Raw genomic sequence first — 72,089 nt, forward strand, 5'->3', positions numbered from 1 at the left:
CAAAAACTACACATTTTCGCACTTTAAGGGCTCAAGGGCTGTACTACTCCTTTGCCACTCTCTTTGCTCTTCTCCGCTCTAGAAAAAATTAATGAACTGACTCAAATCTAAGTTCTCCACTTTACAGCTGGGAAGCCTCCAGGCCAAGGCGGCCAGTGGTTACACAAACCAGGTAAGAAAATAAAATATGCCGAGTAATTTCATAGGACCGGAGGGCTTAGATTTCGAATGCGTGTGACTCTGTCAACTGTGGACTTAACCCTATGCAGAGATTAGAGTACAGAATAGTTAAACAAGAATAAAATAACATTTACCGAACAATCCGTCCTACCCTGGGGTAGGTTTTATTAACAGTCTCATTTTGAAAAGGAAGACAGCTGCCAGTTGTCCCCGATCGCACAGGCATACCGCGCAGATGGGCCTCTGAGCAGCTCAGGGCCAGCCAGAGGTGCAGTAAGAGGCGCGCAATTAAGCGTACGCGCTTCGGTTTCCTCAGGGTCCCCCGAGGCTCCGCTTCACCCAGACGGGCCTCGGCGGGGCGGGGAAACCGGCTCAGAGTTTAGCCTCACCGTGGGGAGGGGCAAGGGAAGCCGGAAGCCCTTCCGTCCGGGCCCCGCCTCCGCCCTCGCCCTGCCGCGACTTCCCATTCACCGCCAGCCGATGTGCGTTGGCGACGTCATCGCGTTCACCGTCCCGGAAGTGCGCGTGGCGGCGACGGCGACGGCGGCAGCGGGGCCGGTAAGCGGGCTCGCGCCGCTCAGAGGGGCAGAGTTGGTGGCGTGGGTTGCCGCCCCTTCCTTCCTGCTGTGGGCCAGGGGAGCCGTCGCCCTGAGTCCTCGAGGAAGGCGGGAGTGGGAAGTGGCCAGAGGCCTCCTCAGCACTGGGCATAAGAGCTCCGACGCGGAGGTCGTGTCCCCGCCACGTTTCTGGCAACCGCAGGCGCGGATTCCTTGGCTTCCCTCAGCACTTTCCCCTCCGCGCGGACTGCCCCGAGACGCTTTTTCACTGGGCCTTGTCGCCAGCACCCGGCCTGGGGGGCGGGACGCGCCTTTTCAGGGCGGGGGTCCCCAGAGCGTTTTCCTGAGTTGAGGCGGAGGTGCACGGAAACTAAGTGGGTCCCACGTGGCCTGCTGGGAAGCGCAGCTCCTCCAGCCCGCTTCCGTGGAATGGAATGGTTTTTCTCTGCAGGTTTACACCGGGGCCACTGAAGAGCTGCTGCTGCCTCCTTATGGGCAGAACCCCTGTATGGGGGGAACGAGGATGTGATACGTAGAAGGGAAGGCAGGGTGTGCTGGAAATCAGAGGAGATTGCAAGATGACAGGAAAATAATGAGGAAAATGGCAGCAAAACTAATTAATTCATGGGAAAATACAATTCCTAGGCGCTATCCCAGGGTCATGAATTCTCGAGTGCAGGTGGGGAAGTAGGGTGATATTTGTGCCGAGTAATTTCATAGGACCGGAGGGCTTATGTGACACCTGTGACCATGACAAGTTCTGGAGTCCAGAAACTCGGATAGCGTTTCTAGAATCCCGCACCCTTCACATACTGACTGAAGCCCTGCTCTGGGGAGAGTGCCATCACAGTACCATGTGGCATGCGAGTGTAGCGGTAATACTCCCCGACCAAACCGCCAAACCGAGGGTTAGGCTGCTTATTCTCGCCTCCCAATAACCAGATGCAGATAAACTAGGAAAGAAGGGAGTTTATTTATGTAACCGGGTACAGGGAGAAGGCCTGGAAAATATCCCAGACCAACTCAGAATAACGAAGTTTTCCAGAGCTTATATACCTTCTAAGCTATATGTGTATGTGTAAGTGTTGCATTCTTCTAAAGACATAAATGATTAACGAATTATCTATAAGATCTGCGTCCTGAAGACCTTCCTCCAGAGCCTTAGTAAATTTACTTAATCTAAATGGGTCCAGGTGCTGGGGTGATTACCCTTATATTCTCTACTGCTAAATCATGGAGGTTTGGGGAGTTCCCTCAGACCGCTAGTAAACTTGTTTGTGGAGGCCTGGGGAGTTTCCTCGGATCCCCAGTAAAACTTGTTTAATTCTAAACGGGTCCTGTTAAGAATTCCTTTGTGGCTGGGCGCGATGGCTCCCGCCTGTAATCCCAGCACTTTGGGAGGCCGAGGCGGGCACATCACTTGAGGTCAGGAGTTCGAGGGCAGTCTAGCCAACATGGTGAAACCCTGTCTGTACCGGAAGTGTAAAAAATTAGCCGGATGTGGTGGCGTGCGCCTGTAATCCTGGCTACTCGGGAGGCTGAGGCAGGAGAATCGCTTGAACCCAGGAGGCAGAGGTTGCAGTGAGCAGAGATCGTGCCATTGCACTCCAGGCTGGGCGGCAGAGGAGACTCCATCTCAAAAAAAAAAAAAAAAAAAAGAATTCCTTTGTTATTTTATCATGCTTCAAGGTCCGGGAAAGTCTTAGGCAAAACTCTTGCTGGGCTTTTGTTACATTCCACCCTTGTTTAAGGGCACTGGCTAGCTTTTTCACCTTTTAATATGAAACTCAACCACTCAGTACTGAAACAGTTATTACGGAGGCCTGCGTTAGTTAGACCCCGCCTGCCACAGTAAGTGCTTCTGGAGAACAAAACCAGGTAGATACATAGATCTAGTCTTAATCCCTCAAATTGACACCTTTTTCAGTTTTTTCATCTGAACAAGAGATGAGTTTCTGAGTTGATAAACTTGCAATGTGTCCCTTTATTTTCCTTCACTTTCCTTCACTTTTAATTTCATTGGTATGCCTGTGTGTTTGCCTTGTAGACGTGTAGTTGGTGACCACCTCTCCAGATGCTGAGGTGCCTGTATCATTGGCACAGGCCAGTACTGAGCTGTAGGTGGAATAGGCTGTGCCTTCTGAAGCAGTATCTATTTACAATGAAGTTGCAGTCTCCCGAATTCCAGTCACTTTTCACAGAAGGATTGAAGAATCTGACAGGTGAGAGATTAGGATACCTTTTCTTGATCTGGAAACCTGTATAAATGGAGAAGTAGAGGGTTAACTTTTTAAGCCTACATTTGGATATTTTCTTTGTTGTTTTAATTATTTTTTAAGAAAAAAAAAAAATAAGTAGAGGGTCTCTCTGTGTTGCCCAGGCTGGTCTCAAACTCCTGGGCTCAATCCTTGGCTTCCCAAAATGCTAGGATTACAGGTGTGAGCCACGGTGCCCAGTCTGTATGTTTTCATTGTTGGAAGAAAGGCTTGGCTGGGTGTACCCAGCCTGTAATCTCTTGGGGAGGCCAAGGTAGGAGGATTGTTTGAGCCCAGGAGTTTGAGGCTGCAGTGAGCTATGATCATGCCACTCTAGCTTGGGCAACAGAGTGAGACCCTGTCTCAAAAAAAAAAAAACAAAAAACAAAAAAAAGAAATATTAAAAGAAAAAAGAAAAGCTTACATATGGGTGATCCAAAAATATAGCTAAATCACTGGAAAAGGCAAGAAGTTGACTGCAATAAAAAGCATGCTTTTCTGTATGCTGTGCTAAGTACTTTCCATACATTACAGGACTGGTCCTACTGACTTAATGAGTACGTACATTTTGACTTGTTATGTGGAAAACAGATTCTTAGGCATGTGAAGTGCTTTGCCTGTGTTTCTGTAACTGCTAACTAGAGAGCTGGGTTTCAAACTTATGCAGTCTGATTTCAGAGCCCAGCTTGTAACCACCAAGATCTGTTTCCTTCCTAGGTATAAGTGCTTTCATGAGAACTGAAGGAAGAAGGAAATAGGAGTTACCTCCATTGTGCATGTTGCAAAACCTGTCTGGAAGGAGCATAGGAAATGGCTTTAGCTAAGCACCTGACTCCAGTAGTTTCTTGCTGTTGCCACAGTTTTATTAGTATTGGTTCTTAATGTCATCTACTGATGTTGCTATAAAGCAGCCACACAGTAGCATTGCAAAGCCTGTGGGAATTTTAGTAGCACCTTCATAAATATATTTAGTTGTATATGTAGAAATATGACCTAAACAGCACTGGCTATCTATTAGATTCACCTGGGGAGCTTTAAAACACATGCTGGGGTTCTACCTGCAGCCTACTGAATTAGAATCTCTGGGTGGGATGACCATCTATGTTTTTAGTAAAAGCTCCACAAGTTAATTCTGATGCAAGAAGATAGATGAACCATTACTTTAACATGACTCACTTGTATTAGCTTATTCTCAAAGCTACTTTCCTGTTCTTGAAATTAGATGATGGCTTTTTAGGTACGTGCCAGAGATAAATGGCCCAGAATATGTTGATTCTTTTAGGTTCTTTTAGGCAGACTTTAAGTAGAGGGCTTAAATGCAGGTTTGGTTATACCGATGCTTCACTATCTTTTTTAATTGGAGAGAGTGAAAATTGCTAAAAATTCGCTGTGCAATAGAAATTTATAAGCCCATATGTAATATAAACTTTTCTACTAACCACATTAAAAAGATAGGAATGGTAAAATAAATTTTAATAATTATTTTTAGTACATCTAATTTAATCCAATATATATAAGATACTATCAGTATGAATTTTGTATAAAAATTGTTAATGAGACCGGGCACAGTGGCTCCCACCTGTAATCCTAGCACTTTTGAGTGGCTGAGGCAGGTGGATCAGTTGAGCCCAGGAGTTTGAGACCAGCCTGGGCAACACAGTGAAACCCCATCTCTACTAAAAATAGGAAAGCATAGTGGTATGTGTCTGTAGTCCCTGCTACTTGGGAGGCTGAGGTGGGAGGATCACTGAAGCCTGGGAGGTGGGGGTTGCAGTAAGCCGAGATTGTGCCACTCTACTCCAGCCTGGGCGACACAGACCATGTCTCAAAAAAAAAAAAAAAAATTATTAATGAGATATTTCATATTCTTATTTGGAAGTCTTTGAAATCTGGCATGCATTTAATACAGCACATCTGAATTCAGACTCACCACATTTTAAGTGCTCAGTAAGTACAAGTGGCTACTGTTTGAATAGTGCAGATTTTGAAGCTCTGATTTTGGGTTGAGTTGAAGCTTTTTTCTTTCTGTGTATGCCCTTCACAGCCCCCAATTTTTCAACTTCAATTGCAAGAGGCCTCTTGGAAGAAGGAGTAGTAATTAACTCTTGATGGCCTAACTCAGGTCAATCTGCATTTTTTGGAAATAAGGTTCTAGATACTGATTACTCTAGTTTCTTGAACATCGTTTTAACAAGTGTGTTTGACTTTCTAAACCTGACATTGAGAACTGGATTTTCTCCACCCTGAGAAATAAGGTCCTAAGGAAGTTAGAGCCTAAATGGTATGGTAAGGTAGAGGTGGTGGTTGCTTTCAGAGTCCTGTCCTTGAAGGACTAGCAAATGAGAACATGGATATATTCTAAAGTTGACTTTTTCTAGGCTACTGGAGAAGTGGCAAGAATGGAATCTTCTAGTGCAATGATTAACAAGTTAGAATGTCAAAGACTTGGGTGCCCTGGTAAAATGTAATGTTCTGTATAAAAACAAAATGTACAAAAACACACAGCCTTTGTGATGGCTGCTGTATAGTGATACTTGGAGTTTAAATCCTGTACCAATTTTCAAATCTTAATAGCTGCTTTGCCATGTGTAAAATTAGTTTTCAGTATGTAAGAATATGAGAGACTAGAATAGTGTATTATTGTCATATCATAAGGGTTTTATAATTTGTCAGGTTATTTTATGTATCTTTCTTTTTGCTTCAGGACAATCACATGCTAGTGGCATATAAGATTATTTCTCAGCTGGCTGCAGTAGCTCACGCCTGTAATCCCAGCACTTTGGGAGGCTGAGGTGGGAGAATTGCTTGAGCCCAGGAGTTAGAGACCAGCCTGAGCAACATAGTGAAATCCCATCTGTACAAAAATAATAATAATAAATTTAGCCAGTTATGGTGATGCACACCTGTAGTCCCAGCTACTCAGTAGGCTGAGGCAGGGGGTTCTTTGAACTTGGAGTCAGGGCTCTGCAGTGAGCTGTGATGGTGCCACTACACTCCAGCCTGGATGACAGTGAGACCCTCTCTCAAAAAAAAAAGATTATTTTTCTGTCCTAGAGATGAGGCTGAAGTTCCCAATGCGGATGATTTTTGCCTGAGCTAACAGCATTAATAGACGAGCAAGGACTTCTGTGGTCTGTTGGCTGTTGTCTATAGGGGGTGATAGTGCTCAGTGTTATGTGATGTCAGAAGGCCATCATATTAAAATTTAGCACAATAGGAACAACTGATCACTCTCTTGAAGTCCGGAACTCTTAGAACAGATGGTCTGTTTTCCTGTAGTAATGCTTACACCATGTCTTCCCACTCATCGCTCCCACTCACTGCCCCTTACCCCACCCCAGCCTCCAGTTGTCAAAATTCAAAGCTGTAAAGGGAAGAAGTTCATGAAAATTTAATTAAAAGTTAACATTAAAAAGAGGTGACAATTATAAAAGTTTTCTGACATTAATGTATGGTCTTTTGAATTGCTAATAAGAATGATTAACAATTGCTTTCTATCAGATGTGGCATTTGGAGCAAATAAACACAGTTTGGGGATGATGAGAGTCTGCATTTCTTGACTTGACTTTTAGCTTAAGTTTGCAGTTAAATTTGGTTGCATTAGGTGTTGTTTTCACTGAATTATTTTATTGAACGTAGCTTGCAAAGTCTTTTGAAATGTTGACTGCATCCCTGTTTCTGTAAGATTGAAGATACCAGTAACAGGAATAAATACATCTTTAAGGTTGATAGTCCCTGCTGTTTTAGGCCAATGTGAAATTATGCTTTTCTTATAATTTTTATGACTGCTCTTTCATATAGACAGATAAATATGCCTTGATACGTCTTTCTCAATTGTCTTAAATGTTATTTTGAAAATCCTGAATGGCAAGTTTTTTGGAGTGGTTTAATAACATAGGGCTAATCAAAATGGTGAATATATTACTTTGAGTTCTGGATCTCTTTGTAATGCAGTTAACATACTAACTGTGAATTTATCGTTTTATTTTAGTAAAGCCAGCATGAGAATCTTAAATCAGTAGTTATCTATGTAAATTAAGCCTTGACCTTCTTCATTCCATTATTTATAGTAGGTTCAAATGAACGTAAAACTTGCCCTTTATTTGCTTGAATTTCAGAACAGCTACTTGATACTGTTTTAAGAAAACTTAAAAAATCCCAATACTTTCCAGTGAAGTCATTCTTTTTTTTAATAGCTAGAATATCCTAATTCAGTTTAATTATGAGCCAAATTTGTATAAAGATGAATGAGATAGGTTTTCTACCCTGAGAAGTGGGGAGACAAAGACATAAAACAGGTAATTTTAATATAATTGGTATGTATAAAGATACGCTGTACTAGACTCTTAAAAGAAATTCACCTAACCTCACCTTCAGGTGAGGCTTCCTAAAGTGAATCACAACAGATAAGTAAGAGTGAGCTAGATCAATGTTTTCCAACTGGGTAGTTACCTCTTAGTGGGCCATGAAGTCAATTTAGTGGTCATGACCTGTATTTAAAAAAAAGAATAGAATAGATTGCATGATATGAAGGGCAGATTTTCTTTTATGATACTTTTGTTTGTCATGTAGACATACAAATTTCAGTGACTGCTATGTGAATGTCTTAGCGTGGGTTATGGGCCAAGAAGTGTGACAGCCAGCCACTGAGCTAGCGTAAATTGGGGAGGTATTTCAGCGAAGTGACTCACACAAGCAAAATTATGGAGGAAAACTACGGGGAGAGTTTGGTGCAGACAGCTGGTGCAGGCAAAGTGTGATGCAAAGTTTAGCAAGAGATGAGACAAATAGGTCATGGAAGCCTTTGGATATAGCACTGAGGAATTTGGGTACTGTGTTGTGGGTAGTTAGAAGGAGCAGTTAATGCATAGCATAATTAACCTGGTGTTTTGGGTACTGTGTTGTGAATAGTTAGGACGAGCAGTTAATGCATAGCATAATTAACCTAGTGTTTTAGATCCCCAAGTCTGGATGGTGGAGGCTGGATTTAAGGGACGCGACGTGGTCCTGGAAGTGGGCCTTGATGGGAAGTGTGGCGTTAGGGGAATATGAGCACTTCTTCTTGGGGAGAGCTTGTGGAAAAGATATCCTTAATTAAGTTAAGAGGGTAGAGGGAGGGAGCATTTGTTTTGTTTTTTGTTTTTTTATTATTATACTTCTAAGTTCTAGGGTACATGTGCACAACGTGTAGGTTTGTTACATATGTATACATACGCCTTGTTGGTGTGCTGCACCCATTAACTTGTCATTTACCTTAGGTATATTTCCTAATGCTATCCCTCCCCACTCCCCTCTACCCACAATAGGCCCCGTTGTGTGATGTTCCCCTTCCTGTGTCCAAGTGATCTCATTGTTCAATTCCCACCTATGAGTGAGAACATGCGGTGTTTGGTTTTCTGTTCTTGCGGTAGTTTGCTGAGAATGATGGTTTCCAGCTGCATCCATGTCCCTACAAAGGACATGAATTCATCCTTTTTTATGGCTGCATAGTATTCCATGGTGTATATGTGCCACATTTTCTTAATCCAGTCTGCCACTGATGGACATTTGGGTTGATTCCAAGTCTTTGCTATTTTGAATAGTGCTGCAATAAACATATGTGTGCATGTGTCTTTATAGCAGCATGACTTATAATCCTTTGGGTATATCCCCAGTAATGGGATGGCTGGGTCAAATGGTATTTCTAGTTCTAGATCCTTGAGGAATCGCCACACTGTTTTCCACAATGGTTGAACTAGTTTACAGTCCCACCAACAGTGTAAAAGTGTTCCTATTTCTCCACATCGTCTCCAGCACCTGTTATTTCCTGATTTTTTAATGATTGCCATTCTAACTGGTGTAAGATGGTATCTCATTGTGGTTTTGATTTGCATTTCTCTGATGGCGAGTGATGATGAGCATTTTTTCACGTGTCTGTTGGCTGTATGAATGTCTTCTTTTGAGAAATGTCTGTTCATATCCTTTGCCCACTTTTTGATGGGGTTGTTTGTTTTTTTCTTATAAGTTTGATTGAGTTCTTTATAGGTTCTGGATATCAGCCCTTATCAGATGAGTAGATTGCAAAAATTTTCTCCCATTCTCTAGGTTGCCTGTTCACTCTGACGGTAGTTTCTTTTGCTGTTCAGAAGCTCTTTAATTAGATCCCATTTGTCAATTTTGGCTTTTGTTGCCGTTGCTTTTGGTGTTTTAGACATGAAGTCCTTGCCCATGCCTATGTCCTGAATGGTATTACCTAGGTTTTCTTCTGGGGTTTTTATGGTTTTAGGTCTAACATTTAAGTCTCTAATCCATCTTGAATTAATTTTCGTATAAGGAGTAAGGAAAGGATCCAGTTTCAGCTTTCTACTTATGGCTAGCCAGTTTTCCCAGCACCATTTATTAAATAGGGAATCCTTTCCGCATTTCTTGTTTTTGTCAGCTTTGTCAAAGATCAGATGGCTGTAGATGTGTGGTATTATTTCTGGGGACTCAGTTCTGTTCCATTGGTCCATATCTCTGTTTTGGTACCAGTACCATGCTGTTTGGGTTACTGTAGCCTTGTAGTATAGTTTGAAGTCAGGTAGCGTGATGCCTCCAGATTTGTTCTTTTGGCTTAGGATTGTCTTGGCAATGCGGGGTCTTTTTTGGTTCCATATGAACTTTAAAGCAGTTTTTTCCAATTCTGTGAAGAAAGTCATTGGTAGCTTACTGGGGATGGCATTGAATCTATAAATTACCTTGGGCAGTATGGCCATTTTCACGATATTGATTCTTCCTATCCATGAGCATGGTATGTTCTTCCGTCTGTTTGTGTCCTCTTTTATTTCACTGAGCAATGGTTTGTAGTTCTCCTTGAAGAGGTCCTTTACATCCCTTGTAAGTTGGATTCCTAGGTATTTTATTCTCTTTGAAACTATCTTGAATGGGAATTCATTCCTGATTTGGCTCTCTGTTTGTCTGTTACTGGTGTATAAGAATGCTTGTGATTTTTGCACATTGATTTTGTATCCTGAGACTTTGCTGAAGTTGCTTATCAGCTTAAGGAGATTTTGGGCTGAGACAATGGAGTTTTCTAAATATACAATCATGTCATCTGCAAACAGGGACAATTTGACTTCTTTTCCTAACTGAATACTGTTTATTTCTTTCTCTTGCCTGATTGCCCTAGCCAGAACTTCCAACCTTATGTTGAATAGGAGTGGTGAGAGAGGGCATCCCTGTCTTGTGCCAGTTTCCAAAGGGAATGCTTCCAGTTTTTGCCCATTCAGTATGGTATTGGCTGTGGGTTTTTCATAAATAGCACTTACTATTTTCAGATACGTTCCATCAATCCCGAATTTATTGAGAGTTTTTAGCATGAAGGGCTGTTGAATTTTGTCAAAGGCCTTTTCTGCATCTATTGAGATAATCGTGTGGTTTTTGTCTTTGGTTCTGTTTATATGCTGGATTATGTTTATTGCTTTGCATATGTTGTGTTGCATCCCAGGGATGAAGCCCACTTGATCATGGTGGATAAGCTTTTTGATGTGCTGCTGGATTCGGTTTGCCAGTATTTTATTGAGGATTTTTGCATCGATGTTCATCAGGGATATTGGTCTAAAATTCTCAGTTTTTGTTGTATCTCTGTCAGGCTTTGGTATCATGATGATGTTGGCCTCGTAAAATGAGTTAGGGAGGATTCCCCCTTTTTCTGTTGATTGGAATAGTTTCAGAAGGAATGGTACCAACTCCTCCTTGTACCTCCGGTAGAATTCAGCTGTGAATCCGTCTGGTCCTGGACTTTTTTTGGTCAGTAGGCTATTAATTATTGCCTCAATTTCAGAGCCTGCTATTGGTCTATTCAGGGATTCAACTTCTTCCTGGTTTAGTCTTGGCAGAGTGTAAGTGTCCAGGAAATTATCCATCTCTTCTAGGTTTTCTAGTTTATTTGCATACAGGTGTTTATAGTATTCTCTGAATGGTAGTTTGTATTTCTGTGGGGTCGGTGGTGATATCCCCTTTATCATTTTTTTATTGCATCTATTTGATTCTTCTCTCTTTTCTTCTTTATTAGTCTTGCTAGCGGTCTATCAATTTTGTTGATCTTTTCAAAAAACCAGCTCCTGGATTCGTTGATTTTTTTTTGGAGGGTTTTTGTGTCTCTATCTCCTTCAGTTCTGCTCTGATCTTAGTTATTTCTTGCCTTCTGCTAGCTTTTGAATGTGTTTGCTTTTGCTTCTCCAGTTCTTTTAATTGTGATGTTAGGGTGTCAATTTTAGATCTTTCCTGCTTTTTCTTGTGGGCATTTAGTGCTATACATTTCCCTCTACACACTGCTTTAAATGTGTCCCAGAGATTCTGGTATGTTGTGTCTTTGTTCTCATTGGTTTCAAAGAACATCTTTATTTCTGCCTTCATTTCGTTATATACCCAGTAGTCATTCAGGAGCAGGTTGTTCAGTTTCTATGTAGTTCAGCGGTTTTGATTGAGTTTCTTAGTCCTGAGTTCTAGTTTAATTGCACTGTGGTCTGAGAGACAGTTTGTTATAATTTCTGTTCTTGTACATTTGCTGAGGAGTGCTTTACTTCCAACTATGTGGTCTATTTTGGAATAAGTGTGATGTGGTGCTGAGAAGAATGCATATTCTGTTGATTTTGGGTGGAGAGTTCTGTAGATGTCTATTAGGTCCACTTGGTGCAGAGTTGAGTTCAATTCCTGGATATCCTTGTTAACTTTCTGTCTCGTTGATCTGTCTAATGTTGACAGTGGGGTGTTAAAGTCTCCTATTATTATTGTATGGGAGTCTCTCTTTGTAAGTCTCTAAGGACTTGCTTTATGAATCTGGGTGCTCCTGTGTTGGTTGCATATATATTTAGGATAATTAGCTCTTCCTGATGAATTGATCCCTTTACCATTATTTAATGGCCTTCTTTGTCTCTTTTGATCTTTGATGGTTTAAAGTCTGTTTTATCAGAGACTAGGATTGCAACCCCTGCTTTTTTTTGTTCTCCATTTGCTTGGTAGATCTTCTTCCATCCCTTTATTTTGAGCCTTTGTGTGTCTTTGCATGTTGAGATGGGTCTCCTGAATACAGCAAACTGGTGGGTCTTGACTCTTTATCCAATTTGCCAGTCTGTGTCTTTTAATTGGACTATTTAGTCCATTTACATTTAAGGTTAATATTGTTATGTGTGAACTTGATCCTGTCATTATGATATTAGCTGGTTGTTTTGCTTGCTAGTTGATGCAGTTTCTTCCTAGCATCGTTGGACTTTACATTTTGACATGTTTTTGCAATGGCTGGTACCTGTTGTTCCTTTCCATGTTTAGTGCTTCCTTCAGGATCTCTTGTAGGGCAGGCCTGGTGGTGACAAAATCTCTAAGCATTTGCTTATCTGTAAAGGATTTTATTTCTCCTTCACCTATGAAACCTAGTTTGGCTGGATATGAAATTCTGGGTTGAAAATTCTTTTAAGAATGTAGAATATTGGCCCCCACTCTCTTCTGGCTTGGAGAGTTTCTGTGGAGAGATCTGCTTTTAGTCTGATGGGCTTCCCTTTGTGTAACCCGACCTTTCTCTTTGGCTGCCCTTAACATTTTTTCCTTCATTTCAACTTTGGTGAATCTGACAATTATGTGTCTTGGAGTTGCTCTTCTCGAGGAGTATCTTTGTGGCATTCTCTGTATTTCCTGAATTTGGATGTTGACCTGCCTTACTAGGTTGGGGAAGTTCTCCTGGATGATATCCTGCAGAGTGTTTTCCAACTCGATTCCATTTTCCCCGTCACTTTCAGGCACACCAATCAGATGTAGATTTGGTCTTTTCACATAATCCCATACTTCTTGGAGGCTTTGTTCATTTCTTTTTACGCTTTTTTCTCCACACTTCTCTTCTCGCTTCATTTCATTCATTTGATCTTCAATCGCTGATACAATTTCTTCTAGTTGATCCAGTCGGTTACTGAAGCTTGTGCATTTGTCACATATTTCTCATGTTATGGTTTTCATCTCTATCAGTTCTTTTAAGGTCTTCTCTGCATTGATTATTCTAGTTATCCATTCATCCATTCTTTTTTCAAGGTTTTTAGTTTCTTTGCGCTGGTTACGTAGTTCCTCCTTTAGCTCTGAGAAGTTTGATCGACTGAAGCCTTCTTCTCTCAACTCATCAAAGTCATTCTCCGTCCAGCTTTGTTCCTCTGCTGGCGATGAGCTGTGTTCCTTTGGAGGGGGAGATGCGCTCTGATTTTTTGAATATCCAGCTTTTCTGCACTGCTTTTTCCCCATCTTTGTGATTTTATCTGCCTTTGGTCTTTGATGATGGTGACGTACTGATGGGGTTTTGGTGTGGGTGTCCTTTCTGTTTGTTAGTTTTCCTTCTAACAGTCAGGACCCTCAGCTGTAGGTCTGTTGGAGTTTGCTTGAGGTCTACTCCAGATGCTGTTTGCTGGGGTATCAGCAGCAGAGGCTGCAGAAGATAGAATATTGCTGCACAGCGAGTGTTGCTGTCTGATTCTTGCTCTGGAAGCTTCGTCTCAGGGGTGTACACTGCCGTGTGAGGTGTGAGATGTCGGTCTGCACCTCAGTTGAAAATGCAGAAATCACCCGTCTTCTGTGTCACTCACGCTGGGAGCTGGAGTCTGGAGCTGTTCCTATTCGGCCATCTTGGGCACGCCCCCGCATTTGTTATTTTTAAGCAAATCATTTTAAGGAGTCTACAGAGAATGGGGCTGAAAGATGTGGGAAGAATAGGTAGAAGAGGAGTGTGGGCAGGATAGAGAACAGAAGACGTTGAGGTAGGGACGGAGGATTATGTTCTGAGTTGTGATTAGAGGTGCTGGAACTTTGATGTATGATGAGTTTATTTGAATGCTCGTGTCACTGCCCACTAGCCAAAGACCAACAGGGACACAAGTTGGGTTGTTACTCCTGGCAGTGAGGAGCAACATGCTCAGTGAGGAGTAGCATGCTGACCCTGGAGAACCCAGAGGTATGCTCAGTAAGAGGGCTTTAGAAATGACTTCTTATAGGAGTTGGGCTTGTATTGGGTCATTTTGGAGAGCATTTAAGGTAGTAGAGCTTTGCAGTGGGTTAGATGCTCTCAGGAAGCAGAAGTAATTCTCTGATTGGGTGTCTTAATAATGCTTTCCTAGAAGTTGAGTACAGTTGTGAGACTAAACCTAATTGGTAAGGCACAGTCACTGTTACCAACTATTGTAGGGTGTATCATGGACAGTGTTCATGTTTTGTGTATGTTTAGCTGATTACAGAGTTGTCTTGATCGATCCATCATGGCACAGAATGGGCTTGTCTAGATATTGATGTTTTGTGAAATTGTTTCTGTTCCACAGGACCCCAGGACCTAATACTGTGACAGGCCAGCTCCTGGATGCCATTCTCACTAGGTTCCATGTGGGCATATGGATATAGTTATAGTGAATTTTGCCTTACCCTGTACATATAGAGGAGTCAGCTATATACTTGCTTGTAGTTGTTCAGTGTCCAAACGGTTCTACCTAGAGCACAGATAGGAGTTGATTTTAGAATTATATACAGATCATTTCTTGAAGGACTTTTAGCTATAAACATTTATCATAAGTGGTATAGACTAATGTTGTCTAATAGTTTGATGCATGAACATCCTGCCTCAACATCTATTTATACACACAGAGAAATAAAAGAACATGTTACCATTTCTAAAGTATGCACATAAATGGGGAAAAGAAAGTAGAATTGTTTGATTTACTTTTTTCTTTTTTTTTTTGAGATAAGGTCTTGCTGTGTCACCCAGGCTGGAGTGCAGTCATCATAGCACGATCATAGCTCACCGCAGCCTTGAACTCCAGGGCTCAAGCCATCCTCCCACCTCAGCCTCCCAAGTAGCTGGGACTACAGGTGTGCGCCATTGAACCTGTCTATTTTTATTTTTTGTAGAGTTAGAGTTTTTGCTTTTTGCCCAGGCTGATCTTGAACTCCTGGGCTCAAGTGATCTTTTCGCCTCAGCCTTCCAAAGTATCAGGATTACAGGTGTGAGCCACTGCGCCTAACCTGCTTTAGTCTTTAGTAATACTTCAAATTTGTATTGATCACTTTGAGGCATTGTGGAATTCTGATTTATCTTCTGAATAAGCAAAGGAAAATTCTGCAAGTTCCCTGTTTCCCGTTGGTCCTCAGAGGCACTCTCCTGAAGACAAGTCTTTTTACTTCTTTGGGCCTTGTTCTCATTTTTCATAAGAAAAGCCTCAGTTAAATGAATCTCTGCTGTTCCAACTAGATGGAAAAGCCTCGTACTTTGTGGTTAAACACATTGAAATAAAGAACTTGGGAATAAAAATCTTTTTTTCTCTTATCTCAGAATTATTTGTCAAAGAGAATCATGAATTAAGAATAGCAGGAGGAGCAGTGAGGGATTTGTTAAATGGAGTAAAGCCTCAGGATGTAGATTTTGCCACTACTGCTACCCCTACTCAAATGAAGGAGATGTTTCAGTCGGCTGGGATTCGGATGATAAACAACAAAGGAGAAAAGCACGGAACAATTACTGCCAGGGTGAGTCAAAAGTTTGACAGTTAATTACATTGCTTTTTTGGTAATTTTTAAAAACTTAATAATTTTCTCTAGTTAAGAGCAAATAACGAAAAGTCAGTCTCTTCTACCCCTGTCTGAAACCCTGCAGTCCTCTGTTCTTGCAGTCATGTTTAAGTTTTATGTTATTTCTCCATTTCTAAAAAGACCTTTGTATACTATGGTGTTTACTTTTTAGTTTTTACTATCGCAGTTTTAAGATGTGTTATGTATTGACTTTCCATGAGGGAAGATGATTTAGCTTTCTTACCACACCCTTCTCACCAACAAGCACATGTAATTCTCCTACTTCTATCTTCCTAGTGTATTTATATCATAATTTTTGGTTAAGTCAATATTCAGGGTTCACGTTTACGACTCTGTATTATTTACAGCCAGATTGTGGAGTATATTGTGATTACATTTCTTCTATTGGCATGGTTTTTAATTTTCCTGCAGTTAATAGCATTTTTCTTTTACATAGCTTTCCGTGTACCACTGATTTATTCCTGCACTCTGCCAGAACTGTAGAGTTCCTCTCAAAAGATTTAAACACATTACATCAAGTTTCAGTTGCGTTTTTGAGAAACATCTTACCTGGTGCTGTCTTCCTGCTCCAATATGGACTTTCAGGAATTTCCTTGGCCTATTTTGTTAGATCTCCTGTTTCCTGGGTCCCATGTGCTGTTCTCTCTTGGCTTAAGCCCTCATTTTAATAATCCAATACCTGAGGAAGCCTTACACGTCTGAAAATGTGTTTATTTTACCTCCACACTGGTTTGATAGTTATGGTTATAGAATTCTAGACTGGGAATAATTTTTACTCAGAAATTTAAAGGTATTGTTTTCTAGCTTCCAGTACTGCCACTAAGTCTAGTTCCATTTAGATTTCTCTTTTGTTTAAAAACCTGACTGCCATTATTTCCTTTTGGAAGTCTTTCTGATCTTTTATGTCTAATGTTTTTAATTTCAAGATGATATAACTTGTTTTGGATAATTTTCACTTATTGTGCAGGCCACTTAGTGGGCCTTCTTATGTTTCTTTCATAATTTCATCCCTTTTGTTAAATGTTTTTTCCTTTGGAAACTCCTATTATTTGGATGCTGGATTGCTGGGACTGACCTTCTAGTTTTATGTTTTGTCTTTATTTTACATTCTCCTGTCTTTTACTTTCTATGAGAGTGCCTTAACTTCGTCTCCCAGTCATTGTATAATACTAGCAAGTTCTGTGGTCTTGTAGAATTTCAAGAGGTCTTTCTTAGTATATTTCTTTGGACAGCTTCCCGTTCATGTTTCAGATGCAAGATCTTTTATTTCTCTTAGGATATCTACTATAGTTATTTTGACAATGTCTTTGTTTCTTCTGAGTTTTTTCTTTCATGTTGGCTTTCTTTAAATATGGGTATTCTTTGGCTCTGCCTTTATATTTGGGTGATGCTGTATACTTGAGGGCTTTATTGTAGTTTTGCATGGGAAGTGTCAGCCAGTTGGGACTCCCAGTGTAAGTCTCAGTAGGAGTTTTCATTAGGAGAAATCAGAGAAGAATACTCCAGTATTATGCCAGGGAATGAGCCTGATTGTTAGCATCTTGAAACCAAGTAGGGAAAGGGATGAGGGTCATGTTAATTTTCACTTTAATTTTGTTTTCATTATGATGCTTCATTCCTATGAGCATCTGTGCCTGGTGAAACAAGTTCTGATTATTTTTGGTTCAACCTTTCTAGAGGGTCAATCCCTGGTTTTCGGCCTCGTTAAGGGAGTCATTCTAGGTGGGTCTGATTATTTCTTAAAATGAGTTTCAAACAGTTTTCCTATTTCAAACCTTACCGTATTCTTTGCCTTCAGAGATACGTGTGCCTCAAATTCTTGAGTTCTGGAATTCTATAGTGAGAGATAGATGTAGCTTGTATCTAGAGAAGAGTATGTATGAAATTGAGAGAAATCTTACAACAGACTTCTGGTGATCATGAATGGCTTTCACTTCCTAAATGAAGACATTCTTAACTCTTGGCACATAAAACACTTTATTCTCTACTCCTAAATGCTAATATGCTGTCTGTCAAATATACTTTCTCTTTTACATATATTCCTCTTTCTCCACCTTGCCTTTGGTCATCTTTTCTCTTCATTTGAAATTTTCCTGCCACACCTGCATGTACAAACCCTGCTGCTTTTTCAAGGCTTGGCACAGATGCCACCCTATCACGAAGTTACACAGCTTCCCCAGCTGGAGGTAGTCTGTCTTCCTATGACAGAGGTAACTCTATTTTAATTTATATCTTTCTCTTTTGAGACAGGGCCTCACTCTGTTGTGCAGGCTGGAGTGCACAGTGTGATCTCGGCTCACTGCAGCCTCTGCCTCCCGGGCTCTAGCGATCCTTCCACCTTAGCCTCCCAGGTAGCTAGGACCACAGGCATGCACCACCACACCTGGCTGTTTTTCTTTGTATGTTTGGTAGAGACGGGGTTTCACCATCTTGTCCAGGCTGGTCTTGAACTCCTGAGCTCAAGTCATCCACTTGCCTTGGCCTCCAAAATCCTGGGATTACAGGCATGAGCCACCACCCCGGCCTTTATTTTAATTTCCCTGGGAATTATCAGTAAGGGAGTTACAGGATCTGTTAACTGTACTTACTGTTTATCAGTCTTTTGCTCAATGGCATATGTTCCATAAATTGACATTCACCTCTTTGCAAACAGGAGCTATTAAAAGTATTTCAGATAATAGCTTGATTTGAAATTGAAGAACATTTTTGAGGGTTTCTCCACATCACCTGGCAGAGGTGACATGTTTGTATGTTAAACTCATCTTTTTTAATCATGATGGATATTTAAAAAAAAAAAAAAATCAGTCTTTGGATCTGTTTTTGAATGACGTGGATATCTTTCTGTTTCAATGTTTAGATATGGTAGTTGATGTTAAAAAGACTATAACTGTCAGGGCTTATAGTACCATCTCTTTATAAAGACAAAAACTTATTTTTTTTCAATTCAGTAGTATGGAAACCGAATTTAAATGACAACAAAAACCCCATGTATTTAATTGCAGCTTCATGAAGAAAATTTTGAGATTACTACACTACGGATTGATGTCACCACTGATGGAAGACATGCTGAGGTAGAATTTACAACTGACTGGCAGAAAGATGCGGAACGCAGAGATCTCACTATAAATTCTATGTTTTTAGGTAATACTTGCAGATAAAACCATATTTTGAGTCTATCAGAATGCCTTCTTTTCAAGTAAAACCTACATTCTGGAAACGTTATTCAACTTCAGAATTCGCGTTAATTTCTTCTAAGAGATGGTTTAGCAGATTGCTTAAAAGAATAGACTCTGAGCCAGGTGCGGTGGCTCAACGCCTGTAATCCCAGCACTTTGGGAGGCTGAGGCGGGCAGATTATGAGGTCAGGAGATTGAGACCATCCTGGTTAACATGGTGAAACCCCATCTCTACTAAAACTACAAAAAATTAGCCGGGCGTGGTGGCGGGAGCCTGTAGTGCCAGCTACTCGGGAGGCTGAGGCAGGAGAATAGCGTGAACCCGGGAGGTGGAGCTTGCAGTGATCCGAGATCACACCACTGCACTCCAGCCTGAGTGATAGAGCGAGACTCCGTCTCAAAAAAAAAAAAAAAAGAATAGACTCTGGAGGCTTGGGGTCAGATTCTGACTCCATCACTCACTAGCCACAAAACAAAAACGTTCATTAATATTGGCTTCCTTTGTACAGCCATTGTGAGGTTTAAGAGTTAATAATTATAAATGCTCAGAACAGTGCCTGACACATGTACACATTCAGTCAGTGCTAACTTCTTAACTGCATCTGAACAACATTAACATTTCAGGGAAGGAAAATGCACACACGGTACATGTACACACTCCACACACACACCCAGGATCATTCTTTTTCCTTTGCACTACCTTTCATGCATGTGTATTCACTCTTTCTTCTGCTTCCCTGGCAAACAATGGTGAATGACTTCAGCACCTTTTTTTACTGCTGAGCCTACACACAACCTCAGATTCTTTTTTAGCATTGTTTTCTAGCAGTCATCAATAATCAGAGTCAGTATGTAAGATGAAACCTATTTACTTCAGCTTAACTTTTATGTTTAATGAAAGCACTGGGAATTATATGGGGGGTAGATATGAATTAGGTTAGTGTTTTGATACGTTACTGATGCATCATATGTTGTACTTTAAAGTTAAGACAAGCCCTTTATGTTTAAGATTTTGGATTAAAAAAGGATGAAACATCTGCTATTCATAACCTAGTTTGTAGCAACAATAGTGGTAAAAGGATGAAGTAATAGGATTTGCTTCATGCATGGATGGGCAAGAAGTTTATAAGCTAAGGTGGGATCTCTTGCTGATTACAGTAATGGCAGATACAATTTCTAGGGTACCTACTGGGTTCTAGGTACAACACTGGGTACCTGATACACTTTATTTCATTAAACTCGCAGAAAAACTTCATAAAGTGTGTTAAGCCCACTTGATAGAAGAGGAAACTTGAGACTGAGAGATACTAAGTAACTTAGTTTAAGTCATAGAGAACCATTATTTTGGCTTGTTTGCAAAGCCTAGGCAATATATGACCATAGAGAGCCCGATTGGTGCGTTTTCTCTCAATTAATATAGTCAGAGCTCCAGGTATTTATTTATTCTCATATTTACTCATAGAAGAAACTGCTCCAGGTAGTGCAATATAGAGAGTCTTGTCTAACTGACTTCTCATAAGCATACTGAAAGAGAGAAACCAACATTCTTTTTCAGTGTCCTAGTTTATAAAATAAAAGCTGTTCTTATTGGAACTATCATTTTCTGACATTTACTGAACCCTTATAACGTACCAGGCACTGTTCTAAGCACGTTATATACAATCTCCTGACAACCCTGCAAAGCAGATACTGCTATTTAACCGATGGTAACTTGCCCAAAGTTGCACAGCTTGTAAAGTGTAGGATCGGAATTCCAACTCAGGCAGCCTGACTCTAGAGGTCACATTCTTAACCACTACATTATTCCCTGCAACTCAGCTGTATTTCGTATTTTTATTTACTGTATTTTAAAAGGATGATATTCAGAGCAAAAGAAAATACACACCAATATGATGCTTACTAAGCTTTGTGTAGTTTTCTATCCTGGCTTTTTCCAAGCCTTATTGGATCAAGCATTCATAGTTCTGGCATTTATGGTTGGTTATTTTGCTTCCCAAACCCTTATTTTTGCTTTGATCATATTCCTGTGATTTTTTTTCCTCCAAATTTTGATCTTGCCTTTAGGTTCCCCAGGGAGAGTTACAAGTCTCTTCATTAGGAGAAATAACACTGAGATGGATATACCATATTTGCTACTTTGTTATCATATTTTTGTCTGTTTATTTACGTATTTTTTTTTATCTTCATTTTCTTTTATGTCTTTTTGAATCTGGAGCCTTCGAAATTTGCCATATACGTCAAGATGGTTCCCTTTTAAAAGTTACTATGCATACAAAACTTTTAACAGCTTGGGACGACTTAAGCATTAAGTGTGAACTTACCAATATACTGTTGCTTTTGGGATAATCAAAGAGCATTCAAGTTCAAACACAACCAAGAGGTATTTTTGACAAGTAGTTGTCAGTGCCTCTTTTCTGTAATGCTACAGAGTGAAGTATCTCATAGGATCACTGACCTCCCCATTTGGTTAGCTGAATGGTGTCTGTGTTTCGGCTCTCAATTCCTTTTTCTTTTTCTTAAGTCTCCATGGTAACCAACTGTCTTAGTTTGTCTGAGTTTGAAATATTTCCTTGGATGTGTGATTTTCAGCTTTAAAACTAGGAAAGTCTCAGGCAAACCAGTATGAAGTGGTCACTCTACTAATTAATACTTAAGGTTTTATGTACATATATATAAAATTATTTTATGTTGCTTTTTCTTTTTTGGTTTGACATATGAATTTGTTTACCACCATTTTTGTGAATGGCTAATAGATTAACATGGTTCAAAATTCACAAAGTTTTAAAGGCTCTGTAGTGAAGTCTCCTGATCTGTAACGAACAGGACTGCCCATTTTTACCACACCCTTGCTAACACTGTTATCAAATGTTTGCATCATTGCCGATCTGAAAAATGCTATCTCGAAAATGTGTGTTTACTGGCCGGGCATGGTGGCTTATGCCTGTAACCCTAGCACTTTGGGAGGCTGAGGCAGGCGGATCACTTGATGTCAGGAGTTCGAGACCAGCCTGGTCCATATGCCAAAACCTTGTCTCTACTAAAAATACAAAAATTAGCTGTGCGTAGTGGCAGGTCTACTTGGGAGGCTGAAGCAGGAGAATCACCTGAACCTGGGAGGCTGCAGTGAGCTGAGATTGCACCAACTGCACTGCAGCCAGGGTGACAAAGTGAGAATCTGCCTCAAAGAACAAAAAATGGATTTATGACTAAGGTTGAAAATCTTCATTATTAAAGAGATTTCTATATTTCCTTTATATGTAGCCTATTTTTCTATTTATGTGGCCTTATTTAGAATAATTTTTATATATTACGGAAATTAGCCATGTTTTTTAATATGGGCTTACATGTATTTTTCCAAAGATGTCACTTATGACTTTCTGTGTGACAGTAGTTTCTGCCATACAGGCATTTTTGATTGTTTGTCATTCAATTATTTCTTCGAAAATCCTGTTGTTTTGTGTTTTGTTTTCTGTTTTCTTGCTAAGTAGAGTTTGAAAGATCTTCCCCATTCCAAGATTATGAAATATTTTCGTTTCTTCTGTTAATCCTGTTATGTATTTTTTCCATTTTATTTTGGCTATTGTTTATTTTCCCATATTGTGAAAATTAGCTTGTATGGTGTCTTGTTGGCTCCACTCCACCTCATACAAATTTTGCATATTTCTTGTTTAGGTTATTCTTGAATTACCTTTTTAGTTGCAATTGTAAATGCAACTAAACAGACTAAAAGACTGTCTTTTATTGTCTTCCATTTGATAGCTGATATATATGAACACCTGTGTTTTAATAACTCTTCACCCTGCTGAATTTTTACTGTTTGTGACAGTGCTTAGCTGATTTTCTTGTGTTTTCAAATTCTTATTTGCCAACAGTGATTTTTCTCTCTTCTAATGAATAGGTTTTGATGGCACTTTATTTGACTACTTTAATGGTTATGAAGATTTAAAAAATAAGAAAGTTAGATTTGTTGGACATGCTAAACAGAGAATACAAGAGGATTATCTTAGAATTTTAAGATACTTCAGGTAAGAATTTTTAAAAATAAAAAGTGATAGTTTTAATATAATCACTAGAGCGTAACACTAGTCATATGAAACCTACAGCAGGACAGTGTACAAAATGGTGACATCCCAGATGTCTGTCTCCAGTGGAGACCTGGCATCCTATGCCTTATGAGTGAAAATTACTTAGCTACTTCATATTGTATTTTCATTCCCAGAATGCACATATACTTTATGTGATCTTTCCTGTAATTCTGGTTTAAGTCATTTTTTTAAATGCCCATTTTTCTTTTTGATTGATATTTCCTTCATTGATCCATTAGTTACACAGATGTTTGAATGCTTACCACAGGTCAATCCCTGTGTTAGGTGTATTAAACATGGTAATGAATGAGTGGAAGTGTTCGCCTTCATACAGCATATGGTTTTAGGTGGTCGTGGAAATCGGGTGATAGTTCACAACAAAATGACTTTGCTGAAAAGAAATACCTGTTATATGATTAAAACTATCAAAGTATAAAGACATACTCAAAACTTGGATGGGCCGGGTACGGTGACTCACGCCTGTAATCCCAGCACTTTGGGAGGCTGAGGCAGGTTGATCATGAGATCAGGAGATTGAGACCATCCTGGCTAACACGGTGAAACCCAGTCTCTACTAAAAATACAAAAAAATAGCCACGCATGGTGGCAGGCACCTGTAGTCCCAGCTACTCGGGAGGCTGAGGCAGGAGAATGGCATGAACCCGGGAGGTGGAGCTTGCAGTGAGCTGAGATCGCGCCACTGCACTCCAGCCTGGGCGACAGCAAGACTCCATCTCAAAAAAAAAAAAAGAAAAACTTGGATAAAGTTGGTAAATATGAAATGCATGACTAGTTTTGTGAATAGCAGTGATTTTTAAATGTCACACACTAACCTTTTTTAAAAACTATCCGAATTGGCTAGTTGATGTAATACTCATTTTTCACTGGTTGGGACTGCTCTCAGAATATTCTATAACAGATCATATTTTGTCAATAAATGTAGTTTTTTTTTAACTTGAGTATCGTAGTCTCTCTTACAAATAATAGAACATAGATTAAGACTTAGCTGTATTTGGATCACTAATCCAAATTTAGCATTAATTTACTTATTTAGCATTAACTTTGGACCACTGATGAATAGAGGGTGTTCATTAGAATTTTAAGGATATGAGTGGTAAAACACATGTACGTTAGGGCTTCCAGTGCCAAGATTCCATGAAATATGCTCCAGGGTGTGCAACTAGATTAGTCATATTTGAAGGTTTTCATTGAAAGTATTAATGTGTACAGACAGGCAAGTTTTGAGGAATTAAGACTACTCTGTTAAGGCACTGCAGTCTTGTTTTGGTTTGCTCCCTTTACAAGAATGCTATTTTTTTTCATCTACTGCAAGTGCCAATTCAGAAATTGCATTTGATGACCATTCTGAACGTCTTAAGTCAATGATTTGGAAGTGAGGTTGAGACCTTGAGGTTCTAGTTCTTGCTAACCTCAGAAAGGCTACTTATACTTTATTAGATGTAGGGTTTTCTTATCTGGGAAAAGAAAGAGGAGGTGGAGAAATGACCAGTTGCTTTCTACTAAAATACCAGTAGACGTATGGGATAGTATCAATAAAAGTGAAAAACAGATTTTTCTTGTGACATGCCAATATAGAGGTAATACCCTGTGAAGATTTTGTCTTGTAGGTTTTATGGGAGAATTGTAGACAAACCTGGTGACCACGATGCTGAGACTTTGGAAGCAATTGCAGAAAATGCAAAAGGCTTGGCTGGAATATCAGGAGAGAGGATTTGGGTGGAACTGAAAAAAATTATTGTTGGTAACCATGTAAATCATTTGATTCACCTTATCTATGATCTTGATGTGGCTCCTTATATAGGTGAGAGCAAGTTATAAAGTATTTGAATTTTTGGCACCGAAATATCTGGTTTCAAATTTCATAAGGAAAAAATGTTTGACTCATTTGGTTGAATTCTTGATGAAGAAATGGAGTACTTTAAAATAAGACAAAGTTTTGGTTATGGGGTGGGTACATTTTGTCGTGAGTAGGGAACAGCTCAAAGACAGCCTGTGGTGCTTGTAGAGTAGTCTCGAGTCAGATCTAGGTTTGAAGGAAGCTCAGCCCCTTATCTAGTCTTTGCAACTTGGGTTAGTTTCTAACCCAAAAAAGGGGTTTAAAAGTAATATACCGTCTGTCTAAAAGAAAAGCTAAATGATTCAGTGAGTTAATACATGTAAAGCTCTTTTAGAAGAGTAACTTGTGCACAGAAATTGTTCAGTAAATGTAATTCATTTTCACAAAGAACAGTGGGATTATATGGTTTATCACACTTCTGGAAGCTTGGGTATATTATTTCAAATTTCAGTAACATTATTGAATGGGGGGGTGGATGTTGTATCAGTGGAAAGTCAGGAATTTGTGATTAGAAAGAATATGCCTTGTGAGTCTGACACTACCATCACCACTACCTCTGGACCTCTTGATGTAGCTTGTTAATGGAAACAACATTTTAGAGGTTTTGAAGGTGATAGGGGAGAGAATAACAATAATATATTAGTGGTTTGCCTGTAAGTTGGAACATCAGACTGAACCTATATGATGTATCCTAGTGACAAAGCATTTCTGTATACTAAAACAGTGGCAAGGTTTAGGATATGAGTGGTTTTCTTCCCCCACTAAAAACAGGTGAAAAATGCTTTTATCCCTACAGGTTTACCTGCTAATGCAAGTCTAGAAGAATTTGACAAAGTCAGTAAAAATGTTGAAGGTTTTTCACCAAAGCCAATGACTCTTTTGGCCTCATTATTCAAAGTACAAGATGATGTCACAAAATTGGATTTGAGGTTGAAGATCGCAAAAGAAGAGAAAAACCTTGGCTTATTTATAGTTAAAAATAGGAAAGATTTAATAAAAGCAACAGATAGTTCAGACCCATTGAAACCCTATCAAGACTTCATTATAGATGTAAGTATATACTCGGCTTGGTCAGAAATATGAAGTATTGTCACTAATTTATAATTTATCAAAACTAAGATCTACAATTCTGTGAACTTTACTTATTTTAAAGGAAAAAATTTATGTTGGGTATTTAAATTTTAGGATAAGATTGTAAGTGTATGTTTTCATGTGTGATGAAACTAAATTTTGATTTTGACATGTAGTCTAGGGAACCTGATGCAACTACTCGTGTATGTGAACTACTGAAGTACCAAGGAGAGCACTGTCTCCTAAAGGAAATGCAGCAGTGGTCCATTCCTCCATTTCCTGTAAGTGGCCATGACATCAGAAAAGTGGGCATTTCTTCAGGAAAAGAAATTGGGGCTCTATTACAACAGTTGCGAGAACAGTGGAAAAAAAGTGGTTACCAAATGGAAAAAGATGAACTTCTGAGTTACATAAAAAGACCTAAAACTGATGGCTACTAAAAAGCAGAGCATTTCTGGTAAGATTAATTTTCTCCCCTCTCTCAATGAGGTTTTAGAAACTACATCATAATAAAAGACAGTTTAGGGGACCTCTGTAGAACAACAAGGGTCTTATTTTGTGAAATATATTTCAAGAACTAAACTGAGATCCACCTTTCTTGATCCGATTTATATCACTGAAATGTACAGTTCTTTTGGAATAGTTTCCATAGTTGGCTATCATCTTAACCTGTTCAGGCTTTTTAAAAAAATTGTTTTTGCATAGGGTAGTACTAAGATCTTAAAAAGTAGTAACTGTCTTGAAGAAAAAATGTTTATTGTTTGCAATTGAAATAACTGGGTTACCTTGAACAATGACTATCTATGATGTGTCAGTTCTTATCTGAATTCCAAAAGAAACGGGCTTAAAAAGGAAATAACTGACAAGTCTGCATAAAATATGAATACTAAATGTGTCCCCAGTTGCTGGCATTCATACGTACAGGATTTGTTCTAGCAAGTTATGCTTTAGTATGTAGTTGATATTTTCCTGTCACAATGATTTCTTTATGCTGCAGGGCCTGGGACAGTCATGGGATTAACTTGAGGGTTACTCTTGAGCCTATTATTTTAATAAAACATTGGTATTGGAAGATAAATGTGTTTATGTGGTATCTGACAATGTATATCAGGTGTCATACACAGTGGTAATATGCCTCTCTTGAAAGTAAATGTTATTTTATTAATTAAAAGGATATGGTTTACATTCTTACATATTTGTTCTCTAAAGATTTGAGTCCTAAATGCTTTCATTAGGTAAATAAAATGTATAACACAAACTGTTTATTTCAGCTGCTATACTGACATATCATTATTTCCTTTCTGTGTAGCCAGTCATAACATCTTTGTGCTCTTTGAGCAAATAGTACTTTTGGACCTTGATAAAACAATTTTGTAGAGTATAATATTTCTAAGAGGAAGTGTCACAGGGGCTATGATGCAAGAAAGCCTCAGAAATGACTGCACACAGGTCAGTAATTAAATGCATTATAAAATAATACTTTGAAATATTTAAGTAGTGCCAAAATACAGATTTAGACCCAAAATCATATAATACATACCATTTCTGTATAGAAAGTATGCAGAGTTAGCTATTAGAGGTTTGGTTTTGTTATGTGTAAAGCCATTTTCAGTAGTATTATATGTGTGTTTTTACAGTAAGCAGTATGGGACATACTGAAATTATAACTTTTCAGGGGGAAAGGTAACTTATTGCAAATGCTGCTGAAAAGAACTTCCTGGGATCCACTTAGAGTCAGTTTTAGTGCAGTGTAAGAACTATTATGAACAACCAATGAAGTCATATAAACCCACAATTATTAAAAGTAGTAGGCCAGGCGCGGTGGCTCAATGCCTGTAATGCCAGCACTTTGGGAGGCCAAGGCGGGCGGATCACGAGGTCAGGAGATCGAGACCATCCTGGCTCTCACGGTGAAACCCCGTCTCTACTAAAAACAAAAAATTAGCCAGGCGTGGTGGTGGACACCTGTAGTCCCAGCTACTCGGGAGGTTGAGGCAGGAGAATCACTTGAACCCAGGAGGCAGAGGTTGCAATGAGCTGAGATCGTGCCACTGCACTCCAGCCTGGGCAACAGAGCAAGACTCTGTCTCAAAAAAGTAGTAAAGTAGAGCTTAGAAAAAATAAGGCAGGGGCATATCCTGAATAGAAGCATTCTTGAATTTTCATTTACTCAATTTACATAAATATGCAATGTGATACTCAACTGATTTCACTCCACTCAAGGCATGTATTTTGGCCTCATACTATTACTCTAGTTTGAGTAAACATTTAACCTGATTAGTTTTAAAGTAGCAAAAGAGTATCAATAAAACCAAAGTTATTACACAAATGTGAAAGGACCCACTAAACCGTTGAATATAAGCAAAGAGGTAGGTGGCAAAGCAGTCTTTTTAGAACTTTAAAATTATGAGTGATATTTTATATTATTTGAACAAAGAACATGTTTAGTTTCACATTTAAGGTTTACTTACAGATTTTCTTCAATTTACATTGAACAAAATACAGTATCACGTGTAGCCTGTGTGAGGGGACATGTTTTGGCAAATTTTCCCTGTAATAGTAGTTTTGGTTCAAATTAATTTTTGAAAAATAGCTTTTGTATGGAACAGTATAAATGGGCTTACAGTTCAAATACTGAGCAAATACACAATACTATTTTTTTACTAACAGGCACATAAAGGAAATGACAACTATTCGTGGGCTCAAAAAACTGCGTATTTTAACTAATTTTCAAAATTTACAAATCAGTATCTCAGAGAAGCTAAAGAAAATGGAAAGGAACAAAGCCCTTTTAGAATTATACATTGCCTTGCTTCTTTCAAAAAGGAACATGTACTTGTCACCCTAGCTTTTGTCATTTAGAGCACTGGTACAGATATGCTGTCCCATACATCAGGATCAAATAATTCGTTTCACATTGTAGGAATTTAAGATTTTTTTTTACGCAGGAAATAATCTCATTTCCAAACATGTCTTCATGTCCCATCAATGACATGCTGCCAGACAGACATATCAGATTCCACAGGATAATGGTACCAAGCTACCCAAGTAGATGTTTCTAGTATTCTAGACTGCTGTTCATGCTCTCCAAAAGTATACTTAGAAACTGCAACCCTCCAAGTAATGTTGTGTTTACTTAGATATGTATCAGACGCAATAATTTCCAAAGCAGATCTGATTTTAGAATATAACCAATTTGTTAGATAACTTTATCTCTACCACATCTGTTTACAAGCAAAGTATTACTTTGTCTGGACTTATTTCATCTTCGGTGTCTGGGATCGTGGGCAACAGAGCAGATCGCGTTAAGCCCCAAAATTTTTGAGGTGACATGTCTTTTTTGGTGGCTGTAAACTTCCATCCAATATGGCTTGCACAGATCTTACACTGGGCAACAGTCCAGGCATACCTAAGAAAATAAGGAAAGATATCAGCTAAGGAAACACTTCTGTACTCCAAGCCTATCCTATCTATCATATAAACCTATCATGAAGACAGACCTTAGAATATCTCCTTAATCCTTAGAATTTGCCTCTAAGTTGAGATTTGATCCATACAGTTCCCTGAAACCTAAAAACATTTTCTAATTTGGATACATCCTATGGTAATACATCAGTCTGTTATATATAATTTTATGCTCTTAAGCCATGTTCACATTCTTCTGCATAGAAATAAAGAGTAATCTTATAAATTTCTTTATACAAATTGCTGGTTGCCAAGACCACATTCTAACTTGTGTTGTATTGCAGCCAAGTTAGAAAACAGCAACCACCTGCAGAAATAGGCACTTCTGTCTGAGTTAAACTGGATGGGCCAGGAAGGACACGTCTCAAAAAATACTTGAAAACTACTATTCTAAAATAAGAATGATTGTCAGATAATGCAACCAGAAATACAAACCATGGCATTTTGTTTTTAAGATAAACCACATAATTGCAACTGTTATTTCTTTTTCCCCTAGGTATAGTATGCCACATTTACTATTTATAGTAACAAATGTATTCTAGTTTTAGTCCTCACATAGGGTGCCAAATAAGATAGATAGGGCAATCCAAGTGACATGGTCCTAACTCTAGAGTAGCATGTAATCCCTTCTTAGCATCCCTCTTTGAAAACTGAAGATAGTTGAAGATAGTACGGCTGAGGGAAGGGAGCAGGTTCCCAGGATCATACTTTTGAGAATCATTAAGCTGAAGCCAACAACAACAACAACGAAAGGCAAACCAGAAGAAAAGCAGGATTCAATGGGTTCTGCACCTTCTTAGTCTATCATTGCTTTGTAAACATTCTCCGGTTTTACATTACTACAGAATATGGTCCAGATATAAAGTTTTACTGGATCATAAAACAGCTGATTTTCAGATTTATGTGACAGAAAAAAACAATTTTGGATTTAACTGGATACAGTAATTTGAGGACAACTGCAGTTGTCAACCTTTTCTTAACTTTTCATTCAATGATGCTATATAAAAGATACAAAAAGTGCAACATGTTTCTAGCTTTTTGTGGAATGAAGGACATTTAAATAAAATTACTTTTTTTTTTGAGACAGATTCTCACTCTGTCGCCAGGCTGGAGTGCAGTGGCTCAATCTTGGCTCACAACACTCTGCCTCCCAGGTTCCAGCGATTCTTGTACCTCAGCCTCCCGAGTAGCTGGGAGTACAGACCCCTGCCCCCACACCCAGCTAATTTTTGTATAAAATTACTCATTTGTCTACTTTTTATTATAAAGATTGTAGCAACTCTGCTTAGGACTCTGGATTTTTCTGCCCAATTAGGGTAAAAAAAGAAAAAAAAAAAAAAAAAGCAACCACCACCATAACATTACCCAGGAAACCAGCTGTGCTCCGTAGAAGGCCGGCCTATCAGATTCAAGTTGCAAGCTTTATACACAGTAAGTGTCTCATGCACATATCCATGAGGATTCACATAAGCTGCCATCGGCCCACATAAGGATAAACTAAAACAAAGAATCAACATGGAGGACAAGTCAAAATGAGAAGTCTAATTCTATTAAATGCTTAGAATTTTCCTGAAGTTCACCAAGAAATGAGGTATGAGCTATATAGTTTTTAATCTTTCAGTTTTACATAATACCAGGATCTTAGTATTAAAATGGGGTGGGGGTGTAGCTGGCAGACAGGCCTGTTTTGTCTAAATGTCTAAGTGTTTTCTGTGATGACCCAAAGGAAATAGTACTTGTTTTTAAAATCCTCCTCAAGACAGACATTGTAAAGAATATAAAATTCAAATGCTTCTAAAGGAGTCTGAGAGTATAAGTGCAATAACAAGGTCCTGTGCGGTCATTTTGGGGCAGTTGATTATTTTGCAGAAAGCAGTTTCCTTACCTTCTTGATTTATAACTCTGAAAATCATTTTATGACAAATTCATCAAACACTGTTATATCAGAGAGCATCAGTGTTCAGAAGCATGTCCTACTTTGGCCCTATATGGCAAAACTGATGACTGAAATGTAATTTCTGAGGCATCTATGTTAGGGCCTAATTGAAGACAATATATTATGTAGATTTCTAAGACAGTCTAATATATAGAATTAGGGAGAAAAGAATTGCTCAGTTGTTTTACTTTACCATGCTCATTACCTGTGAATAATCCCTGACATGCATTGTTGATCTGAGTACTCAATCTGGAAGATGGTCTTACCAAAAGTGAACTAATTCCCTATATTTCATTTGCTGAGTGTTTGTAACTTTTAGGTATTGGAGGAAAGTATATGGAAAACAGAAACACAGTCTTGATTGTAATTCTGATAAGGCAAGTATATTAAAAATGTAATAAAGACCTTACCTGAATATTTCATTTTTGGTTGTTATTTCTGTTTCTTGACATTGTTTACAGCAAAGGGAAGTACACTAAAAAATTTGAGAGAAGAATTGGGAAAAACTGGCATTCATTTTATCATGTAATCACATAGATCAAGAAACTCATAAAGATATTGCCCTCTCTGAATACCACATTTTCCTTCCAAGCATTCAAAAACACTTAAAGATGGAGCAAGAAAATCACTGAAACTGAGATCTGCCACATATTTACATAAAACTAAATGACCTTCTCTAGGGTAAAAGAATAGTGATATATAACCTTGGATATTTCCATGTAGAAATCAAGTATTTTTCACTAAGTTGATAAATGTATTCATATTTGACAAACACAAAACAATTTGAGTTTATCTGTAAGATCCCAATTGAAATCTGAATTGCATGACTACATTACTGGACTTATATATAGCTCCATTGGACCCAACAGAGCATCCTAGTTCTCCAGCCTGAATAAAACATGGTCATCAAAAACATATTCACTTTACTCACTTTATTCATAATGTCTAATTCACAGCGAAGTCGTTGGATAGCACTGCCAATTTTAAGGAGCTGAATTCTCAATACATCATCAATAGGAAGACAAGCAGCTACTCTGTAAGAAAAATCTTCAAGACATGGTTTTTCAAGTTTTAAACTTAAGAGTCAGACAAGCATCAGACAACTTACAAATCAGATAATGCCCTTTTGAAATAAATCCTTCTCTATAAGGTTACACATTTCATACATGTATAAACAATATGAAAATATACCAGCTGTCAAACACATACTTTTCAGAAGCTCTAAATTTAACTTCTTTTCCTATACTTTTTTTGGTAAAATCCTTTTACGTTAAACGTGAACTCAAATCCATGTTAGAAGTTATTTGCCAAGAGACTAGAAAAATATAACTAAACTATACCTTATAAACAGATGAAGAGAGTTTATGTAATTAAGGCAAGTCCTGGAACTACAGTCACTTGTTTTAAAGGCACCTTAAAGAACACAGAAAGGAATCCTCACGCTCAGGAAGTGTTTTTGGATGACAGCCACTTCCTGCAATTTGTCTGAAATTGTCTGAAATTGGAGTGTTCACAGAATATAAGGATTTTATTGCAATTAATTTTGAAATACTCATTTTTTTTTCAACTGCTCAAAGGAAGTTATGCTTTTCAGAATTAAAATGTTTTAATCAGTCTAAAAAAAAAAAACCCAAAACTAAAATATATGATTTCATCCATTAGAAAGCTATTTTTTTTTACAGCAAGACATCCCAGGCCCCAGGCAGTAAACTAACTTCATACCTATTGGATTTGAAGGAAGAGAATCATCTTTTAGATTTTCATCCCATTCACGTAGCTGTTTCTTGATTCTGTCCATTAAGGTTTCCTTGTTTAAAATAAAGGTATAATCTTGTTTAAAATAGAGGTATAAAGGTATAATAATCAAGTTCATGGACTTATTAAAATCTACTATTAAGCTTTTCAACTCTTAAAACTAACACATTGGCAGCAATTTAAGTAATCACTCAGCCCCATCTCAGTCCCAGTTTAAATGCCTCCATTTTCTTATGCAGCAATGATCAAGCTCCAGCTCCTTTGCCCAGCATTAAGTCTGCCTTCCAGCCTTTTCTCACTCACTGTCTTATCCCAGCGGTATGTGCTCCCAACTCCCTTGCAGATTGCTCTGTTCTATGCCCCTGCTTGGAACTGGCCTCTCTTCTGCCTTCTATTAGGCCATTTCTGACTCAGTCCATAGGGATTATGGCACCTATAAATTGCACTAGCACCTGCTATCTACATACCTTACTTGGCACCTATTTACTACATAATTTTCACAAGCATATGCAAAACATATGCAAAAACACTCATATATTGTGTCTTTGTAATTGTTTAAAAGCTGCTAAAAAGCAGAGATCAACTGCAGTTTCCTTTAGTATTGTGCATGCTGCTGAGTGTTCCCAGGACTCCAGATTAGTGGGCAGTGATTCATTAAGGGAAATGGCTAGCATTTATTGAATGCCCGCTATGCACACCAACTACAATAGCTACCACTATATCCATTTTACAGGTCCTTGGAGAAGTAATTTGCTCCAGGCCCAGAGTAAATGACAGACATCAGACTCTGAAGTCAGTCTCTGATCTGAAATCCAGATTCTTTAAACCATTTCAACACTGTCCCTTACTTAGTTTTGCAAAATGTGGCAATGCCTAGTGTTCAATTTTAAGGAGCAAAACCCCTCATGGATGCATTACTTAATAGACTAATGATCAAGAGATGTAAGTTAATATATTTGTTTAGAGAAAAACCAAAACTGTTATAGATGGATGCTTTCATGTTCTAAATGTAACTATCACCCAACCCAACAAAATTTCACGTGCTTAGTAAAACTCTAAAAACGTCTTATGATAATTTTTTCTTTTAAGACAAAGTCTTTGCTCTGTTGTCCAGGCTGGAGTACAGTGACACAATCTCAGCTCACTGCAGCCTTGACCTCCCAGGCTCAATCAATCCTTCCACCTCTGCCTCCTAAGCAGCTGGGACTATAGCCGCATGCCACCACACCCGGCTAATTTTTGTATTTGTAGAGATGGGGTTTCACCATGATGCCCAGGCTGGTCTTGAATGCCTGGCTTCAAACAATCCATCTGCCTTGGCCTTCCAAAGTGCTGGGATTACAGGTGTTAGCCACCACTCTTAGGATATTTCGTTCTTAAGTTATAAGGCACTAGAAACTGGAAAAACTAAACCTTTTTTAATGACCCTTAGTTATGACATGGCCTACCATATATAAAGTAAATTTAAGGTAAGTTACTTACAGCATCATATAAGGAATATAGCCAGCGAGGCCATGAAGTTAGATTTGCACAATGAAACTTTCTCTGAAAACAAAACAAAAAAAGGCACTTAAAAAACCCCACAGAATAAAGATTCTAATACTGCAAGAGCAACATCTAAATGATTTTGGCCTAGGAAACCATCTAATTTTAAAAAGATAAAAAATTTTGTAGATAATCCCATAATGTGACTATGAAGTGTGAAATCATGCTTCTATATCCTTCAAATATATAGTAGTAACTAGAATCTTAATTCCTATTTAAAAAGGTCAAACATTAAAATTTCAATGCTGAAGACAACTTTGGGAAGATAAATGTGAAGAGTAAACACCATACTTCTATTATGACCATGTTAGTTGCCTTTATACTAGTAATTACTTGTCCAGTATCTGAAGTGAAAACCTCAAAATACAATCCAAACTGTTTTTGTGTAAAAACTTTAAATGAGAACCAACTGAATCACTATAAGGGCAAACATAAGAAGTAACAGAATCCCAAGAAGGATAAAATATTTATACACTTGAGACTTCATGATGAAGTTCCTCATTTCATAAAACTCAAAGAAAGGGGAAACCGATTATATATGACCTCCATTTGTAACTGAAATCCAAACAGAACCATGCCTTAGTCCATATACAAATGTGAATTGTACTTAATTTCTGTAGAATTTCAGTATTTGAGGGGGAGACTCAATATTGTTAAGATGTCAGTCCTCAAATTACATATTCATTGCAATACCAGTGAGAATGGAATTTATAAGTTTAAAGTTCGTTTGGAAAAATAACCGCAAAAATAACACACAAGTTTTGAAAGAGAAGCAATGGTCTATAGGACACAAAAATGTTACTGAAGGGGTGCACTGCAGCAGTGCTAATAGCAACAAATTGGAAACAACCTAAACATCAATCAAAAATAGAGTGAAATACGTTAGAATATGTTTATACCAAGGAATGCTCTGCAAGTGATCAAAGAACAAGGTATAGCAGAATATAAAGAATTATCACATTTTTCTCAAAACAAAACCTACATATGTACAAATCTTTGTAATTTCACTGTAAATAAAATGTTAATTGACATGTGACATGACACATTAAAGTGAGAGAAAAGGAATAAGGTAGATCAAAAGGCACTTTTAACAGACCAGAACAAGAAAAACAAGGTAACATTTAACAAAACAAGTGAAGACCCTACTCCTGCACCTGCAAGATCAAATGACTAGGTATGTTTTCATATGCTGAATACTTACCCTACATATGTTTCATACCTAATCATTTGATCTTGCAAGTGCAGGGGTAAGATCTGCAGGAAACGTGGGAACACAGCACACATAAAAGGGACTTGGGACTGAGCTGATAGCTGGAATTGTGCTACACAACTGTATGATGTGCTACACCACTCACACCCTATACTTACCTACTACCCCGATCCTATTCTAGCTATGTTAGTTTGGTGCAAAAGTAACTGCGGTTTTAATAGAAGACTAGAATCTGAGAGACAATGTTATTCTATTCCATGCTGTTCAAATATGGGAACTTTCATTATCAAAGGGAATGTCTTATTACCAGGGATGTTCAGAGCTCTCTCTCAAGTGGACATACCTGTTTTCAAATATTTTAGGAGTTGCAACATGGAAGAGGACAGACTTGTTCTAAAACACGACCTACAGCTCAAAACAAAGGATTCCTTAATGAGAAACATTTCTGGCTTAATATAATCCTTATATTTGAGACTATGCAAAGATCAGCCGTCCCCAACCTTTTTGGCACCAGGGAGCAGTCTCGTGGAAAACAATTTTTCCAAAGATGGGGTGGAGGATGGTTTTGGAATGATTCAAGTGCATTACATTCATCATTAGATTCTCATAAGAAGCATGCAATCTAGATCCGTCACATGCGCGGTTCACAATAGGGTTTGTGCTCCTGTAAGACTTTGTGCTGCCACTGATAAGAGGTGGAGCTTGGCTTCACTTGCTTGTTCACCACTCACCACCCGCTGTGTGGCCCGGTTCCTAACAGGCCACAGACCAGTGCTGGTCTGTGGGCCAGGATTTGGGGACCCCTGCCAAAGGTGATTTGAGATGGCCTCCTACTGTGTGCTGTGGTAGTGGTTAAAGCCTGAGGAGTCAGACTATGAGACCCTTCGGGTAATCTCCAATAAGTTGTCCTTCACTTTTAAGACTAAATATCTAATGGTAAGATTATTGTCACAGTCCAGTTACAGAATTTTAAAAAATACTACCAAGAGCACATCAAGTAGCTCTGAATCTTCAGGAACAGCAATGGCAACCATTAGTATTGTGCCAAGAACTTCACATTTCTTATAAGACTATTCTAAGGTTAGTAGTTTATTATCTCCATTCTAAAGTAAGGGAACAGGCACACAAGGATGCTATAACTTGCCCAAGGTTACAGACTCAGTAAATAGGAAGAAGTTAGGATTTGTATACAGGGAGTCTGAGACTCTAATCATCATTCATTCAACAAATACTGTGAGTGCCTGATAGGGTTTGGCCATGTCCCCACCCAAATCTCATCTTGAATGGTAGTTCCCATGATCCCCATGTGTCGTGGGAGGGATCCGGTGGGAGGTAATTGAATCACGGGGACAGGCACCTCCATGTTTCCCTCATGATACATGTGAGTTCTCACGAGATCTGATGGTTTTATTAAGAGGGTTTTTCCCCTTTTGCTTGGCACTTCTTCCTGCCATCATGTGAAGAAGAACATGTTTGCTTCCCCTTCTGTCATGATGGTAAGTTTTCTAAGGCTTCCCTAGCTATGCTGAACTGTGAGTCAAATAAAACTCTTTTCTTTATAAATTACTGAGTCTTGGGTATGTCTTAGCAGTGTGAGACCAGACTAATACAATGCCTAACACGTGTCAGGCTATTTTTTATACATTTAGGCTATGCCAGTGAATGAAAGAAAAACCAACAAAATTCACTGCCCTGTGGAGCTTATATTTTAGAGGGAAGAAGCTTACTAACTTATATGTTCTTAGAATTACAAAATGACAAAGACCCAACTGAAAGTTTCAGTTTGGCTGACTGACACACTCCTCATTCAGTTATTAAAATATACTTCACTTATCAGAATGGTTACTTTTATAATACAAAAAAAAAAGTAAAGTGTACTACAAAAGTGTAATTTCATTTGGCACCTGTGTCAAGAAAAAGAATCTGAAATAATTATAAATTTCAAGTATAAAGAATAAAATGCGGCACACTAGCATATTAAGAGCAATGCACTGGATCAGGCATTCACTCTGCCACCATGCCCATGAGCAAGCTACAGTTTCAGGTAGCTTCTTTTCAGGGTCAGAAGACCTCCAAAATTCTTTATCTGGAGCATCCTGACAGATTCAAATATGCATAATCCATCCTTAATATTTGTGATGTATGTTAGTTAGACACACGGAAGAGACATATACGAGAAAACATCAGCTAGCTTTTACAGAGCAACTGCCAAAATTTAAGACATTTCAACATCCTCAAATTTAAGAGTCCCATTTAGCTTTCTGGCATAATAGGAAAGGCTCCTGTCTTATATCTGGGTAAAATGGATAAGTTCTAGCAATTTATAGTTATTCTTTAAATATATCAATACCGTGATTGATGTCATAAAATGGTTGTACTTCAAGAAAATTTTAATACTAGCCAAAAAGTTTAGGCACTTAAAAGTGACCAATGACTGATTCTCCAGCAAAGTAGTATTCACTCTGGGAACAGGATTTACTACTGAAAGCAGGCATAAAAGCCCTTAAAATGAATCTGTTACCTGGAGGTAATCTATCACAGTCCTCCATTTTTAAGCCTCATAACTATGGCTTCAGCTTTGCCTCCCAACAATGTAGAATGTTCACAAAATGTGAAACTCCATTTAAGTGACTCTTTGAAGTGCAATGAAAATGGAAAGAGTAATGTGAAAAGCTAAACATAAATAGTAAATCACTACCACTGACTTCCTTTATATAGTGACTAAAAGTGGTCACTTACTGTGTTAAATCCTATTATAATCAGCAATGTAAATGACAGAAATAATTTATACAAATAATTAAAAAGTTACCAGTTTTTGTTTCCTTTCATGAACCAAATTCCTACATGGTAATAAGAACTGGAATGGAATGATAAGCTCTTTTTCCTGCTCCTGAGGCTTATACGCTAATGATAGATATACAAGTGCACATACAATATGTATGCCTGGGAAATGACCAGACTTTCTGAGGAAGCACCTGACTATACATAGCCTAAGATTTCAAGACTTTTCTTCTTTATATAAAAATAGTCAATAAATGTTACTGTTCTTACTATTTCTATCCTGGAACAAGGTCAAACAGATTCTCAAGTTCACAAGGACATGTTCATCAACGGTAGTCACTGACAAGCTTGACAAAAGAGCAGTGAGGGGCTTACCACCCCTATTTTTATTTACACAGATTATAAAGTGCCAACATTTACAACAATATGATGATGGCACACAAGTAGACCAAAAGAGAAGAAAAGTAAAATAAACATGAATTTGGTCTGTGACAACGATGGGATCTCAAATCAATGGGGGAAAATATAGACTATTCAAAAAGTGGTAGTAGGACAACAGGGAGCCATCTGGAAAAAAGTAAAGTGGAATTTATACCAAGATCAACTACACAAGGATCAGAGCTTTCCACGGAAAAGCAATGAAACCACAGTAAGTATACAAGAAAACATGAGACATTCCTTTGCATGGGAACATCATTTTTGGCTATGATTTAGAATATAGAAGCATTAAAAATTAAACTATATAAGAACAACAAAAATAGTTCTGTATGACAGAGCACACCAAAAACAAAGTTAAAAGGTGAAAGACAAACTAGGAAAAATGTTTGGAACTCATTAATTACAGAGACTATAAAGCTTACAAAGAGCTCCAAGAAATCAACAAGCCAGTAGAAAAATGGGCAAATACTTTATAGAAAGGAAACACAAACTGCTCTTACAACAAAATGCTTACCCTTGCTCTCAGAAATTAAAATTGAACCTTCAATGTAATATATTTCACTTATCAGATCAGCAAACATCAGGTTTGACACTACATTGCCTGTGAGGCCATGATGAAATAATGATAATAAAAACAAGTACAAACACCTTAAGTATTTTGAAAATAACTCATTATTATTATTACTATTATTATTATTATTATTATTTGAGATGGAGTCTTACCCTGTCACCCAGGCTGGAGCGCAGTGGCACGATATTGGCTCACCACAACCTCCACCTCCCAGGTTCAAGTGATTCTCCTGCTTCAGCCTCCTGAGTAGCTGGGATTACAGGCGTCCACCACCATGCCCGGCTAATTTTTGTATATTTAGTAGACATGGGGTTTCACCATTTTGGCCAGGCTGGTCTTGACCTCCTGACCTTATGATCCACCTGCCTCGGCCTCCCAAAGTGCTGGGATTACAGGCGTAAGCCACCGTGCCCGGCCTCAAAATTATTTTTAAAACTGACAGAATTATAAATGCATTTACCCTGTAAGCCAATAACCTCACTCTTCAAAAGTTATCATAAATACTTACCTATATAAAAGATCATTTGTACATGTTATTTAGTACAGATCTATCATCAGTATGGTACTGGTTATACAGTGTATCCATACAAAATAATTCTGTGCAGCTTTAAGAATGAGCAATGCTCTATAAACTAATACAAAAGAATCTCCTGTAAGATACACTGTTAATAAAAAGGTATGTATCCTTCTATAAAAGAAAGAAATAAGAACATTTGTATCTAGATAAAGAAAATTAGGAGGAGATTTAAACACTAATCTGAGAGATTATGTGTGAGGCCCCTGCCCTTCCAAATTCGTGCTCAGTTCCTCCCTGCTCTATGCCATAAACAGGAAGTTCAGCAGAGGCCAGAAAGATGAGCACCAATTACTTTCTTAATATCTATTTGTTTCTCATTTGACTTAACATTTCATACTCAGCTCTTTTCTGATTAACACAGTAAGCCTTGATGTATGAATAAGCAGGTGGTCTGGGCAAGCAGGGAATATACTTAGAAACATTTAAGTCATACTCCAAACAGGTTTAAACAAAATTTCCTCTTTTTTTAGGGAGATTTTTACTGTAGGGGGATTCTCAAATCGCCCTACAGTAAACCAGTGAATAGAGAAAGGCACTGTGATGGGAAAAGAAGCAAACAGTTTCAGAGCTCGAATTCCAGAACAAGAAAGGTCTCTAGATGGAATGGGTTTTGAAAGTGTTTCCTAATTACACTGGCCTAACTCCTTAATCATGAGAGACACGTGCTGAATATTCTCTAATGCTTCCTTGTCAGAATGGTAGATAACACAGGAACACTTCCAGAAGTTTAAATAATTTTATTTCATGTCATTTGGGATGTTTAGGTTTCCATGGCAAATGCTGTGTGCCGTTTCAAGGTTAACTGAATACATCTCAGGAAGACTACAATCCTGGATCCTTTAAGTTCCTTTTCTGCAGGAAAAGTGTGTGCCAACCTTATTAGCTTGAGTGAGCTTACAGTCATGTAAGCATCTCCCAACTCTGACCATTTTAATTACTAAGACATGGAGACAGAACACACATATGCTGTGCTTCAGATTATGGTGGGATGGACAAGTCAGATACAAGCAAGCTCTATGAAGAAAGGAATGAATTGAACCTTGTATCTGTCTAAGGACAAGCACTATTACATAATCCAGCCCCATGGTAAGCTAGCGTCCCACTAAAGGTGCAGCGTGCCAAACCACTCAGATGGTCCCACTGCATATGGAGTTCCTACCAAAGATATCTGCCATCCCCTTTCCCTGTTAGATTCCTTTTTGATGCACACAGAATGGCTCTAAGTGGTTTCTCTAAAGCAGAACAGAGTTTGTAGGTCACTTGGAGTCCAAAATAGATCAGCTAGCAGTTTCTCTTGGCCTAGTGATCTAGATTCCAAATTTCAGAACCTAAGAAATAACCTGACATATATGGGATGGAGATATCTGTATCACCTAAAACTTCTTAGGCCTTCTCATTCCTTAGCATCTTCTCTTTAGCCCTTGGCAACTCTGAATATGAAAATAACCAAGGGCTAATTAAGACGAGAGGAAAAGCTCAGAGGATCTGAACCCAGGCAAATACATGCTTCTTTGGTCTTCGCAGCTCTATGTTTTCTTGCCTTGTTAAGCCAGTGGCAACCCCGTTGTATGGGACAAATTTGGAATGTAATGTAAGCAAGGTGCTTTACCCATAGAACAGGAAGAATTTAAGCAGTAACTCACATAAAAAACAAATTTAAATAGCAGTCTTACTTGCTTAGCCCAAGTTCAGGTTTAAGATTGCAGGATCCTACGGGCAGGTCACAGAACTAGCTGCACAGAACACTTAAGTCAGGAAGTAACTACCACTGCTCTCACCTATACTTAGAACTTTGCAAAGAAGAGTTAATTTAGGATTTTTAATGGTTAAGAATTTTTAACCCATCTTGGTGTGGAAGAACTATTCTATATACCCAAATACTTAATACAGGCATACTGCGATTCAGATACTGCCTTTTTTTCTTCTTTTTTTAAAACAAATTGAAGATTTCTGGCAACCCTGTTTCAAGCAAGTCTATCAAGTCATTTTTCCAATAGCATGTGCTAATTACCTGTCTGTGCCATATTTTGGTAATTCTCACAATATTTCACACTTTTTCATTGTTATATGTTATGATGATTTGTGATTAGTGAACTTTGATGTTATTATTGTAACTGTTTCGGGGCACCACGAACTGCACCCATTTAAGACAGTAAACTTAACAAATGTGTTTTGATTGCTCCACTCACCAGCCCCTCCATCTCTCTTTCTCTCCTCAGGCTTCCCTACTTTGAGACACAACAATATTGAAACTAGGCTAATTAGTAACTCTACAATGGCTTCTAAGTGTTCAGGTGAAAAGAAGAGTAGTCACACATCTCTCACTTTAAATCAAAAGCTAAAAATGATACAGCTCAGTGAGAAAGGCATGTCAAAGCTGAAAGAGGCCAAACGCTAGGTCTCCTGGGGCAAATAACCAAGCTGTGAATACAAAGTGCTACTCTGGTGAAAGCCAAAAAGCCTTATTACTGATATGGAGAAAGTTTTAATGGTCTGGATAGAAGATCAAACCAGCCACAAATTTCCATTGAGCCAAAGCCTAATCCAGAGAAAGTCCCTAAATCTCCTTTCAGGGGCTAATAGCTGGTGACTTTAAGTTAAAGCCAATGCTCACTGGCCATTCCAAAAATCTTAGGGCCCTTAAGAATGATGCTAAATCTACTCTGCCTGTGCTCTGTAAATGAAACAAAGTCTGGATGACAGAACATCTGTTTAGAGCATGGTTTACTGAATATTTTAAGCCTGCTGTTGCGACCTACTGCTCAGAAAAAAGACTCTTCCAAATATTACTGCTCATTGACAATGTACATGGTCACCCAGAAGTTATGATGGAGATATACAAGGAGATTAATGCTGTTTTCATGCCTGGTAACAAAATTTCTATTCTGTGACCCATGGATCAAGGAGTTATTTAGACTTCCAAATCTTATTATCTAAGAAATACTTTTTTTGTAAGGCTATAGCTGCCACAGATGGTGATTCCTCTGATGGATCTGGAAAAAGTAAATTGAAAACCTTCTGAAAAAGATTCACCATTCTAGGTGCCATTAAGAATAATCAGGATTCATGGGAGGTGGTGAAAACATCAACATTAACAGGAATTCAGAAGAAGTTTACTCCAACCCTCATGGATGACAATTTTGAGGGTTTCAAGCCTTCACTGAAGGAACTGTGGATGTGACAGAAATAAAAAGAGAACTAAAGTTAGAAGTGGAACCCAAACATGGGTCTGAATTGCTGTAATCTCATGATCAAACACGGATTAGGAGTTGCTTCTCATGGATGAGCAAAGAAAGTGGTTTCTTGAGAAGAAATCTGCTGAAGATACTGTGAATGTTGAAATGACATGAAGAATTCAGAATATTACATAAACTTAGTTGATAAAGCAGCAGCAAGTTTTGACAGGACTGACTCCAATTTTGAAAGTTCTATTGTGGCTTAAATGCTATCAAACAGCGCTGCATAGGGATCTTTTGTGAACGGAATAGTCAATCTGTGGGGCAAACTTCATTGCTGTCTTAAGAAACTGCTGTAGTCACCCCAACCTTCAGCAACCACTACCCTGATTAGTCAGCAGCCATCAATAGCAAAACAAGACTATCCACCAGCAAAAAAGATTATGATTCACTGAAGGCTCAGATGATTGAATTTTTTAGCAATAAAGCATTTTTAAATTTAAGGTATGTACATTGTTTTTTAGATAGAATCTTATTATACATGTGATAGACTACAGTATTGTGTGAATAAAACTTTTATATGCACTGGAAAACCAAAAAAACTCATGAGACTCACTTTATTGTGATACTTGCTTTATTGCAGCGGTTTGAAACTGAACCTGCAATATCTCCGTGGTATGCCTGTACCCCCTGAAAAAAAATATCTAATATGAAATACACAACTATGTGAATATTGAGATGACACATAGGGAACATCTTGATGCAGTTACCTTGCCACATATTTCAGTAGCAAACCAGTGCCAAACATACTTTTAGGCACTAAATGACTTAATATATTCCAAATCTACTCCTTGGGGGGCCACATACTGACAGTGATCACTGACATACTTATTTCTACAGTAACATTTAAAATGACTATGGAAGCAAAATTTCCCACAGTTCAAAGAAACAAGGGCAAATGCGTATTTAAAGTGTCTGTATCTGGTATAGGGAAGAAAGTATTGCACGGTGATATGATCTGGTTGTGTCCCCACCCAAATCCTATCTTGAATTGTAACTCCCACAATTCTCACATGTCATGGGAGGAACCCAGCGGGAGGTGACTGAATTATGGGGGTGGGTCTTTCCTGTGCTATTCTTGTGATAGTGAATGAGTCTCACGAGATCTGATGGTTTTAAAAATGGGAGTTTTCCTGCACAAGCTCTTTTTCCCTGCCACCATCTATGTAAGACATGACTCGCTCTTCCTCGACTTTCACCTTCTGCCATGATTGTGAGGCCTCCCCAGCCATGTGGAACTTTTAAGTCTAATAAACCTCTTTTTTTGTAAATTGCTTAGTCTTGGTTATCTCTTTATTGGCAGCATGAAAATGGACTAATACACACAGCTATACAAAAGCTGCCTGTTAAGGCAGTATCAATATTATTAAACATTAAAAAATACTAGTTTCAAGGTTGTTTGGGAGTCTTAAAGCAGTCTAATTATATCTTCATTAGAATCTTCCTTAGAAACACTAGTCAAAACACACTGTACCATGAAACAGATCAGTTAACTGAAATAAAGATAAGACCAGGAAGTCCTATAGATACCTGGTTATAACCCTCATGCTCATCAAGTGCCCATTCTGCACAAGTTTTCGTGGAAAACTGGAAGAATTCTACAGTAAGAGCAATAAAAGTTTGGTACAGTAACTAGTGTATAAGTCCACTTCATTAATTATCCATAATAATTTACGTTAAATTGGAAATCTGTATTTACATTAAAATATTAAATCCTCATGACTTAACAAAGGGATGATTAATACAGAACTTTTAAGGTTACAATGGAAACAGTCTTTCCATATTAAAGAGAAAAACCTCAAAAAGCCCAATTATTCTAAATTTAGAAACTAGTAATCTTTTTCTTTAGGTAGCAATTATAAATATTAACTATACTTAAAAGTGCACATCTCACAAATGAATAGAAACAGGTTCCCTCAATTTTTTTTTCCACATGACAATTATGATTTAGTGAAAGGATATAACATAGGAATTAGTGCCTAAACAAGCAACATTTTTAAAGAGCACCTAGTCTCAAGTCAATTTTTGTGATGTCAACTGCGTTTCATTAAAACACATAGCAAAAGAAACCTTTTCTCTCTGATCTGGAAGAAGAAACAGACTCTACTTTTCTACTACTACTCTACCCCAAATAAATCCTCCCTTCCTTAAGATAATGGATGTTTATGATTCAAGAGCCAAACATCTAATTTGATCATAGTTTAATAACCAATTCCCACGGAATTAAAAATCATAAGTGATTAATATAACCAATAAGCATAATAACAAGGATATCTTACAGCTGTGTGACATTTTATTGTGTTTGTAAACTGCTTTTACATAAAATAGCTGCCTGTGCAATTTTTAGAGGGTCCAGCTATGATCAAATGTAGCTGGAATACTGCCACACAAGGTGTCTGGGGAATGAATCATGAGAGTTGTGTTTCTTTCTTAAAACAGGAAAAAAACAATCTATCTTCACTTTTTGAAGATGCATAAAAAATTAGTTTCTCACCTTCTGGTATTTCTGCCACCATTTATATGAACACTGGTCTTCCCTTGAGACAGGTTTTGAAGGAAATATCTGGCACTTATTGAGGGATTCTAACTGAACTGCAGACATGGTTGAAGGCAACACACATTCGGGAAGAATTTGCACTTTAGCTTGCTGGATTCTAAAATAAAGAGAACCAAGCATGGTATTCATTTCTAAAATCGACTAAAACTATAAGTTTCTAAACAGTGATAATTTTAAATACTATGATTTTCCAAGTTTTATCTTTTAAACATTCATCAAATACTGATGTTTAGATATAGAAATTTTCAGAAAATAATTTTATTTCATAAATCATACCAAAGTTAAAACCAAAGATAGCCTAAGGTATGGATTTTCAATGTCACTGTGGAATGGAAAGGGAGATCTACACATTTCAGATAAATACAGAGTCTATAAATGAAACAAAGTTTTAAAAAACCAACATACAACTAACTACTGCTTGATACTTCTAATTTCTTAAACATTCTTTAGACACCCAAACTCTTCTATCCCCCCACTTCTTATGCTGCTTAACTCTTACATCTATCCTTTCCCATAAGTCATCTGAGTAGAGAAAGGAAGAGAAAAATCAAGAATGCATTTACATGGATGAATTAAAATAACACTAGGGAATTACATGCAATCTTTCTGTATGCATTCCTTTTCACATTAAAAGTTTATCTGTACAGAGGATCAAACTATACATTAGATTCTTAAAAGTTATTTAAAATGTCATAATAAAGTCTTTTCCAAAATGCTACTTGAGAATATCATAATTGCAAATATCTGATGAACTAGTGCAAACAGGAAGGTTGTATGCATGAGCTATCTTCCTGTGAGGCGCTGTATCTCTTAGAGTGTAGCTTTTTAAATGTAGAATATGTAACTATATTCAAATGCTAGTATAAAACACTGTCAGACTGACAAAGTCAAATATATTAAAAGTCTCTGCTTTATTAGTTATACTTAAGACTTCTAAAGTAGTCTTTCATAATAACCCCTGTTTGACCACAAAATATTATGGATGAAATTCTGACATTTTACTTATTTATTAAAAGGAAAAATAGCTGAGTGTGTTAGAAAGTACCTAGGTTTAATTTAATGATAATAGTAGACTCACTCTACCAACTTTATTTCCTTCCTGCAAACTCATTAGAAATACTCAAAAAATTTGTCTACATGATTTGGGAAAATGTTAAAACATTTTACTATAGTCAAACTATGGTCAAGTGTTCTTATGTTACTAGAGCTCATTAGAAACAAAATCTCAATTTCCTTCACCTGATTCATGAACACAAATAACTTGTTAATTATATTACGAAGACAAAAGTATATACCATCCTATGGAAATTTTTAGAAATCTGATTCTTCTTTAAGGTTATAGGAAACTGAATTAAGAATTTTGCTTTACCAAACTATTGTGTAAGATTTGATTATGATAAAAACAGTAACATTATTGATCCCGTGGCTTACAGATCATGTTAACAGTCTGCAGTACAAGCTGTTTGAATTGCCTTGAAGGATGAAAGAATGCTCTCCTTTACCTGGTTAAACACGGCCAGGATCCACTGCATACGCAGTGGCTGGTTCTCCCAGCAGCTGAGTTTTGTTTTTAACATAAGCTAGTTTTTTTTCTTTCCAACCTGTTTATCAGAGTTGTTTTGTGATTAGAGCAACATAATTTATATAAATGTTATAAAAACCAGTGAAATATGAGTACAACAATAAAATTGCTTCAAGGAACATTAAGTTGAGACATAAAAAAACTGCTTTCAACTTAGGTATATGCAACTTTAATAGGAAAAAAAAAGCACAAATCTGGAAAATTTCTGCACTCAAATTGCCTTGTGACTATCTTTAGAATCCCTCTTTAAAGAAAAACTAGCAGTATAAACTGCAGATAATATACAATGAAAGTGCTAGAAAGTCTGCAGTCATCTCCAATGTGCAGACCTGCTTCAATTAAAAGACGTTGGTCTCTCCTAATGAAAAATGAATGAATTTATACATTTTAAGTTAAAATAAAATGTTTAAGCTATATATGTGTAACATTTTGTGATTTCCAGCTTCAACTAACTTTCTGACTAACAATTACTGGTCTCAGTCATGACAGGTAAGAGATCTTCTCTTGTGATGCCAACAGGATATCAATCCCCTCCTCCTCTCTACATGCTAACAAGTAGGAACTTCTGAAGAGTCCTATGTCAATGAGACCTGTGTTTTTACTAAAAAGAAATTTCTTTGTGTTCAGAAGATGCCCTTCCTGCCGCCCCGCCCCCCACGATTCTGGTTGTTGTATACTTTTTTTTTTGAGATGGAGTCTCACTCTGTTGGCCAGGCTGGAGTGCAGTGGTACAATCTCTGCTCACTGCAACTTCTGCCTCCCAGGTTCAAGTGATTCTCATGACTCAGCCTCCCGAGTAGCTGGAATTACAGGCACCATGCCCAGCTAATTTCTTTTATTTTTAGTAGTGATGGGGCTTCACCATGTTGGTCAGGCTAGTCTTGAACTCCTGGCCTTAAGTGATTCACATACCTTGGCCTTCCAGAGTGCTGAGATTACAGGTATGAGTCACCACACCTGGCCTCTGTAGTGTACTTTCAATAAATGAAGTGTCATTTAGGTAAAAGACAAACGGATATTTTTATTTTTTATTTTTTTTTAGTTTTCTATATGCTTATTTCTCTAAAACAAATGAATATTAAATATTTTACTGGAGAAAGGGAAGGTGGCTTGAGTTTCAAATGTGCTATGAAGAAATCCTGGTATAAGGGAAGGAGTACCAGTTTGGAAGTCAGGGGACCTAGAACCAATCAGGTCTGTCGCTTATTTGCTGTTTAGGCAAATTACTTAACCTCTCTAGTACTTGGCATTCTGATATAGAAAAAGAGGAGACTGCACTAAATCATCTCCAGAATTTCTTTCATTTCACCACTTCCAGTGAAGGTGGTTACAGGGCCAGAGAAGTAGTGGAGCCAAGAGAAATCTCATTCCACAGAGGCCTTTTAAATGAAGACAGACATACCCTTATGAGAGATCTTAATAATGGGTCTACAGAATACTAGAGAGAATGTGTCCTTTCCAAGTCTTATCCGCCTGTATCAGTTTGATAGTAATCTTTTTTTCTCCTTTGAGATGGAGTTTCCCTCTTGTTGCCCAGGCTGGAGTGCAGTGGCACGATCTTGGCTCACCGCAACCTCTGCCTCCCGGGTTCAAGCGATTCTCCTGCCTCAGCCTCCCAAGTAGCTGGGATTATAGGCATGTGCCACCATGCCTGGCTAACTTTGTATTTTTAGTAGAGATGGGGTTCCTCCATGTTGGTCAGGCTGATCTCGAACTCCTGAGCTCAGGTGATCGTCCTGCCTTGGCTTCCCAAAATGCTGGGATTACAGGCATGAGCCACTGCATGTGGCCTGATGTTAATCTTTACTAGAGTCAAGCATTCATTCCTTGTCTTGTTTTCAGAGTTAACGATATACTGCCATCTTGTGTTCAATAGTTTTTCCACAATCAAAACTCACTAATGTCAAGACAGTCTGAGAAATATACTTTTCCCCAAGTCAACTTTCCTTTATGGTTTCTAGAATAGTATTCACAATTGAAATTGTATGAAGTAAGAAGTACTTTAAAAATGGAACTGTTAGCAAAATCCACAGTAACAAAACAGTTTTCTAATTATCATAATGCAGACCACCCCCAGGAAATCATTCTTTCATTCATTTATATAACATTTATGGTCCTAAAAGTAAAACATAAATAAGTCTTGGTCATTGTTCTTAAGCAGGTTATCTATCGAGGGAGACAGACATATAATCCCATCAGGACAGGGCAATGTGGTAAGGCTATCAAAGTGTGCACAATGAATGTTCTGAGGAAGTACCTGGAGAGAACTAAACACCCTAAGAGCTCTGGCAATCCCATCTCACATTCCTCTATGCTCTCTTTAGCTCCAAGGAGCTGTCTGACATGTCAACATTTCCATAATTAAAAAATATATAGGAATGCCCACCATGTGAACAAAACAGACAAAACGTTCCTGCCCTCATGCTGTTCACATTCTTTTTTCAGTCTTAATCCCCACCCCACCAAATAAAAACCCCAAAATACTCAGAACTTCCATGTGTTCAGAAGATACTACCTGGGCAACACAGAGGTCTGATGAGATTTTCAACTCTGGGTATAAATTGGAAACCAATTCACTAGTACTTGTATTGTGTACCAGGACTGTGTATCTGTAAGACCTCAGAGGTGATGTGCCACAGTTGAGAAGCACTCCCTTAAGAGATAATATCCAATGATCAAGGCAAATGCTTTACTTTGTTTCCTTTTTAAAAGAGGATAAAATAAGATAAACTGGACTTTTCTGTGTCTGCTTTAATGTGCATCCCTTGAATTTGTGCAAAACCCAGCCATTCGAGCTATGTCAAAATGAGTAACTGCTGAAACAGTACACTCAGGGAATTTCTAAATGTCACAAGGCACATAGACTACAAGTATTTATTGATCACTTATTATGTAAATAGCATTTCTGGGTGATATAAAATTCACACTGGAGAAGGACACTAAATATAAATGGCTTTTATAGCTCAGATGGAGCAGTTGGCAGATGTAACCCGTGTGGCTTTCAAACATCATAGCAATGCTACAAAAACCACAGCTGTCCTGGTGAGCACACAAACAGCTCACAAGCCTGTGGTCTCCCTATCCTCTTATGCTCTGAGAGGCCTTCAATCCTAAAGAAGCCAAGTCCCAAACAGCACCTCCCTTTGGATTTACATTACTATTCTCAAACCTGGAGAGACATTAGAATCACCTGAAAATCATTTTTAAAAGATGCTGCAGCCTCATCACTCTCTGGAGATGGGAGATGAGGTTGAAACTCAAGCTTCTATAGTTTTAAAAGCTTCCCAGGTGATTCTGATGCATAGCAAGGTTGGAAACCACTGGGCTATACCTTAGAAGGGAAAGAGAACAACTAGTTAAAAGTTACAAAATCTGAAAGGTCAGTAGAATAAAAAAGTACAAGAAAACTATTTCATTATAAAACATTCACAGAGCATTAAGGTGTATGTTATTTCTTACCCATCTGACTGTGTTCTTAGCTCAAGGACTTTGAACCTTTGTCTTCCAATTGCTTTCACTTTCACTATCTCAATTCCAAAATCCTGTTCTTCTCGATAGGCATATATCTCTGCTGTTGTTCCAAACTGTGCTTCCCTTTCCTGTATATTGCTTCCAAGACAATTTTAAAAGGAAAGAATTTTGAACATTTGAGTTTTAAATATATGCAAAGTATGCAAAAGCAATACATATGGGTAAACAATTTATAGACTCAACCCTTACTACAAAGCTAGTATAATTTTATTTATTTATTTGTTTGAGACGCAGTGTGGCTGCGTTACCCAGCCTAGAGTGCAGTGGCATGATCTCAGTTTGCTGCAACCTCTGCCTCCCAGGTTCAAGTGATTCTCCTGCCCCAGCCGCCTGAGTAGCTGGGATTACAGGCACACACCACCACGCCTGGCTAATTTTTGTATTTTTAGTAGAGATGGGGTTTCACCATGTTTGTCAGGCTGGTCTCAAACTCCCAACGTCAGGTGATCCACCCGCCGCGGCCTCCCAAAGTGCTCGGAGTATAGGCGTGAGCTACCGTGCCTGGCCAATTTTATTTATTTTTAAATCACATGGGGGATACAGAAGGAGGATTCAGGAAGTACGATTAGAGAATTTTAGGAAAAGAATAGATTTCTAGTCATTGAAAATAATTTAGAACTTACAGGGGTTTAAACTCATTTCCCAAACCAAACATTCTTTCACTCTGTCAAATGACTTATCATTTCTGCTGCTTACTGGCAGCACTGTACTGGGGTGGGAGCTTCCTGTATGTATTTCCTGCCTCTACTGCAGATTTCCTTTATTTGCCACGGGATACTTAACATTCAGCTTCAATTTAAAGGGTACAACCTATGAATTTTGAGAGACAAGGAAAGAAAAGACCACTCTTTTGGAAAAGTAATCCTTTAGGTTAAAATAAAAAAGCACTATTTCTCTTTAATAAAGACAGTTATTGAAACCAAGATTCCAGAAATGTTTTTCATCAAATATAAATGATTAAAAATTTTTCAAATACCAGAAAGTTAAATTGTGTATGAAGGTGTAGAGCTGAGTTAGATGGTAATTAAATGAACAAAAATACTCCAACTTGCACTATGAAACTTCTACTTAACCAAACTCCTAACCTCACATTCTTACCCAACCTCTCCTGTACATGCATAATAACAGCCTGCTTTGGCTTCAACAATGACCACCGCAACTACCCATGAGAGGAAATGTATTAAGCAAATGGACTCTAATATTTTACCTGTATGCAAGAACAGCAAAAGTTCTATCTTTCTGAATTAAATTCCGCACCATACTGACTTCTTGAGGGTGAAAAAGCTGAAGAGGCAATGTCTGTCCGGGAATCAGGATCATCATCACCTGTGGCAGAACTGGAATCACCTGACAGCTGTCATCATCGTGCAAAGTCCTGCCATGAAATTCTTCCATATCAGCGCCTAGGTACTATTTAAGAACATATATAGGTACAGCGTCATGATCGATATGTAATAAAAATATAAGCTCAACAGACTAAAGAGCAAATCACATTAAAAGAAATACAGGCCAGGCACAGTGGCTCACACCTGCAATCCCAGGACTTTGGGAGGCCGAGATGGGCGGATCACCTGAGGTCAGGAGTTCAAGACCAACCTGGCCAACATGGTGAAACCCTGTCGCTACTAAAACTACAAAAATTAGTTGGGTGTGGTGGTGGACGCCTGTAATCCTAGCTACTCAGGAGGCTGAGGCAGGGGAATCACTTGAACCCAGGAGGTGGAGGCTGCAGTGAGCCGAGATTGTGCCACTGCAGTCACTCGAGCTTGGGTGACAGAGCAATGCTCTGTCTCAAAAAAAAAAAAAAAAAAAAAAAAAATACAAATGGGGTTACAAACACTTAATAAATGTGGTATATAAGCATCCCATGTGAAAATATAATTTTTAATCTAACTTTAACTCTTAGAAGAATTTCTAATCTTTTATGAAGAATATCTCACAAACACAGAAATTCAAGAATTTTTTAATACAAAGTATTTTATTTTTACCAAGAAATATCTCTACGTCCAAATATCACAAACAGCAAGTAAAAAATGTATGTTCAGTAACACTCTAGTACCTAGAAGTACAGAGAAGTATTTAATAGCTCAATTACTAGAAAGACTATAAAGAGCAACAATTCTTCAAACAATTCCACCACAACATAGTATTAAGCTTCTTCAAAATTATAGTTAAATGTTTATCTACTGGCAAATAGCCCATGTCCTCATCCACAATTTCTGATATCTAGTAATACAAATATCAGTCACTTGTTTTTATGAACTTTTATCTACATTTAAATGTGTATCTATTATATTAGATCTATCACTAAATTACATACTGTATGTGATGTTGGCAGACTGGTGTCAAAATTTATGATGTTTGGTTTTTTGGCTTCTTTACTATCCTGGTCTTCAACTTCCATTTCATCTTCTTCCTCACTCTCTGCTGTAAGAGTAGAATATTGTAAGAAAAAAAAAATGAATGAAAACCTTTCAAACACATAATTCCTTCTTCAAAAAAGGGGTACTTCTAAAACCACATGCATTTGGTAAACTCTACAGTACTGTGAAGAGGCAGTCAGAGGGCTGGGGTCTATGCTGGGCTCTGTCAGTAGCTATTTTTTTTTTTTAAGTCAACTGTGAATTTTAGAATAGTTTAACATTTATAGAGAAGTTGCAAAGATAATACAGAGTGCTCCTGTATGTCACACACCCTTTTCCCCTATAGTTAATTTATATCAGTATGGTACATTTGCCACAACGAAGGAATCAGTCTTGGTACATTACTATAACTAAACTTCACATTTTATTTGGATCCCCTTAGTTTTTATCTAATCTTTTTGTGTTCCAGGATCCCACATTACATTTAGTTATCATGTTTCCCTACCCTCCTCTGGGCTAGTGTGGTTTTCAGACTTTGCTTGTTTCTGAGTTTTGAGGAGTACTGGTCAGGTATTTTGAAAAGTATCCCACAACTGGGTTTTGTTGATGTAATTCCCATGATTAGACTGAGGATACGTGTTTCAGGGAGGAAAAAGTGAAGTGTTGTTATTCTTTTGTTTTTTAGAAATGGGGTCTGTCGCCAATGTGCTGTTTTTATTACATATCAAGCCTACATATTATGAACTAGTCCTGCTATTAACCTTGATCACCTGGTTAAAGCAGTATATGTCAGGTTTTCCCACTATAAAGTTCCTTTCCCCCTCCTTTTCACATTATACTTTTTGGAAGCAAATCACTAGGTGTAGCCTCCACTTAAGCGGTGATGAGTTATGCTCCACTCCCTTGAAAGGGAAATACCTATATACGTTATTTAAAATTCTTCTATATGGGAGATTTTTCTCTTCTCCCTCACCAGAAACTAATTTTAACACCTTAGACAACTCATTCTGCCCAATTAAATTTTAGTTTCCTCATCTGCAAAATGATAGGCTTAAACACGTCAACCTCTAACGTTCTCTCAAACTCTCAACTTCAAAGAGTTCCTACATAAGTAAGAAAAGAAACCAAAGCAGGCAAGATCTGTTAATTAAAACAGAGAAAGATAATCTGGCAGGAAGAATTTCACAGCATTTTTCTAATGATAACATTTCCGTGGCTGTCACTACATTATTTTAAAGTGAAGGCCAGGTGTGGTGGCTCACACCTGTAATCCCAGCACTTTGGGAGGACGAGGCAGGCAGATCACTTGAGGTCAGGAGTTCAAGACCAGCCTGGCCAACATGTTGAAACCCCATCTCTACTAAAAACACAAAAATTAGCCGGGTGTGGTCGCAGGTGCCTGTAATCCCAGCTACTGGGGAGGCTGAGGCAGGAGAATTGCTGGAACCCAGGAGGCGGAGGTTGCAGTGAGCTGAGATTGTGCTACTACACTCCAGCCTGGGTGACAGAGCAAGATTCCATCTCAAAAGAAAAAAAGAAATTTTTGCAATCATTTTCATACTATTTTGCTTAGTAATTTTAAATTTAAAAATAAAGTTGCATGAAGCATAAAACATTTTAGAAGAACGTCTTAGAAAACTAGATGTTACCAATGACAGCAAAGAAAATTAGAAAATGCTACACAATACAAATGCTATTATACTAACTGTGAGTCTGTCCGTTTCATACAAACTATGAGTAAATTTCCTATCCTAGACCAGTGATTCTCAACCACAGGTGATTTTGCCCCTCAGGGGATATTGGTTGTAATAACTAAGGGAGTCTGACTGGCATCTAGTGGGTAGAGGCCAAGGATGCAGCTAAATAGCCTACAATGCAAAAGACAATCCCACCCAAAGAATTCTCCAGCCCAAAAGTCAAGTGCTGAGGTTGGGAAACCCTGGCCTAGACTAACAATAAAGAATTACTGAATCTCATTTCTCACCTCCCAATTCCTGTATTTTTAAACACCCCAAATAAACTTCTAAATCAATAAAATGTCAATACAAAATAATCATTTTTTTCCTTTACATATCATTATTTAAGTCAAACCACCTGTAGCCAGGTCCCTGACAGAAAACAAAAATGTTTTTCAATATGGTAACTGCCTTGGACTTTCTATTCATTGTTACAATTTCCCAGATATAAAACTTTGTCAAAAACAGAATTACTTCAACTTATATGTAAATAGTCAATGCTCTAACACTTCATACAAATTTTCCTTGGAACATGTAAGTTTCACCAAAAGATAAAAAAGGGCAATCTAAATGGATGAGAAAAATATTCTGTATCAAATTCTTTGTATTTCCAACGCTGACAGCATGGCTATCACTTGGCATGCAGCACGATCCACTTTATTGCTCTACTACAGAAAGTTTAAAAGATAAATTATTAGCTCAAAGGCTGGAATTAATATTGTTAAAAATTTACATTTTAACTCTTCTGACTCCTAGTCTCTAAATAATTTCTTTAGTAACTTTTTTTTCATAAATATGGCTAAAACCCACTTTCCCATACTCAGTTATGTTTATTGTTTCATTTGCCTAGGATAAATTCTTCACATCTCAACTATAAAGCTTTCTGTTGCAACTTAGAGGACTTATTCTTCAGAACAACTCATACTACATGGAATTATGGAAAGTCCAATGTTTTCCTACAAATAAAATTTACATAATTTGGAAAGGCATTATTGCTATATCTACATCATCTCTGGGCCCTCTCCCGATGTTTTTCTGAAACACACACACACACAAAACACGCTGACTGTTCAGAGCTATCACAGTGAAGTCTGATGACTCATCTCATGCAGAAGCACCATGTGAATGCCGACAGAACATCAGTATCCTTCCTCTTCTATTTACCATTCTCCCTGAAACACCGGATTTGGCACAGAGAGTAGGGCTAATGTCTCTGAAAAAACAGCTCAGCTTTCCATCAAAGGCTGGCACACTTACCCTTGTGTCAATTCAGCTAGGATGGCTTCAAGAACAACCACTGACTATGGTTTATTTTTATAGAAAAGTTCTCTCCTATATGGTGGGCGTGCACTCAGTCTCTTCCATGCTGCTACTAGTGGACAAATTAATCTTCCAAGCATAGATTTCCTTAGGCAATTACCTGAAACCGAAAACTGTTTCTTGGCAATCCACGGGAAAAACCCCAAACACACTGGCAAGAGATGCCAGTTTCCCAGCAACTTAAACCCAATCTACCTCCTAGGCCTTATGTTCCACAATCATATCCTAAATATGTGCTTTTGGATGTCTCCTGATCTACCTTGAAAGGCTTTTTCCCAGCTCCTCTGACCCTTGAACAACTTCTGCCTCTGAAGAACCACAATAGCATTCATTTATCTGGCCCTAAATCAACTGCCTCTGCAGTTGATTTATGTTTAGTTATATTCTCAGCAGCCCCGCCTAGACAGTAAACCTCAAGTATCAGATTGTGTATTTATCTCTCGTTTCATCTCCACAACACCTAACATACTTGATTAACCAAGGGACTCAGTTAATAGTCTCAAGTTTGGATGATACGCCTTTTGGAAAGCATCTCTTGAAAGGCATTGCATGAGAAGTTTATACAATATTCCATGCCTTTTTTTTTTTCTGTTCAGTATTTCAACACAAGGCCAAAGTCTAAACATTTCACACAACATACAGGAAAAAGAAAAACTAAGTATCTCTGATAAAGCATAATCGTACATGCCTGAGAAAAACAGACCAACAATAAGAAAAACAAAATAGAGAAGGGATTTAGAGATATAATGACAGACACACCCGGGATGGAATCCTAACTCTGCTGTGTGACCTTGCGCAAGTCACTGAACTAATCTGCAATCCAATACTCGCTGATCAAATCAGAAACTGAAAAGTGATGTGGAAAGGATTAAAAGGCGAAATGCAGGCAAAGCGTTAAGTGCAAGGCTCGTAACACGGTTAGTGCTTAGTACATGTTAGCTGTCACTCTTATTAAAAGGAAGGAAACCAGCAAAAGTAACAGCTGTGAATCTGACCCAGCCCTCTAGTTCCAGAGCATTTCCTAGGAGCTACACTCAGGACACAGGGAGGATGGAGAGGATGAGTTTCCTGTTCTTAAGAGCAAACGTCCCCCGACACCCTGGCTCACGGCTCGGGGCAACAGAGCAGCGAAGAAGGTGCCGCGACTCCATCGCTGGCCAAGGGCCGACGTGAAGCAGTCTCCTGGTGCGGCCCTGCTGGGCTAGCTGGCCAGTCTCGGCGCCCCCACACCCGCCTCCCAGGCCCAGCTGCACCGTTAGCGGCTCCGGGCCTCGCCGCACTCCCGACTACAGGGAACTACTCCGGGCGGTTACCAGGTAAGAGCGGCAGGTGATTGCCCATGTTGTGCGCAGCGTCCTGCTGATCTCCTTCGCCGGCCATGTCTGTTTACCCGCAAAGGAGGCTGGGACAGGGCGGTGCCGGAGACTCCGGGGGAGGGTCTGCGTCTTGCCGCTGCCGCGCACCGGGGCCACAGCGCCCCCTGGCGGCCCCAGAGGAGCAGACGGCGGCGCGTACCCAGGCCTGGGAGTGATGCCCTAGGCGGAAGGGACAATTACAGGCCTGCGCTCCGCACCAGGGACAGAACGCCGTTCCCCGCCATCCAGGGCTGAGTGCCCGGCGTACACGCTGCAGAGTCCTCACCTTGTTCCAGCCTTTAGCATGACTTATTTAATCGTACTATTTTGCATATGGAGAAACTGAGGCTGAGAGCCTTTAGTCTCCACCTTGTTTTTAAACGAAGAGGGTAGGGAGTAAATAGAAACCTGTTCATGCAGCAATAGTTTCAATTCTTAAAATATGAAGCATATATAAAATAAGCATATATGTGAAGGCTGGGGAAATCCATCAGTTATTCCGAGGGTGGTTAAATTATTGCTGATTTTCTTCAGTAGTTTCAATATATGTACATGTAACTTCAATAACTTCAGTAGTTTCCATATATGTACATTACATTACAAAATTAACAAGTATTAATCAGAAACCTCCTACTTGAAATGATGATCCACAGAATGGAAAACGCCTATAATTGGTAAATAAAACTGTCTAAATATAAACTAACCTACTCATTATGACTTCAGCTATGTAAAAACAAGTCACTGTGGCAAAAAAGAAATAAAGACTATGTAAAAAATGAAGATAATTCTGTTATAATGGTGGAGTTGTGACTGGCAAGATATTTGCTTTGGAGGGTGGACAAAAGTTTTCGTAGTGTACTTTCAATATCATTTTTTCGGCGAGGAAGGAAAACTGAAAAATCCTTAAATGAGATAAAACAGCTGAACATGGTAGAGGTGGTGGTGTGTGGAGGCTGAGAGGCAGCAGCAGCATTGCTCAACAGAAAAGTCATGGATCTGAGATTTGAAAAAATGATTTCAGAAAATTTGCCTCCCTGATAAGTTACAAGCGGAAAACTCCCTTGTGACAGAGGTTTGTGAATCATTCCTGTGTCATTTTGCCTCCTGTCTCCGAATCAGTCTGTGGTCTTGGTCAAATCACTTATGGCCTCAGGCCTCAATTCACCCGTTTGCAAAATAAGAATAAACCAAATAGTGTCTCCTATTTGTTCCAGTTAATAATGTCTGCAATATACGATTAGGTTAATAACAATTACACATACTACATAATGAGTTAACAGAGTTAAGGTGATCACTCCAGTCAATTGAAGGATGATTATATGCCACAATACCAGAACAGAACGATGAGGCAATGGCCGGTGTATGGGTGTGCGTGTGTGTGCACACGTGAAAGAGAGAACGCGGGCAAGCAGGGAGCATGCACTAAGTAATATGTGTGTGTGTGTGATGCTGTAGCATTATCAGTCTCATTATAGTTTGTAGAATTTCAATAACCTGTGCTTACCTGCAGCAGAATTTTCTTTATGCAAGCATCTGGCTTCTAAACAAGTAAGCTCTGACTTTCCAGTCGTTCTCCCCAGAGGTGATATCAGAGTTGTCTGAACCCTGGGTCAATCAAGAATTCTCTGGACAAGAAAGCACAGCTGTAAGCCTGGTGGAGTCCACAGATGTGGCTGGAAAAGCACTGTTTTTCTTTCTTCTTTTGTGCATTGCTGCAGATCACCAGACCTCACATCTGCGTATCTTTTACTCCCCCATTCTCCTCCTTTTCTCCCCTCTCTTCACATTCACCATCTGCTCCCTCCTTCATTTTATCCCTCCAGAGTCTACCCAGTCATCCATAGCTACACCTTTCAACAGGGATAACAACAGATGATCATTGAACAAAAATATCTAAGCAAGCAGGTTTCTTGGATTAAGCACTGGTTATTAAAACCAAAAGGAAAACATGATCATTTACCATTTATGTTTAATTTGGTAACTTTATCCTGAAAGAAGATATCATACTGAGTTGTTCCTCACATTTCCTCTTGCTTGCATGAAGTATCAATGGATAAGGAACTCTGCAAACCAGAGGGAAAAGAAATATATAGGTTCATAGATCACTGTCTTACAGCTCAAGAATTAACTTTAATAGTGCAGAATTAAGGGTGGTAGAAGATAGGAGAAAACATAAATGAAGGAGACTATCGTTCTTTCGATTTCTGGCTTCTACGCAATATTAGCAGCAACGGATATGTATACTGGGAGAAGACATTTCTGTCTCCCCACCCCCCTGTTTTTTTTTTGTATTTTCTCTCTCTCTCCCCCCCCCATATAGATAGAGAGAGAGATAGATAGATAATTTTTTTTTTTTTTCCGCAACAGGGTCTTGCTCTGTCCCAGGCTGTAGTGCAGTAGTGCAATCTTGGCTCACTGCACCTGCCACCTCCTGGGCTCAAGTGATCTTCCTGCCTCAGCCTCCAGAGTAGCTGGGACCGTAGGCACCAGCCACCACAGCCAGCTAATTTTTGTATTTTTTGTAGAGATGGGGTTTTGTCATGTTGCCCAGGCTGATCTTGAACTCCTAAACTTAAGTAATCTGCCCACCTCCACCTCCCAAAGTGCTGGGATTAAGGGATTAAGGCATGAGCCACCACGCCCAGCCTCTACATATTTTTTAATGTGTTAAAGAATGCTACCACTCTTGTCTAAGCAGTTGATTATCTCTTGTCTGGAGTATGGCAATAGCATCAATCCTGGTTTCTCGGCTTCTACCCTTAGTTCTTACAGTGCTTTCTCAACAAAGTCTGAGCGATCCTGTTAAAGCACAAGTCAGATTATGTGACTCCCCACTCAGTACCCTTCCTTGGCTCCCCATCTCCCTTGCAGTGGCCCTTATAGTGCACAGTGGGCCCCCTGTATCCTTCCCTGATGTTACTTCACTACTGCTCTGTGGGCTTTCCCTCCCCTCCATCAACACTGACCTTCTTCTTCCACAACCACATGGACACATGGCCACCTCAGGGCATTTGCAAATGCCTTTTCCTTTGGCTGGAATGCTCTCCTCCTGCATAGATGCATGACTTTCTCCCTTGTAACTTCCACATCTTGGGTCAAATACCCCTTCCTTGGGGAGTCCTTCCCACACTACCCAGTGTCAGATTGTGACCCTCTTCCCCGACTTCCCACCATTTTCTACCCTTCTTCTCTGCTTCATTTGCCTTCATCTAAGCATTTCTCAACTTTTAAAATACTATGAGACCTGGATAAGATAGTGAGACCCTGTTTCCAAAATAATAATAATATAATAATAAAATACTATGAGGCTTACTTTTAAAAACAGTCTCATTTCTCCCCACTCAAAAGTATAAAGTCTGGATTGGGGATTTCTGCTCCCAAGAACAGGTTCTGGCATTTAAAAGCTGCTCAAAAAATGTTCATTAAATGAAAGATAAATTGCACAGTTCTGGCAGACACCGATTTCCTACTGACTCAACAGCAATTCCTCTTTCCTTCCTTGCCAAGAACTCTAATTTTGTTTGGGGCAATAGTGTACTCTGCTATGGGGTCATGTTTTGCTGTAAGCCTATAATAATGAGCCCACTCTATTCCCCCAAGCTCCTCTATGGCTGATGATATCACCTGACCTGGTCCTGGCTAATGACACCTAGAGAAAGTCAGCTTGGTAACCTCTAAGGATGATGAAGAGGGAAGACAACTTTAAGAAGAGATTTTCCTCCATGATGAAAGGCAAAGATGTCATTCTTCCCCACTTCCTGCTGGGATGAAGATTAAGACCCATATTGGTTTGATGGATAAAACCAGCCAACCTAGTCCAAAGGTCCAAAATTGTTTTTAAAGGTAATTGTAGACTTTAGAAAAAGCAAAGCTAGATTAACTTGTAGGCGTATTTGGTTATCGTTTTTTGAATAGATGAATTCATTAATTTTGGAAGTACATAAATCTTCCAATGCTTTCTCCCTTGGGGCAAAAGCACAGGTGAGACAAGCAGCTCCACAGACATGTCCCTCTCACAGTGCCACAGTTCCCTTGGCCACTCTGTGAGACACAGGTCACAAACAGGTGACCTCTCAAGCTGGAGGCTTTCTTGCCCTGTGCGGTATTTTGAGTTTTTGAGTTATATGATTGCCAGCCAGCATTTGGCAATTGAAGAATACACATACCAATATTGATTTCATGCTTCTCTTTAAAACTGGGAAGATTTGGCCACCATAAGTCAGATTCATGCATGGGAACAATTATCTCTGACTAAATAACAATGCCTGGTTTAGTTGGGGCAACCCCTGTTGGTCACAGAAGCCAACCAGCCAGTGTGTGTGTGTGTGTGTGTGTGTGTTACCTGCCTTGGTCTGGCCTGCATTTGTGTGTGCAACCACTTATATGAGTGTGTAGCAATTGATAGAGCAACCCTACATTGGGATTTGGCCAGGACAGCCTTGGTTTGTGTTTGGTGTATCAGCATAACTACCAGAGCAGCCCCACCCCTTGCCCCATTCCACTCTTCAAAGTGTGCCAGTTTGTACAATAAATTGTCCTACATATAGAGCAGTAGAGGTGCTTGCAGCACCGTGATGGGGCTATGTGGACATCGTTATCTGCCTGGGGAGTCCCATTCATATTCAGCCTCCCTTGACAAGGAAGGATCATAACTATGGATCTTTAAATCCTTTGTAGCTCTCTGATTCAGTCATAGAGAATCATGTTCATGAATTTTCTTAGAACTATGCTAGTTGTGCTGTCACTAACTTAAAATAAAGAGTCTTTAGAATTAAATCAGGGTAATTCTCAAGTTCCCAGTCCACAGAGGCTACAAACAGTTTCCTAAACTTGCCCCAGTGGAAAAATCTTTTAAACTTTTTGGCAACCTATATATCAAGAAAAATAGTAACATATTCAGGAATGCATTTTTTTTTTAAGTCTACTTTTTACCATCAAGCGCAGGGGCTGGAAGTCATGGCTGTGGAATGTGTATGGCAGCATCTGATCCTGTAAATCCCAGAGTTATGAGGGAATGAAAGATGGATCTTGTCAGCTTTATGCAGACCTAGAGAGAAGAAAAACAGGGAAGCCTGCTCAGTTAGCAGGCAGAAAACCAGAGGTAGTAAGGGTATTTCATAGCCCCTTCAAAATGTTGACAGTTTTATTAATGACTCAGTTTCGTATTTCAGTAATATGGTGAATAATTTGGGATTTGAAAAAAATACATTTATATGCAACTTTCCCTGCTACAGTAATATTTTCAGGTACACTAGAGCCTATACGAGTCCCAGGCATGTTGGATTATTTGCCAAAAATGATTATTTGTGATGATACTTAATGTTGCAATTTACTGAGACTTCCTGCCACTACATCCATCTCTGACCTGACAGGTAAAGTAGGGAAGATTTTTGTAAGATAGTAAAATTTTGGGCAATTTATGGTTTTTCAACTTGTGTGCAAAACTGTGTTCATGACTCACCCAATAGCTTGTCCTGACACTACGTGCTATTTCCACTGGAAGCAAAGGCGTACGGAATATTGCAGAGGGATGAACACAAAGCAGGGAGAGAGGAGACCTCGGTTCTAGTCATTGCCTTAGTTCCACCTGTAACTTTTGTTGGGGTATTTCAATGTCTTCCTCCTTGCACTTGTATTCTTGGTCTTGCACATAAGGGTTTACAAAGGCCAGGATATGTGAGGTTTTGCTACAGTAACAAAAATTTCAGCAGCTTAACCAATAGAGGTGTATTTTTTGCTCAAATCAAATGTTCTATGGATTTGGTGACTCTCCAGGGCACCATGTTCTCTATTGACAGATCACCAGCGAAGGCTGCTTTGGTCTTGTGGAAACTTCACATCAGTATGTGCTTCTATAATTGCAGATTGCCCATGGCTGAAGGAAAAAGCTCGGAGAATTGAACACTGTCTCTTAAATGCTTCTGCCTGGAAGAGAAACATATTACCTTCACTCATATTTCACTGGCCAAGGTGAATCCCAGGGCTCAGTCTAACTTCAAGGGAGCAGAGTAGTCTAATACTCTGTGTAGGAGAAGTGGAACTTGGTTACATGTGTAATCTCTGCCACAGGGTGGTACTAACTTAGTGATTTTCATATCTGTGTACATATGTTGATATATGCATACATACAAATGTATGCATGCATACACATATATATTCACATATATAAGCTTCAAAATTATTTGCTCTGAGGAAATCTTACATGGAAATGTAAGTATAGCAAATGAAAGTAGAACTACACTGAGGATGATGTTCTTGGTTTTCATCACCCTTCTGTACTTCAGGAAGACCAACGTTTCACAATCCCTGGACAGTTGTAAAATGCTATCATGCTATTCAGTGGTCAGAAACAGAATAACTTCTTAAGAAACTAGCTTAAAAATAACAGACCAGCATAATTACTGAAATCAGATGTAAGTAGAATCACGTAACTGAGAAGACCTATACTGTATGAAAAAGTTAACCAACTCACAAAGACTGAGAAGAGAGACAAAAAACAGGTCAAATCACAGTCTAAATAAATATCATTCCCAATAGCATGAAGAGGATTTAGGTCCCCAAATCCTAGTAAATATATCGTTTGCTGCAACTGACATTAGCTTACTATTTGTATATAAGGAAACAGAAAATTTTAGAACCTAGGTGTTAATTGGGGAAGATATTGAATATGAAGTTACTAATGGATGCATGAGTAACGTAGCTTTTAATTAATGAAAAATAGAAAGATGGATATAAGAGTCCAATAATGTGTTTCAGTAAAGGAGCTAACTGAAAAGCCATAAGGCAGAAAAAGGCTAAAGTGACCTGCAAGACCAAGATGAGAACAGAACCCCAATGTGTTCAGAGACAAAAATCATGCTAATACTCTAGACTCTGAATTACTTGTCTATTCTTCAACTCAAATTAATAAACATAGTCACTATATGTCTACTATGCACCCGGTATTTTTTACAGGAACCAGGGGTACAGCAGAAAAGAAAACAGACAGAAGAGTCCATTACCCTGGGTGAATGAGGCTAATGAGCTAGCAGAGAAGAAAGATGACCAAAATGTAACCTCTGCCCTGGGCTGGATTACAGTTTGAGGGTAGAGGTTGGGAAGCAGGCACATAAACGGCATAACAGGTGTCTAGTTAAGTAGGATACATTATTATATATTTTTTCTCCAGAGAAACAGTATGAACCATGATGGTTGCTGGAGAAGGAGTGCAGGGACCATCTCAGAGAAGAAAGATTAAGTAGAGGGTTTGTTTCAGCTACATTGCTTCAGCTGCTGGATTCAGCATGAACACCAGGCTAGTTAGTGTGGTGGCAGCAGTAGCAGCACATGGAGGCTTCTCTACCAACTAAATTTCAGGGATGTCATCAGTTCTCTGTGTGTACCCATAGCAACAGCCACAATCGGAGCAATGAGCAGTTGGTAGGCCTTATAGTGTATGTGTCTTAGATATACATACACTGAAAGGATTTACCACTCATTTTCCTTCATAAAAATTACTTGTAGACTTTAATTAGCCATCTAAGATATTAATCAAAATTAAAGATCCAAAATAGGGACTCTCATGATCTAGAAGGATTAACCTTTATTCTTTACTTCTAGAAATCTATCCCATGGAAATAATGCAAAAAGCAGACAAAATTGATCCACAAAGATGTTTATATCAGCATTATGTGAAACATGCAAGATGGAAATGAGCTAAATAACAAATTGTGAGTTATCTGATATCTTTCCAATAAATGATTTCTCTGCTTTGGTAAGCCAGAGTCAGTTTCTGTTGTTCATTACTGAAAACCCTGACATACAGACACACAAACACACACAAACACACACAAACACACGTCTTCCCTGTCTACTTGTTACTGGGGCTTAGATCCAACTTAGTCCACAGAGGTGCATGCTTAGACAGAAACTGTTTTTTCTCAGCAAGTTGTATGCTTCTTGCATGTGTATATATATAGGTAAAAAGAAATGCACAGACAAAACAATGCACACCAAAATAAATACTTTGAAACAGTGGGTACTTCTGGATACCAGGAGTTTTCTCTCTACTGGCTTCTAAAAGCTTCCTATTTTTCTAAGATGCCATAATTATAAGAAATTATACATAAACATAATTATAACAAATTACTTTCATTATAAAAAAATTAAAAGGAAGTATGTTTTCTTCCAAAGGTCACACTAGTAGCTAAGACACACATATACAAATAATAGTATACATCCCAACGTGACAAGTGCTGTCTATAAGAACTTTATGTTATAAGAGTATACCACATAGCAAATGACTTTAACTTTACTGGATGGAGGCACATCCCGGACCTAAGATCCATTCCTGTCTGAACAGGATCCCTGTGAACAGACTACAGCTTGGGCCCAGGATCAGGCTCTAAAGGTTACCATTGTTTTATTATGAATCTCCTACATACTTGGGATTTCTGTCAGCCTGACAGTACTTGCTTCTAAATTAGAAGACTTAATTCAGGTTCTGTCACTCATGAATGAGCAAACATTTGTTAAACACTTACTCTGATCCCAAATCGATATCTGTGTTTTGCATGTGTTCCTTCATTGAACTTTACAGCCATCTTGAGAGGTTGGTGCTACTATCCCTATTTTTGTGATCACAAGTCACTTTCTCCCTCTGAAAACACAGGATAAATCAGGATAAATGATTTTCTAGGTCTCAATCAGCTTTCACTTTTTCTACAGCTTTGTGAATTCAGTCCTTGTCATATCTTAACTCACTTAAGGATCGTTTGAACCCAGGAGGCTGAGACTGCAGTGAGCCATGATTACACCACTGCATGCCAGCCTGGGTGACAGAGTGAGACTCTTTTTCAGGGAAAAAAAAAAAAAAAAAAGGATGCAGGAGGGTCAGAGACAGATTTGACAGGAGAAACAGAGGTCCAGTGATATGGGACCACCATGAGCCAAGGAATGCACCAGCCTCCAGAAGCTGAGAAAGGCAAGGAAAGGATTCTCTCAAGAGCCTCCAGAAGGGATGCAGCCTTGCCAACACCTTGATTTTAGCTGACTGAGACTAAATTTAGACTTCTGATATCCAGAACTATAAATATAAATTTGTGTTGTATGAAGCCACCAAGCTTGTGGTTGTTATAGTAGCACAAGAAAACTAATGCAGCGTGGAATGTGACTATACAGAGATCTTGAAGTGCAGAAAATGTTTTTGCAGCCAGAGTTTGTTTTGGGGTGAGGATGGAATAGGGTGAGCACCAGGGCGTTGTTCTTCAAAGTGGGCCTAGGACATCTGAGTGCCTGTTCACATGCAGATAGACCCCAGGCCCTACCTTAGAACTTTCCAATCAGACTGCTCCTACGGTGACCCTCATGACTGTGTGTGTGCTGTGACGACAGTGATGAAGTTATAGCCTCTCCAGATAGACAAATAAATCAAAAGCTGACATCAGAATATTGATTTGCACTGGCCCTTGTTGATGGAAAAATTTAGACCAGAAATTGAACAGGTGGGTTGCTCACTTCTCCCCACCAGCTGTGATCATGGAGATGTAATGTAAGTTAATTTACCCTTCATCGCATCTTTTTCAAATGGTTGCCATATTGAAGTGCAGCATTAGGTATTGAGGACAGACAGTGGTGAACAAAACAGATGTGCCCCACCCTCTCCCAGAACCTACAGTTCTAATGGGGAAAGCAGACATTGATTAAACATAAACATGCCAGTATATAACATAAATGATGAATGTTATAAAGAGAAAGTCCATGGTGCTATGAGCCTCTAATTGGAGGACCTGACCTGTCTGGGGAAGAAAGGCACAGGACCTTCCCTTGGGAAGTAATGTCTGAAACATTAGCAAGAGGTAACTAGGGAAGAGGGTGTGGGTGAGGGAGGGACAGCATAGCAGGAAAGGCATATGCAAGAACCCTGAGGCTGGAGAGACTCACTGAGGCCAGGGCTCAGGGAGAAAAGGTAAAAGTGGCTGGGGCTCACATCAGCAATCACACCACCTTGGGAGACTGAGGCAGGAAAATCAATTGAGTTTGGGGTTTTGAGACCAGCTTAGGCAACACAGTGAGACCTTGTCTCTATTTAAAAAAAAAATTAGCCAGGTATGGTGGCATGCACCGGTAGTACCAGCTACTTGGGAGCCTGAGGCAGGAGGATCGCTTGAGCCCAGGAGGTTGAGGTTGCAGATGACAAGAAAATTAGCTCCTTGTGGGCCATATTAAGAATTTTCACCCTCCCCAAAGCAGAATCTTATGACTAGGTTTGCATTTGGAAATCAGTATTTGGCTGCGAGGTGGGGGAACAGAAGAATCAGGACAAGTGTGGACTAGGAGACACCAATAAGGAGGCAGTGGCATTACTCACCACACAGTGCTTGAGGCACAGAGGGGGCCCAATAAGCCTTAGTTCCCCACTCTCATTTTAGAAGACTGCCAACACTGATTTGTCTTTTAAAGAAAGTCAGGTTTTCAGCTTACCCTACACTTGAGAGCGAGCATAAATAAATCAATGAAGTCTATTTTCTCCAGATCTCTGACCGATCAGCAAGGGCAGGCAGCATCCACAGGTGAGAAAAGTGAAACTACTGGGCCTGTAGGCAGTTCAGTTACATTCATACAATCATGCACAGGCAATGAGTAATCTAGAGTTTTCCTATGGGTTACTGCTTTGGGACCAGTTTAAGCCTAAATTTTGATTCCAGAGAAGGCAAAGAAGAACTATTCTCACCCAGACAATTATCATCTGCAAGAAAAAAGTGCAGAAAGCAAAGTAACAGTCAGTAAACATAAACAACCCACATCAATAAATCTGTTTTTTTACTATAGTGACAAGAATTCTTCAAAGACCAAGTAAAAGAAGATAAGAATTTTCTAGAAGGTAAAGGATAAAAGATATGGATGCCATCGGCAATAATTTTTATGAGCCACATCTTTATGACTGGAAATTATTGATTACTGTAAAAGTTCCCTTAAGTCAGGAGACCTGCTATTACTTTTTATGTCTCATTTACTATAATTTTTATAGCTGTTTTAACAGTAAATCCTATTTTTGAATTTGAGTATGAAGATAAAAATGAATTAAATCTATCTGAATTGTTATTCTATCTGGCATTTCCAGGCTGTACGACCTTGGGCAGGTTACTCAAACTCTCTTACCTCTGTTTCCTCATCTTTCAGGTGGGAATGATAATAGTTTACATCTTAAAGGGTCTTTGTGAGATGGATTATAATAACGTGGTGAAGCCTCAGAACAGGGCTGGCACGTGGTAAGCACTATCTCAAAGCCTAGCAATTGTAACCGAATAACCCCATTTTTCTAAGAGGTGGTTTTTCTCTCTCTCTTCTTTTATTGTTCTCCTATTTAGCCCTTCAGAAATGGAACTATATGGATTTTTACCTCCCCTTCAGACATTTTCCTACTGGGTAAGTTCATGTAACTGTGTGCTCTAAGACAGAACTCTTAACAGTTAATTTACAAACCGCAGCATGTTTGCTAGGGAACTCTCACCATCCAGGAAGTTGCCTCAAGAGATAATAGCTTGCCCAGGAAAACGCCAGCAGTCACCAGCTCTACTGCCTGGTAGATAAGCTAGTATGAGGACTTTTGTCCTTGCTCACTTTCTCCCCTGTCTTTTAAAAGTGCTCACTTTCTGCTCCAAAAGGGAAGCGGTACCTTTAACGGTGGGATGCCTGTGCTGCTTCCTCTAAGCTAGCTTTGGAAATAAATCACTTTCTTTATGCCAGACCTCACTCTTGTTAATTAAACTCTGCCAGTGATGAGCAACTAACCCACATTTTAGTTACACTATTATTATCTGCTATATATCACTCAAATCTAGAGCCAAGTCCATTGTTTGTTGTATATCTTCTCCCACTCATTGGTTTGCCTTTTTGTTCTCTAGACAGTAATTAACCTACTGTCTCTTTGCTCCAACCTACCCGGGAGCTATTTGGCTTTTTGCCCCACTAGGAGGTACTAGAGGGAAACCACAGGGCTGGAGAAAAAAGGGATTCACTCCTTCCTGTCTGCTTCTTGCTCCTGGGAGCATAATGCTCGTCCTACTTCTCCAATGTCAGTGTGTTCCCGTAGTAGCAGTCACATCCAGTATGCAGTTTTTCCAACATTTGCAGAACCAGCCTTTCAACCTGTCAGAGATCCTGGCTGTAGCTGACCAGCACCTTCTCAGAGGACTGAATTTCAGCTCAATAGGCTTCTGCTTCCAGCTTCTGAGTTTAATAATGCCAACCTTTCCTTTTGTACTCTAGACCTGCAACTGTTACCTCCACATTACCTTAATGTTCTCTTTTTGCCTTTTCAGTTACCTGGTTACAATTCTATATCTAGTTAGCAATTCTTTGTATTAAGCTCTCTCTTCATATAACTGGGGTGGTTTATGAAACCTGACTTATCCCTGACTGACACACATTCTTGTGGTGCTTTTTGATGAACTGTAGTTCTTACTTTGAATATAGTTCAATTTCTTAAAAGAAAAAACTCTACAAATTAAAAAAATAGACAATCTGAAAGAAAATTGAGCAAGAGGCTTTCACATGTGCTTCATAAAAGGGTCTCCAAATGCCCAAACATGAGAGTATGTTCAACGTTCTTCGTAATTAGGAAAATGCAAATTTAAACTCTAATGAAATACCTACTAGACCAGTTAATATTAAAAATAATGAAAATAACCAAAGAGAATGAGGATGTAGAACAATGCAAACTCTCCTATGCTACAAGTATGAGTATAAATTGGTTACATCCACTTTGGAAAACTGCTTGGAAGTATTTATGTTAGTCATATCTATACCAATGACCCAGCAATTATAATCTTAAGTATATCCCTAGTTGAAATGCATGCATTTAAAAGCATGTACAAGGATGTTTGTAGAAACATCATCTGTAGGCTGCTTTATCTATGGAGTAGCCATTCTTTATTCCTTTACTTTCCTAATGAACTTGCTTCCACTAAAAAACAAAAACAAAAACAAAAAAAAAAAAAGAAAGAAAAAACCAAATTCCGGTTTGGAAGTAACATAGATATTTATCCTTTAATGACAGAATGGATAAGCAAACTAAAATATATTTATACAGTGTGATATTATACAGTAATAAAAATAAATTATAGCTTCTCAGAGCATAGATAACTCTGACAAAACACTATCAAGCAAAAGAAGCCAGATATAAAATAATGAATATAATGTGATTCATCAACAGAAAGGTCAAAAATTGGAGAAATGAATCTGGTGTTAGAAGTCAGGAAGGTAATTACCCTTGGGCTAATGTAAGGCGTCAAGATTGGAAGGAAGATGAAAGAGGTTTCTGAGTTGGTTGTGTTCTATTTCTTGCTCTGAATGGTTTCATGGTTGTGATCACTCTGTTCATTGTGGGACAATTCATTGAGCTGTATATTTTCATTTATTGTACATGTGCTATATTTTAGTGAAAAGATTTAAAATACTTAAAAGCTTGATGTTTCAAATCATCATTGAGCATTTATTTGAAAAAAATTGTCAACTTTTCAGCTTCTCCCTTACTATTCCTTTTTTTTTTTTTTCTTTGAGACGGAGTCTTGCCCTAGTGCCCAGTGTGGAGTGCAATGATATGATCTCAGCTCACTACAACCTCTGCCTCCTGGGTTCAAGAGATTCTCCTGCTTCAGTCTCCTGAGTAGCTGGGACTACGGGTGCCTGAAATCATGCCTGGCTAATTTTTGCATTTTTAGTAGAGATGGGGTTTCACCACGTTGACCAGGCTGGTCTTGAACTCCTGACCTCAAGTGATCCTCCCACGTCAGCCTCCCAGAGTGCTGGGATTATAGGTGTTAGCCACAGTACCCAGCCATCACTTACTATTAACTTTCTTTAGGACATGACTTCTATCTCTTTTGTTGGATTTCTCTACAGATTTAAAACACAAAACAAAACAAAGTTGCTTTAACCATTGGTTACGGTGCCAGATATTGCCAACCATGCTGATAACTCCTTTAACGTAGGGTTCTATTTGGTATTGAATCTCCAGGACTGAGTACATTGTCTGAATCCAGCAAGTGCTAGATTTAAGTATCTGTTAAATGCTAGGGGATTTTTGCCTAAAATATTTCATTACTATTCTCACAACTCTAATACAGTAACTTGCATAGAGAAAACAAACATATTTCAGAGTATAAAAATGAATTCTAAAAGCATAATTATAGTTTAAATTACAGGTGCTTCACAAAAAATTTGACTTCAAATTCTTTTAAACTATTCAATGAATTGTCATCAATTTCCTAGGTAAACGATATCACCATCCAAATATATTTTCTGCTTAGCTGGTTATTTTTTTCTGCCAAAGTTTTTAGACATCCAAGAAATTGTTATTTTATTTTCTATTTTCTAGAAGATGCCAGTTGAAATTGTAGC

The 72,089-nt window shown here is 38.7% G+C and overlaps 2 protein-coding genes across 4 annotated transcripts; one reads left to right on the forward strand and one right to left on the reverse strand.

Moving 5' to 3' along the window:
• The first annotated feature begins 635 nt into the window (after nucleotides 1-635).
• On the forward strand, nucleotides 636-31,565 carry LOC105477611 (tRNA nucleotidyl transferase 1). 3 transcript variants are annotated; one of them, XM_011734158.3, is made up of 9 exons: nucleotides 636-738; nucleotides 2,785-2,959; nucleotides 15,303-15,496; nucleotides 18,562-18,700; nucleotides 22,634-22,760; nucleotides 24,449-24,642; nucleotides 25,475-25,728; nucleotides 25,926-26,206; nucleotides 27,059-31,565. In XM_011734158.3, exons 2-8 carry the CDS (start codon nucleotides 2,812-2,814, stop codon nucleotides 26,187-26,189), a joined length of 1,320 nt encoding a protein of 439 aa, XP_011732460.2. In that variant the 5' UTR covers nucleotides 636-738; nucleotides 2,785-2,811; the 3' UTR covers nucleotides 26,190-26,206; nucleotides 27,059-31,565. The 3 variants fall into 3 exon arrangements, with proteins under 3 accessions (XP_011732460.2, XP_011732459.2, XP_024647310.2); XM_011734157.3 differs by having other exon boundaries at nucleotides 25,926-31,565; XM_024791542.2 differs by lacking the exon at nucleotides 636-738 and having other exon boundaries at nucleotides 2,394-2,959; nucleotides 25,926-31,565.
• Nucleotides 22,631-57,801, reverse strand: LOC105477610 (cereblon). Its single transcript, XM_011734156.3, has 11 exons — nucleotides 57,666-57,801; nucleotides 53,254-53,360; nucleotides 52,141-52,343; nucleotides 50,862-51,011; nucleotides 45,758-45,917; nucleotides 34,388-34,450; nucleotides 32,873-32,957; nucleotides 32,082-32,197; nucleotides 31,561-31,625; nucleotides 30,580-30,711; nucleotides 22,631-29,158 (listed from the first exon to the last, which is right to left on the reverse strand). Exons 1-11 carry the CDS (start codon nucleotides 57,730-57,732, stop codon nucleotides 28,978-28,980), a joined length of 1,329 nt encoding a protein of 442 aa, XP_011732458.1. The 5' UTR covers nucleotides 57,733-57,801; the 3' UTR covers nucleotides 22,631-28,977.
• Between the last annotated feature and the right edge of the window lie 14,288 nt (nucleotides 57,802-72,089).

Source organism: Macaca nemestrina, chromosome 2, assembly GCF_043159975.1.
Source record: "Macaca nemestrina isolate mMacNem1 chromosome 2, mMacNem.hap1, whole genome shotgun sequence".
NCBI classification, from domain to species: Eukaryota; Metazoa; Chordata; class Mammalia; order Primates; family Cercopithecidae; genus Macaca; species Macaca nemestrina.

Coding starts and splice junctions, on each gene's coding strand:
- LOC105477611 (XM_011734157.3), top strand. CDS start 2,812: ATGCTGAGGTGCCTGTATCATTGGCACAGGCCAGTACTGAGCTGTAGG. Junction 15,497..18,561: donor ACGGAACAATTACTGCCAGG/GTGAGTCAAAAG, acceptor ATTTAATTGCAG/CTTCATGAAGAAAATTTTGA. Junction 22,761..24,448: donor AGAATTTTAAGATACTTCAG/GTAAGAATTTTT, acceptor TTTGTCTTGTAG/GTTTTATGGGAGAATTGTAG.
- LOC105477610 (XM_011734156.3), bottom strand. CDS start 57,732: ATGGCCGGCGAAGGAGATCAGCAGGACGCTGCGCACAACATGGGCAAT. Junction 45,918..50,861: donor CTAAGAACACAGTCAGATGG/GTAAGAAATAAC, acceptor TCTTTATTTTAG/AATCCAGCAAGCTAAAGTGC. Junction 29,159..30,579: donor GAGCACAGCTGGTTTCCTGG/GTAATGTTATGG, acceptor TTATTTTCTTAG/GTATGCCTGGACTGTTGCCC.